Raw genomic sequence first — 72,089 nt, forward strand, 5'->3', positions numbered from 1 at the left:
TTTAGTGTATTTGGTGCATTATATTTTTTTAAAAAATTATTTTTAAATAAAAATTAATTTAAAAAATCGAATATGGGCAACCGAATTGGGCTCAAGTTTATCTTTCTTAAATTGAACTAGGCTTGGACAAAAGTAAAATCATTTTTTAGGCTAAACCAAACTTGAACTTAAAAAATTAATCTAAATACTTTGCATGAACTCGATTAAACCCATTCACTAATTACCATTGTAAGAGCCCAATTTTGTCCGGGCCCAATAATAAAACAATAGTAAAAATAACAATCCATTTACAAGGTCTGAGAGCCCAAAAAAATTATTACAAGCCCAAATACAAATAGAGGCCCAATGGCCCAAAATCCTAATCTTTCAGCAAAAACCCTAATTGCCCAAGCCCCCTGCCGCGTCGCTTCCTGGCATGTCAGTGGACGCAGCGCCCGAAACCTTCCCCCTTGCACCAAAACAGCAGCAGCAACCCCGTTGAATTTCACTGCCCCTGCAAGAAACACAAAAAAGGAAAAGAAGCAGAAACAAGCAATCGAAAAAAACATATATTGTAATATTATTTCGGTTATAAAAACCGATCTTTGTAACACACAAGAGATCAAATAAAAAAAAGAACAAAGTTTTAAAAAGGTAGTTTTTTTATTTTTTATTTTTTTCTATTTTTGAAGCAAATATATATATAAAAAGAAGGAAACACATTTTTTACATGTTTTGTCGCGCCTTCGTCATTAGGGTCCTCTTCACCGACTTAAGAGGGTCTGAATCCCTTGGGATTTGTCGAAGGCCCCGTAGAAAAAGGGAGAAACCGAAAGGTTTCTCTACTTTGGGTCAGATTTTGGCTGAGATTTTTCGGGTTTTAAACCCTATATTCGCATTTTACGCGTTTAAAGGATAAAAAAACCCTTTTTTTCCAACCATCGGAGGCGGCGGTCGCCGTCGCCGATGACCTGTGGCCATGGCAGAGCACCGACGGCCTTGTGGTCGGACTTACAGAGAGCCAAGAGAGAAAAAAAAAAGGGGGAAGAAGAGATTTTTTTTTTGAAAACAAGGCGAAATGATTTTTTTTTTTAATTTTGACTTGTATAAGCATATCAAAACGACGTCATTTTGGTCTGGCTTCAAAAACTCCAAAACGATATCGTTTTGGAACTCAACCTGAAAATCGACCCGTTTCCCCCAGGATTCGCGTGTTTTTTAGGGGAAGGGATATTTGTAGATTTGGTTGTTCCGCATTTTTTCATCTTTTTAATTTAGTCTTGTTCATTTTTATTTGTTTTAATTTTTGCCCCATAATTTAAATTCCTATGCAATTTAGTTCCCTAACCCACTGTGAACCTTTTGGGGAGTGACACGTGTCAATAAGATGGGGATAATTTCCATTTGACCCCCTGAAGTTTTCTATCTTATTTTAATTTAATCATTTATATTATGTTTCCTTGTAATTTAGGCGCTAAATTTTGTTATATTTTAAATTTAGTCATTTACTTCCCTTTTTCTTATTTATTTTGCAATTTATGCTTTAAGTTCTATTTAAATTTCAATTTAATCATTCATTTATTTAATTCTACCTTTTTATTTACTATTTTTTATTATTTTATCCCCTAAAATTTTATTATGGTTTCGATTTAATCTTTTCATTTAGTCTTTTTTTATTTAATTTTCAACATTTTTAAATCCTTATTTATATTTTATCCTTTAATTTACATAACTTGCATTTTTATCCTTAAGTTTCTTAATCATCTCATTTTAGTTATTTTTTGTGATTTTTTTTATGTTGATGTTATTATTAAATGATTATTTTTGCTAATTAATATTTTATTTTGTCATCATTAATACAACACAACCATGATCATAGCATTATCATACTTTTTTATTATTTCACCATTTTTTTGGTTATTACTAATGTTCCACTTATTATTTTACTATTGTTACCATTATTAAATAGTATTATTAATTGGCTAAAAATTATTTCGACTACCATATGTTATTATTTTGTTATCATTTTGTGACCACGTAAGTCATTCTATACTATTTTTGTCATTTCCATATTATGCAACATGTTTAAATATTTGTTTATTTTTATACCAACACTTGAATAAATCAATCGCATATTGCATTAAATGTCATATCCTTTTTTTTTTCTGATGCACAAAAAAGGAAAATTTTAAAACCAAGGCAACGTTCTTAATTTAGAGATTCGAGAAGTTGTGACATAACTTACAGGGTTTGATTTTCTCTTTGAACCTAAATAACCAAACATATTTTTTAAAACAAAAAACACATGAGATTTAAATAGTAATTAAATAATGAGCAATCTAATTTTCGAGGATTCAAGATGTCGTACCCTAACTTACGGGATATGACATTTTTGTTTTGGTTACCTTGAGATAAAAAGGCCTTTTACATAAGTTTTAATTTAGTTAAGTGATTTTAATTAAAAAAGAACATTAAGCAAAGAGGGACTGTGTTTTAATTTCTCTTCGAATTTTCAACTTTTGACACTAAAATATCAAGTAATCAATTTGGTACCAATTTTTTAGCGTTATGAGGGTGCTAATCTTTTCTTGTACAAAATCGATTCCTGAACCCATTTCCTAGATTTTTGTAGACAAAAATGATTTTAATAAATCTAATATTTTATTAAAATGACAAAGCCTTGAGGTGATCCGATCACACTTAATTAAAAAAAATTAGTGGTGACTTCATTTTCGTTTTTAAAATAAAAGTCAATTTAAAAAGTTTCAACAACCATTGTTGAAATATGTAAAATTCGCTCATAAATTGTAAAAGTTATAACATAATAATGATTAAATTTATATTGGAAAATAGATATAGGAGAGCCAAATCCATATATGTTGTTGCTAGGTGCTGCTTTAGTGGATGTTTGATTCCAACTGTACACTGAAATACTGGATTTAAATTTAATAAAATTTGATTTGATTTAGAAAAAAAGAATATATATATATGCTCAGTTATTCTATTTAAAAATCCTAAACCTATAAAATGAATGAATAAATTAAACGGAGTTCCTTACAGAATAAATTGAAATTTTGATTAAATCAACTTCATTGGTTTGGTTCAATTCAATTTCACAGATTAATTTATTGAATGGATATTTTATTTGTATGAATATGGTAATAATAGTAGATTTAAGTTTTTTTAATCTTTGAATTTAACATTTATTCTTACATTAAGGCTTAAAATAGGTAATAGTTTAAACCTTTTTCTTTTGTTTAAGTTAGTCCTTAAATTTGACAATTATTCCTATATTAGGGTTTAAACTTTAAAGTTTTCAAGGAAATATCAAAGATTAATTTGGATTTAAAAAAACCCAAACCCCAATGTGGAACAATGAAAAAAAATTTGAAGTCCCAATGTGAGAATAATTACTAAATTTATGGGCTAAATTAAAAAGAAAAAAAAGAAAAATTTCCAAATTGAACCCTTGAATTTTAATTTTGAAACAATGTTAACTAAAATCCTTTTGTTAAAAGAGAGAGAGAGAGAGAAATAACCAAGGAAACTAACATTCAGGTTTAATTTTCTTGAAAATGACCTAAATAACTTTAACCAAGTTCATAATGGGCTGTGGCCGAAAAATAATGATGGGCTTATAGTAACGGATAGGACTTGCATAGCAAATGGCATATAAGTCCATGATGTTTGACTCCACCAAAATCGAATCTTTCTTTTAAATTTATTCTTCAATTGAATTTATATTGTGGTAAAGGAATCTTGGAAACAAAACGAAGAAGAAGAAACAGAGCAAAAGAAAGAGACGATGGGAGTGACGAAGGAACAAGTTGAGTCTTCATTGACTTCAAAATTGAAGCCTTCTCATCTGGTAACCCTCCTTTCATTTCTTCCTTATATTTCATTCACCTTTATATCTATAATTTATTCCTATCTAAGTTGTAAATTTCTAGAAAAAAAATCTAAAGCTGGTTGTTGGTTTTAATTTTTTTATCCTCCCTAATCATGTTTCCACAAATAAGTAAATCCATGAATATGCTTTTTGCTTGTTGCTTTTCTGCTTTCAAAGGAGCAATTTTTATGAAAAATTAAAGATTAAAAATCTGTTTTTTTTTTGGGGGGGGGGATTTGCATGATGTTACTTAGAATGTAGAACAATTATATTTTAGTCAAATATCAATTTAAGTGAAAATAAGTTGTGCTACATTCACGGGGATATCGGGTACAACTTCAATTTTTGTGGAATCATTGTGGAAACTCTTATTATGAATTGATGATTAGTTCAGAGCCATGCTGTTTTTGATGAATTTTACTGAGATACTTTTTTCACTCTTTAAATGTTTTATTCGTTCACTTAAGAGTGAAGTTGGTTGAATGAGAAAGAAGTATGTATTTCAAGCTATTGAGGTGGAAAGATTTCTCAATTTCCATCCTTTTGGAATGATTGCGGCACATTTAAGTTTTTAACTTAGATGCTATGTGTAGTTTGAGCACAAGGGAACTCAAGCCATAATTTGCAGATTTTCCGGGTCACAAGCTCATTCTTCATATGCATCCATTGTTTTACCTTCCTATGTTTGTACAGAAAGATATTGTGTCGAAAATTGTTTCAGAATTATTCTTAATTTTACAGCTTGTTGGATCCAGGTTTTAAGTGATTTCGAGAAGAGTACCCTACCATATTGGCTTTGGTTCACTTGAGAAGAGAAAGTTAAATTAATTTTCCTTTTTGTTTGGAGAAAGCTTGACAGTGTCATTTTGTTAAACTGGGTCTCAATATTCAAGGTTCATGTTTACATATGCTGATAGACATTAGTGAGGAGTATGAATCCTTTCTAGTTTCTTGTCGATATATCTCTTAAGTACGATTGTCTGAGTTTTTTTGGGAAATAAACTTTTCTTGTTGCCTCGTATGACTAGGAAGGACTGTAAGATCACTAATTTGCAATTCTTTCATTGGCTGTGCTTGCATTGCTTGAATATGGTAGTGGTACTTCGTTTATTTGAAAGCATTCAATAAGAAGCAGAACTAAATGTGCTGCAAGCTTTTTGAAATTCTATATCCTTTTGGCTAGGTTCCAATTTCCAAATGATCATGATCAAGATCAACTTGAAGATGTTTATTGTTTATTTTCCAAATAGGTTTAAGCACCAATGGGCTTTTTTGCTGTAAAAAACGGTGCTTTCTAGTCATCACCCCATTTTTTGTTGTACAGTCCTCTTTGAAGTGTCATCATCATCTTCTTCTTTCGTGATTTATGAGGGATGTCTTCCATAAGCTCATATTTCCTTATTTCCGCTGGGGTAGAATGTAGTGGCATATACCCAAATGATTTTGAACCCATAACATAGTCCTTCATCCTATTCATATGGCTGAAATGAGGATGCGGCATGAAGGTTGTTGGTATCTAATGACAATAGTAGCCTTTTTACCTATTAATATAGGTGAAGTACAAGGTTACAAGTTCAAAACATGATTCTTTGTCTGGTGGGGTCCCTTTGGCTCTGTTGTTCGTAGTTCCTTGATAAATTTCATGATCAGCTTTGTGTATTGCTACAATAATTGGGAGCGAGTCCTGACTTTAATTTTTAGAAAATTTGCTTTCATATGCATTGTGTTTATTATTTGGACTCGCGAAACCCTTAAGATTTACTTCCCATTTTGATGTTTATCTAATACTATATTATCACAAAACTAATTTTTATATTTGTGTGTTTCAGGAAGTAATCGATACATCTGGAGGGTGAGATTTATTCTAAACATTTTTCTATTTAAATTACTATTACATCCTCATTTTTGGGGAAATTTACAAAGAGGTTTCAATGTATCAGGTGCGGTGCAAGTTTTGTTATTGAGATTGTATCGGAGCAATTTGAAGGGAAGAGACTCCTGGAAAGGCACCGAATTGTGAATGCTGCTCTCGAGGAGGAGATGAAGCAAATCCATGCCCTGTCTATAAAGAAAGCTCTGACCCCGGAGCAGTGGAAACAACAGCAAGAGGCTGAAAAATCTAAACCAGATGCTTAGAGAGACACTCAAAACTATAATTTAGACATTTGAATAAGAGTTCATGAGAACTCAGCTGGAATACTAAGCCATCATTTCACCTTTAGCATACATTTTAGAACCATACTTCGTAATTACTGATTACTTCCCCACGGGGGCGTTTGGGATGCATGCAAAACTACAGATTTTCACATGATAAAAAAAGATAGAAAACCAATGATCATATATTCAGTTCAATGATGAAGGCATATTGATGTTAATATATGTAGCAAAAAAAGAAAATGCATAACTCCGCATTTTGAAGTTAGGTTACTTCTGTAGTGCCATATTGACAGATATATCATTTTTGCTCTGTTACTGTTATATACCAATATATTATATGCTTATATGTAAATGTAGATTTAAGTTTTAATACTCAAATTTCTCAATCCCTAAATAAATGGCATAAATATGATAAAATATTTTAATCAGTCAAAGGTTACCAAGTGGGAATTGAAATCATGGTAAACCGATCTGAAGCATCCACTCGTTTTAATTTTTATCCATGACTTGTGGAGTATTCAACCTTCCATCCCCAAAGTAAAGAAAAAATTCTGCTCTCATAGTTGGCATTTATTTATTCATTGCATAACTTCATATCAACATGATTCAGGATAACTCTTAAAGTTTTCACTACATATTTTTTTTTAAATTTTAATCAATTACCTATAAAAAGTTGAAGAGTCTAGAAATTATTCAGTGATGTGTTTTGAAATTGAAAAAGAGAGCTATGAATCCGTTATGAATGCCTTAAAACGGATGCCATTCCCAAATAGAACGGCAGTTAAGGGCAGCTTCATTCTAACAAATCTACTTCATGATTGAGACGGGAAACCTGAGTCACAAATAAAGAGAGTAAATCCAAACTAGCAAACAAGGAATTCAATGGAAAGCAACTAGTTGCAAATAATGGTTTGTTTCTTGGTAATTCTTTTAAAAACTCTGGAAGTAGGTTTATCAGCATAAACAAGCATTTGCTGAAACTACAAGGTCATTTAGTGACTGAATGGACCAATCCATTGGCTTTGGACTATAACAAGTAAACAGGTCTCAATCAGGTTTTTTCTTATATTCCATTAGAATTTAAGAAACCCTGTTTCTGCCACTTTAACTACACCATCCATCACAAAAAACTTTGGCAAATTAGAAATGGGTAGCGCAAACGCAGGCCCTAACTGCCACAAATTATGACGTAGGCTCTCCCACTTGGGGAAACCTTATGCAGGTGCACCAGTGCAATGAAAGCCACCAACCTAGGCCTTGAAAGTTCTCCTAGGTAACTTTGACAGCATGTAAGTCAGCCTGCTCAACGTCCATATGTTTTACGGATCCTATCACAATTCTACAATATTAACCTCCATAACGCTTAAGGAGAAGAAATACAAGTAGAATATCACCTCTTGAATCTCGTAATACCCCACCATTCCCTGCATTTCCAAACATATCAACTAAAGGTACATTCACAATAAACTTAACAAATCAACATAGAGGATGCCACCTAGAAACTGAATCCCCTATCCTATGCATGAGACCTACCTTGCATGTTTTGGATTATGAACTAAAATTCAATCCATCCAAGCTAAACTTGAGCCGAAGAAAGTATGAAAACTTGCAGAGTGGTCTCAACCATATGATATACCCAATGACAGAAGATTTAGGATTACCAACCTCAAAAATCTAATATTGAAGCTATGTTGAAGATGCTAAAAATGTGTACCCTAAAAGGAACTAATATAAAGTGATTGTATTCCACAATTTGGTCATTACATCACTGATTGATTTTCATCACTGAATTGACGGACAAGTAGTACAAAACATTTGAAACTAGAATTTGCATGGGGGCATTCAACAAGAAATACCCTTCCAAAAATTGGCGTATGCCGCTTAAAGTGGCGAGCACACGGTATTCTTTAGTAAAAGGCGAAAGAATAGTTCGCTCTGTGCTCACCACACGGCTCCGTTAGTTTAATGCCCTGCTGCAAGTTGCTTTATAAGCATAAGGTGAAGCTGCTACCTGCTTTCCCAGAGCTATGTGGGACTTCACTTTATGGTAATTTAATTTGAAGTCTTCACTCTTTTTAAGTTTTATCCATTTGTATTGTAGATTTGCTATTAAACCAAGCTTTTAAGTTTATCATCCTCAAAGTAAGAATAAACTCTGCTCTCATACTTAGCACCACGTGATTCATGATGTTAGATATTGGAACTCTAAACAGAGTTGAGAATAGAGATTATTCAATGATTTCTTTTGAAACTGAATAATAGAGCTAAGAACCTGTAACTGAAACCATTTCTGCAAGCTAGAGGGAAATTTAGCAGTAACTATTTCTTTACTCTAAAACAGAAGGTGTCCCCAAATAGGATGACTAATGGGGATTAATTTCAAACTGTTTGGGACAAAATGGTGGAAAACTAGATTGGAAGCAATGTCTTGAGTAGCTTGATTGTAACAAAATAACTTCATAGGTTGAGGAAGTAGGTTTATCATAGATAACAACCATTGCTAAAACCACAAGGTCAGTGAGTGGAAGCACCAATCAATGGCCATTAGTTTTAGACTTCCTAGTTTTATATCAAGTAAACAGCCAGATTTCACTGTTCAGGCTTTATCTTACATTTCATTGAAGAGGGATCCATTGCTGCTATTTTGTCATGCCCATCTCATTGATGAGCACTCTCAGCCTCTTAAGCAAACTAGTCATACAGTGATATAAAAGCTCAAATCAGAATTTGAAAAGAATTCAGTGTCACTTAGAAAGGTCTGGCTGCCACCTCTCTTGATATTGAAGCACTGGTGAAATTTCAATCTTGGGCTCAAAGAGAACAAAGCTAGGATTGAGAGATTTCACCACTACGGTTTTTGGCTACATTTCTTCGCTAATTTGAAGAAGAAACTAGTAAGATATCCATAATCCATTCATATTACTGAACTAGAACACTGTTGTAATCGAAAGCAAAGCAGTCAACGTGATCAAGTTCAAGAGCAAAAGATTTAAACTGTTAATTGGAAGCTGATAGTTGAAGCTTTATTCCAAGAATCCATCCAAACAAGTTATCCAATCAATTTCCAGCACTTTCCTTTGACGTTGTTTTCGACAAAACTTACACAGAACTAAAGGTGAAAATGCTAAATCTTTAATACAAAGAATTCCCAACATAGGTTATTCCTGCAGAATAGGGAAGTGTAAAAAAGCTTAGAACTTGTATCGTAATGGGGCATCCAACAAGGAACGCCCTTCCAAAAATTGGCGTATACCGCTTAAAATGACGAGCACACGGTATTTTTTAGTAAAAGGCCAAAGAATAATTCGCTCTGTGGTCATCACACGGCTCCGTGGGTTGAAAACGTTGTTACAAGTTGCCTTATAAACATAAGGTGAAGCTGCTACTTGCTTTTCCATGCCAATGTGGGACTTGACTTTATGGTAGTTTGGTTTGAGTCGCGCTCCTTTTTTGTCCACTCAAATGTTGAATTACTGTTAACCCAAGCTTTTAATTTCTTGGAGGGTTAGAACTTATCATCCCAAAGTAATATGACTAAATGCTGCTCTCAGATTTAGCACGACGTGGTTCATGATATTAGATATTGGAAGTCTCAAATTTCTCTCTTCATTTTTATTTGTTTATGATTATTCAATGATTTCTTTTGACATTGAAGATAGATTAAGAATCTCGATCGAATGCTTTCAAGTAAAATTTTTTGTAGGCTAGAGGAATTAGCAGTAACCATCTGTTGAAAATAAGCCTACCATGCTGTTGTGATAATTTTTGTTGAAGAGCGTGCAGCTTGTAAACATGCTGCAGCTGGTATGCTTGTTGCAATAGCAAGTTTTTTATTTAGGTACATTGTAATTAAACTTAGTTGAAAATAAACAAGCTGATGACAATTTGATATGTTTAGATAGTGAATGATGTGTTTAGTTGGTTTGTTTAGTGTACGGGTAATGTTTCGAAGTTTACTATGCTGAGAAGTTGTGTTTGGTAGAGAAAATTGTCTATAAAAAGCATGTATTGTTTTATTTAGGGTAATGAAAAATCAATGAAAGTCAACTTTTCATTCATTGCTGCATGTTTGTGAGCAAGTAAAATATTTTTTGCATCTTGCTCCTTTGTTCTAAGTCCTGTTTTCTTCTTTCGTTGTTGTAAAACACCAAAACCATCTCTTTACTTTAAATCTGTTGTTGTCCCCAAATAAAATGACAAATGGCAATCAATACCAATCGGTTTGGGATAACAATACTGTCGAAACCTATTTTGAGAATCGACTTTTTATTTTTAAAAAACGAAAATAAGAGTCGCCAACAATCTTTTTTTTTATGAGATGTAATCAGATCACCTCGTAATTTGATCGTTCTAATAAAATGTTTGATTTACTAAAATAATGATTTTTGGTCTACAAAATTCAAAAAAAAAAAGGTTCGGGAGTCGGTTACGGATGAGGAATGATTAGTACCCTCGTAACGTCCAAAATTGGTACCTAGTTGATTACTTAGTGTCGAGAATTAAAAGTTGGAAGAGAATTTAAAAACATGATCCCACTTTGCAATAATGTTATTTTTAATTTAAATCACTTGAATAATTCAAAACGTGTGTAAAAAACCCTCTTATCTCAAAGTAACAGAAAGGCCATATCCCATAAGTTAGGATACGACATCTCAAATCCTTGAAAATAAGCTTACTCTTTATTTAATTGCTATTTAAATCTCATGTGTTTTAATTTTAAAAGGGATGTCTGGTTATCTAGGTTCAAGGAGAAAGTCGAACCCTTAAGTTAGGGCACGATTTCTTGAATCTCCAAATACGGGACATTGCCTTAATTTTAAATTTTCCTTCATTAAATAATAACGAACATAACATTTAAAATCATGTGTATTTATCTTATATGGGGTATAGTATAAAAATGACCAATTACATTTAAACATAATGCATGATGTAGTGATGATGAAATAATATAAAATGGCTACATGAGTAGAATATTTGAATGATATATAATAAATAAATAAGTGAATGCTATGATAATACTAATGTAATTGTAGTAATAATAATCGAATCATAATAATAAAAAACTAAATAAGGTAACATAAAATAAAAAGAAAAATGCAGATTAAAAAGATAAACAAATGTGACATGAAAATATAAAAAATAATAAAATAACAAGAAAGAAAACTAATGACAATAATTAAAAATGCAAAAATAAAAGAGTAATCAATCTAGTTTTTAAGGATAAAAAAGAAGTAATAAATAAATAAATAAATAAATAGCTTGTAAAGAAGGTGAAATTAAATAAACAGAGGATTTAATTGAAATCTAAATGAAATTAGGGGCATAAATTGTAAATAATAAAAAATAGACTAATAAGGATTAATGTGTAATGCGCTAAAAAGGACAGGGACCGAGTAGGAAAATATATCTTGTCCTTATGCTCATCATTCCTCAGAAGGACCAAAATAAAACAAAAATGAAATTATATGGTAAAATTTTTAAACATATAAAAATAGATAGGACTGGATTGAAAACTAAATAAAAGGTGGAAGAGTCGGGACTCAAATAACCCATTTGTCACAAAAACACGTGGATCCTATCCACTTTCGGGTCAGGTGATCAGGTTGAAGGCCAAAATGGCATCGTTTTAAGGTTATTGAAACTAGCCCTAAACGATGTCGTTTAACATCGCCTATAAGAGCAAATTTTAAAAAAAAAAACTTGAGAGCTCTGTTTTTTTCTCTCGGTGGTTTCTGAGTCCAGCCTTTGAGCCACCGTGGACCATCGTGGCCACCAGTCATCGACGACGGCGGTCGTCGCCACCGGTAGCCTCAAAAAACCCCTTTTAGCCCCTTTTTTTTCTTTTTTTCTTTTTTTAAAAAAATCTTGAGAACTTTATCTAAAGGCTAATGCCAAAAAAAAATAGAAGAAAGTTTCAACCTTGCGTGTTCGTCGAAACCTTGGTAGATCCCTAATGCATTCTGAGGTGTTCGAGACCAGAGGAGAAAGTCCCTGACGACAACAGAAGCCAGAACGGTAGGTAAGAAAACCTTTTTTTTTATATCCTTGTTATGTCTTTTTAAACGAAAAATAAAAAATATAAAGAACTACCTTTTTTTGAAATCTTGTTTTTTTTTTGTATTTGATTGCCTCTTCGTGTGTAAAAACAATAAATCTAGACTTAGGCTTTTATAGCCAATTTCATATTTTTCTTTTGCTTTTGTTTCTGCCATTTACTGTTTGCTACTGTTCTTTCTGTTATTTCTTGCTATGGTTCCTGTCCTTTTCCTTTCTTTTTTTTGCAGATGGCGTGGAGGTCAACGGTGACGGAGAGGTAGATCCCTTTGCTAATTTGGTGAAACGACAGCAGAAAGGGTGCGTCGGGCCTCGGAAGCGTGCATGCGAAAGGGGGGAGGTGCGGCGCAGAGATTTTAGGGTTTTTGATTTTATTGAAAAGAGGTTTAAGTTGTTGGGCTTTAGACTTTGGATTAGGTTTTTCTGTTTGGGTTGTTTGGGTAGTGTATTGGGCCTGGCATGTAATTGGACTTTAATTTTAATTTTTATTCTTGGTTTCTGTTTAGGGCTCGGACAAAATTAGGCCCTTACAGCTGCCCCTCTTTGCTCGTTGTCATGCAACGGGAATGGAGCAAAGACTTTAAGAAGGACCAATTTTGTCTGGTCTTGCCGAATCTCGACTTCTTTGGTGCTTCTTTTCTTTAAGTAACCTTGTTCTAATCCACTGCAACTTCAGGGAGATAAGACTTGTAACTTCGATCTGCTCCACTGAAAATTCAGGGAGATAAGACTTGTAACTTCGATCTGCTCCACTGAAACTTTAGGGAGATAAGATTTGTAACTTGTAGCTTTAATTTGTTCCACTGCAACTTCAGGGAAATAAGATTCGTAGTTTCAACCCGCTCCACTATAACTTCAGGGAAATAAGATTTGTAGCTTCAACCCAGTCCACTGTAACTTTAGGGAGATAAGGTTCACTTTAATCTACTCCACTGTAACTTCAGGGAGATAGGATTTATGTATTGTAGCTTTAATCTGTTCTATTGTAACTTCAGGGAAATAAGATTTGCTATCTTCAATCTGCTCCGCTGCAACTTTAGGGAGATAAGATTTGTTTTAATCTGCTCTACTGCAACTTCAAGGAGATAAGATTTACTACGGTGACTTCAATCCAGCCCACTACAACTTTAGGGGTATAGAATTTGTGGTTTCACTGATCTGTTACACCGTTCTTTGAGGAACGTGACCTGTAGAATCTATTTTATTGGCCTTTTTCTGCCAAGCGATTAGGATGTTATGATCAAAATGAATCAAATGCTCCTAACTAGATGTGTATGAATGTTATTTACATGAATACAGAATGTCATTTTTCGAGAATGATCCCTCTTTTAACGCTTAGGTTGACATTGCTCGTAGTTCATCAAGGTTCTATCACTGACATATTACCCTGCCTTCTTATTTAGCTGGTATCTTTAATAGAAAACCCGAAAAAAATAATCATAATTTAGACTATTCTTTCTCGAATATCCAACTCTTAAATTTGGTTAGTTCTGACTAGTGGTCCTATAACAGCCCATTTTCGGTGAGATCGGAACAGTAGTTTCGGGACCACAAATTCGAGCAAAAAATTTAAAATTTTATTTTATTTTATTTTATGGTTGGTATCAGGATAGAAAGGTCACATGAAAATTTCGATACGAAAATTTTATCGATTGTGTGGTTAATTAGGTAAATGACTAAATTGTATAAAATGCAAAAGTTTTGTTCTAGTAGCTATAGGTATCAAATAGCTATGGAATGCAAAACTTAAGGTCCTTAAATGGTAATTAGACCATTGAAGGATAGTTAGTAGATATTTTAATGACTCATCCATGGAAAAATTAGAAATAGCTAGGGACTAAATTAGGAATCACTAAAATTAAAAGATGACAAATAATAAAAAAGAATTATCATCTGTTCTATTCATCTTGATCCCAAAAATTACTATGGAAACCTTAGGAGAGAGGATGAAAACTTTTCAAGCTCAATAAGGTATGAAATCAAGTCCCCTTTTTAATGATTTTTATATTTTTAGAATCGGGATAACCTAATCTCTCTATTTAGGGGATTAATTTAGAAAGTTATCAAGGTATAAAATTTGGGTCATGGATGAATATGCTTAAAATTAGAAATTTATGGTAGAAAATGAAAGTTTGTTCATAGATAAACAACTTTTACAAAGCAATTTTTGATGAAAACTTGATTTAGGGACTAAAATGAAAAAATGGTAAAATTTATGGAAAATTCTGAAATTTGTGAAATGTATGTGCTGTAGATGTAATAGTGAATTTCGGTTAGGTTTGGAAAGAGGGTTAAATTTCATGAATTTCATTTTCTAAGCCTAGGGACAAAATTAAAATTTTTGAAAAGAATAGGGGCAAAATGGTAATTTTGCTTAGGAAATTATAGAACGCAAATGTGATTGAAATGTGATAGATTAATAGTTAAATTTATCTAATAGATCCGAAAAGACCAACCATAGAACTAGATCGAGGAAAGCAAAATGTTTCGGATTAGTAGAAACTAAAAAACGAACCATTTTCAAGGTAAGTTCGTGTAACTTAAAAAAATGTATATTAATATGTTTTAATTGAATTGTATGATTTTGCTGTTATGTATGAGATGATATACATACATATTGATATAGTTTTAAGTTGTGTAATATGGACAAATTATTGAGTCCCGATCAAATGTTGATTTTTGATGGGTTGAAAATAATAGTACATATGTTGCGAATAGAATTTAGCCCGGGCGGGTAATTCTAATGTAAGCCCTCTTGAGTTAGGTTATAAATTGGATTTAGCCTGGACGGGTAATCTATATTAAGCTCTTTAGAGCATATGCTATGGATAAGATTTAGCTTGGACTGGTAATCCTACGGTAAAATGTACGACTCAAGGGTGTGCCTTTTTATTATGTACCCGAATGGGTACTTTTGCATATGTGTATATTACCTGAACACCCGTCGAGATTGCAATAGTTTGACAGTAAAGACTCTTGAAGAAGTGGAAAGGTGAAATTAATGGAACCTTGTAAAGTGATGAGCTCATCAATGTTTATTTGATATTCATATGAAATTATGTGACTAACTTGTTTGAATAAGTGCATGTTGCTAGGTAACTTACCCAAAATTTGTGGAATATATATGTATGTGTGCTTGTGTTAATAAATAAGACCGGTAAGTTTATTTTCCGTTATACAACTTACTAAGCATAAAATGCTTACTCCATTTATTTTTCCCTATTTTATAGTGCTCAAAGCTCACAAAGGTTGGAAGTCGGTCGGAGCTGTCATCACACTATCCACTATCTCATTTTGGTATAACTAGAAATCTCTTTTTAGTATGATGGCATGTATAAGCTTAGTTGGTCAATGATGGCTTGTAATGGTTGTTTTGTAACCTAGCCATTGGAATGGTTAGAAATGTTCATTTTGATACACTTGTAATGTCATGCTATGCTATTTTCACATATATTAGGTAAATGTTTAAGTGTCTCCATCAAATGGATTAGTCCATGGTAAAATTATAAACATGTATGCATGTAGTGGTATGCCTTGTAAATGATGAAATTCACTTGAGATGGATGTTTGAAATGGTTGGATTGTATTTGGTGTGTTTTAGTGCAGGAACATGGTAAATTTAGATGACAAATGAGGCTAGGAAATGACTTAATTTTGTCCATACTGGCAGGCACACGAGCGTACGTCTAGGCCGTGTGTGACACACCGCTTGTCCCATGGGAATGTGGTCCAGCCGTGTGTCCCTTGCATCTTGAAAATGAGAAACAGAATGCTCAGAATTGGGCATACGGACGACACACGAGCATGTGTCTCAGCCGTGTGGTTGACACGGCCTTGGACATGGGTGTGTTACACGGTCGTGTGAAAACTGCACCTAATTTTGAAAATAAAAAATTGCCACACGGCCTAGTACACGGGCGTGTGACTTGGCCGTGTGACTCCAATTTGTTCATGACTTGTAATTCAGGGAGTTACAAGGCCTAAGGACACGGGCGTGTGTAGTACACGGCTGACCATATGGGCGTGTCCCCAGATCACACGGGTTTGTGAGCCCTGTACCTAGGAAAACTTTTGAAAAGTCACAAAAAATTCTTAAAGCTTCCGATTAAGTCCCACTTGATTCTAATGCTCGTATGGGGCCTCTAGGTCCCAATCAAGGGACGTTAGGAATGACCTCGGTAATTAAATAGGAATTTCTCTTAGATAATTGTAAATGTTTCTGAATGCTTTGGTAATGTCCCAAAACCCTGTTCCGGTGACGGATACGGGTTAGGGGTATTACAGGTCCTGTTTTAGGTCCTTGTGCTATTTAGAAAACCTTTCAGAGCAATATGCATAAAACCTTTTTCTTGAATATTATTAGTCCATTAATCGTTATTTCAATGTAAAAATGCTTGAAAAAAGATTGTAACAATGGAAAAGATCAAAATTTATTAGGAGCAAAGCTCGAAATGAATAGATTAATCAAAATAACAAACGTTGCTAAAATACAAAATGAGTAAGATGAAATTAGGTGCCTCAGGTATCGTAGCATGAGCTTCTCTGCATTAACTTTTTGAGGACCCTTTTGAGTTTGATATGTGTTTAGGAAATCCAGAGTACTTTGTTGATGCCCTAAGATGTAACGTTCTTCTTTTTGAGAAGACTCGACCATCACATGTTCAATGTTCAATCCAAATTTGAGTTGTCCTTTTTAGGGTTTTCAACTCAAAACCCTTTTTGGTCTCAAAACATCCTTTGCGAGTTTTTGCCTTGGCCTCTCCCTTTTTTTTTAAGTGAAGTATTTCTTGACTGAATTTGAATTTACAGGGTTAGACAGACTTTTGCCATCCATCTAGGTCAAAATCAGCGCTCATCCAGAAAGAGTTTTCTTGACCATATAAGGTCCTTCCCAGTTTGGCATTTATTTTTCTCTAAAGTTCTTTTGTATCAGAAGGATCTTTTTCAATACCAAGTCCACTTCATGGAATTCTTTGGGGCAAACCTTTTTGTTATAAGCTCGCATCATTCGTTTTTGGTACATCTGACCATGATGGATAGCTTTTAACCTTTTCTCTTCAATCAAGTTCAACTGATCATATCGAGATTGGATCCATTCTACTTCGTCCAACTTCAACTCTGACAAAACTCGGAGAGAAGGAATCTTAACTTCAATGGGCAAAACTGCCTCCATTTCATAAACTAAAGAGAATGACCTTGCCTCAATGGAGGTTCTTACAGACATTCGAAAAGCATAGAGGGCAAATGGTAACTTCTCATATCAGTCTTTATAAGTATATGTCATTTTCCCTACGTTCTTCTTAATGTTCTTATTGGTTGTCTCTACTACACCATTCATTTTTGGGCGATATGGTAACAAGTTGTGGTGTTTGATCTTGAACTGACTGTAGACTTCCACTATCATGCTGTTGTTCAAATTCAGTGCATTGTTAGATATAATCCTTTCTGGCATTCCAAACTGACATATGATCTCTTTCTTTAAGAATTTGCTGATTGCTGACTTTGTGACATTAGCGTAAGAAGTGGAATTTACCCACTTGGTGAAGTAATCAATGATTACGAAGATGAATCAATGCCCATTGGAACCTTTTGGCGAGATCGGCCCAATGACATCCATGCCTCACATAGAGAAAGGCCTTAGAGAAGTTATAACATTAAGAGGTAAAGAAGGCAAATGAATTTTGTATCCATAAATTTGGCACTTATGGCATCTCTTGGCATAACTAATACAATCCCCTTCCATAGTGGACCGATAATACCCGAATCTCATGATTTGCCTAGCCATTGTAAAACTATTGGCATGCATTTAACAAACGCTCTCACGAACTTCTTCCAAAATCTTCTTGGCTTCAACGATGTCCACATATCTTAGTAGCACCTGATTCTTTCTTCTTTTATATAGGATCTCCCTACCTAAGACATAATAATTGGCCAATCTCCTTAGCGTCCTTTTATCATTCTCGGTTGCTAGATCGGAATATTCACGGTTCTTCACATATCGCAGTGAATCATGGTACCAAAGGTGGTCATCATTTTCTTTTTCCTCGATATTGTAACAATGGGCCGAAGCCTCATAAATACTCATTTGGATAGATTTTATATCCTCTTGGTTGTTTATTTTGATCATGGAAGCTAAAGTAACCAGGGTATCAGCCATCTGATTTTCGTCTCATGGGAGGTAGTAGAAGGTAATGTCATCAAACTCATTAATTAACTCAAGAACCAACCTTCAATAATTGATCAATTTGGGGTCTCTCGTCTCCCATTCACCTTTGAGTTGTTAGATCACTAATGCAGAATCCTCATATACCTTCAGTACTTTGATCTTGCGTTCTATGGTTGCACGGATACCAACAATGTATGCTTCGTATTCTGCCATATTGTTCGTGCCATCAAAATCCAATTTACTAGTAAAGGAATAATGATCTCCGTTTGGAGATACTAAGACTGCCCCAATTCCGTTACCTATAGCATTGGAAGCCCCATCAAAGTTTAGTTTCCACGGTTATTCTTTTTAAACACCTTCTTAAGTAGTCGCAACATACATCAGATCTTCATTTGAGAAATCAAAATTCAAAGGCTCGTAATCTTCTAGAGCTTTACTGGCTATAAAATCTGCTATTGCACTTCATTTTACTGCTTTTTGGTTATAGTCAACCAATTTTGCTCGGGCCCTTTTAAAATATTAAAATAAGTCAAACAAATAAGTCCAGTGTCCAGTTACAAATATTTGGCCCAAAAATAACTTAAACCCAAAATCCCTTAATATAAACTTAACCCAGTTACATAAAGTCTGACCCAATTGAACAGATACTCAAATTCCCAAATCCCCAAACCCAATAAAAATTAGCCCAAATAACCCATTACCCTAGGACCAATATACCCAAAAATAATGTTAGCAGCTAGAGAATGCTAGAATATTCTGGAATAAACCACAGGGTCAGCTTCAAACGAGAGACCCTCGCGCTCGGCCTCCACGTCACCCGGGGTCATCTCCTCCGTATGGTCGTCCCTGGAAAAGAACACACGAGAAGAAATGCTAACAGAATACAATAGATGACAGCAAATAAAATGTATTTTATTTTTTTACTTTTACTCTATAAATTTGGCTATAAAAGCTGATGATTGTACCTGCAAAGGGATTACGTTTTTTTACGCACAAGCAAAAGTACGCACGCATATTAAATACCAAAAAGCAAGAAAAATTACCAAGAGGTGATTTCCCAAACATTTTCTTCTTTCGTTTTTTAATTAGCATATAATTTTGGTATAGAAATACAAAGAGAAAGTACCTGAATCGACACCAATGAAAGCCTACATCTCATATATGGATATGGGCGAGGGTCGAACATCGTTGAATTCGCGTTCATTTTTTAAATTTTATTCTATTTTTTTTAAAAAATAGTGGATTCAAACGTTTTGCGAAAGAAAAAGAAAAAGGGAAAGTATCTTACCACATTTTCATGGACGAGGCATGGATCTATTCATGGTGGTATACTATCGATTGCCAAACAAAATGGTGAATTTGGTAGATGTTAAGAACCCTAGCAGTTTTAATTTTGGGGCTGTGGTTCTTTGTTTGGAAGGTTGGCAGCCTTTGGGAAAAAAAGGGATGAAAAAAGGGGTTTTAAATTCTTTAAGGATCCGCGTGCCAACCTGTTGGAATACCCGGACCCGCGCCTTGCCCTTTTAAATGGTCAATTTGCGCGTTAGGTCCTTCCCTTCGCGCGGAGCCTTCAATCGCATCTTGTTTATTTATTTATTTTTTTAATTTGACCTTCTAATTTGTGCATTTTTTTACTTTGATCCGCGGTTCAGTGCAATATTATGGGTGCGGGATATTACCGATTTCGGTCCCTGCATGTTTGTGCGCATGGCACATTAATCCTTTTTTTCAATTATTTCATTTGTAAATTGTTTCTCTTGTTTCAATTTTGTTTCAATTAAGTCTTATTTTTTATTTTACTGCACATACATTTTTTACATGCTTAATCATTGGTTGTGATATTTTGTGTTGTTTTGATAGCCGAATTTTGTAATCTTTTCTGTTTTTATTCTATTATTTTAGTAATTGGTGTATTATTTGTAATATAATTCATTTTAGTTTGTATATGCTATTAGTTTCATGATATTTTGTAGTTTCTCTTGGATTCATCCATATATTTAAATGTTTATTAAGTATATTTAGTATTTATGTTTAATCTACATATGTTATTAAAGCGTTGTTGTTCTTATTATATATATAGCTTTCTCATAAATTTGTATTTAATTGTTTTTTAGTTTTAGTAAACGTATAATATATAATAAAATTAAGTTAATTTTAAATTCATATTTTTTATGTTATTTTAACATTCAACTATTTCTAAAATTTCTTCATATGTATATCTTATGGTAAAGTTAAGTTAATTTTAATTCATATTCTAACTCCAAGATTGTTTAAATATATAACTATTTCTAAAGGTGTCTTCACATGTGATAGCCCATATTAAATTATTATTACTATAGTACATGTTATTATGTTGATATAACTTTATGTAAATATTTTTTTATGTATATATTTTCTTTTCAAGTTATTTATGTGTATAATATATTTCTTTTTAAGGACTACATTTTAAATTGTACAATTTACTTATTGTATATATTTTCATATTTTATTATTCTCATGTATGTGTTATTTGTATGTACCATCAATCCAAATTAATTTGTTACATGTAAAATTATGTTATATATTATTTGCTTTAAATCTCCCTTTATAAATATAGTTTTAGGAATATACATCACCAAATTTATGTATTTTGTAAATATAGTTTTTTATTTTTTTTATGTGTATGATTAGATTTTTTTTTAAAAATTCGTTACATATATAATTTATATATTTACTTATTTTTTTTATACATTGTTAATTTCATGCTATCTTTTACAAATAATCAATTCCAAATGTATTTATATATACGTGTTTTATAAATTTGCTATGAACATTATATCTTATCATGTGTTTTATTTGTCTTTTATATTCTATATATTATTTAAGTTATCATGCACATTGTAAATCTCTAAATGAAATTGTGTTTAAAGTATTTTGCATATTATTCGATTCAAATGTTTTATTCTATGATATTATTTTAAATAAATCTCTAGTTTTTTTTTATATACAAGTTGGTCAACTTATAGTATATGTTAATTAATTCGTCAATTTAAAAAATGTCCTATAATATACTAAGTTCTAATTCCATTGCATTTTGTACATATTTTATGGATAGTTTTATATTATGTCATGTGAATTATTTTTGTATATCATTTTCATTGATTGTTCATCATCCATGATTAAGAATTTATCACCTTTTACTTAGAATAGCTATACATAATTGTGGATTTGTTAATTGTGACTCGTTGTGACTTATATTTCATGTTCATAAATTCTTCCCCATGCAAACGTTTTGATACAATTCATTAAGCATCACATTTTAAAATGGATAAACGCATTTTGAGCAAATTTCCAATTTTCTTTGTCATTCAAAAATTCTGAAATAAGGCAATATCCAATATTTGGGGAATTCGGAAAATTGTGCTCAATCGTGCTGGGTATAATTTTTCGGTGAACTAAATATTTGGATAACCTTTTTATAATTTTAGTGTACGAATTTTCAAAAGTCAAAAATCAATTGTATTTAAAGGTATAAATGATCGTATCCAATCGTACTGGGTATGATATTGCGTATCTTTGAAACGAGAGATTTTTGACCACTAATTTGAACTATCCACGCATTTTAAAAAGAATCATACTTTGAAAAATCTTTTCTTTAAAGAAAAACCTTTTAATATAAGGACAACATCAAATCAATTTGGTACCAATTTTTGGGCGTAATGAGGGTGCTAACTCTTCCTCATGCGTAACCGACTCCCGAACCCGTCGTTATTTTACATGAACCAAATTTATTTTTCATAGAATAAAATGTTTTAGTAGGTGACCCAATCACACCTAAATCAAGAGATTGGTGGCGACTCCACATTTTTGTTTTCAAAAGTCGATCCCCATTGTTTTTTAAAATAAAAAAGGGTTTCGACATTGGTCTACATAGACTATATCAAATTCAGAAAATAGAATTTTCCAAAGGGCCACCCTTCCATTCAGAGCAGTTGACTTTATCATGTACTTTAGAGGATCCATTTTTTAGATGAGCCAAGTTGTGTGGTACAACATGCACTGTCACAATCTTCGGGTTGTCCAAATTAAGGAGTAACACAACTTCTCAATTGGCGAGTATCTTGTCTCATATTCAATGAACTTCTTAGTAAGGTAGTATATCTTTCTTTCTTTCCTTCCTGACTCATCATGTTGGCCCAGCATGCATCCCATAGAATTCCCAAATACTGTCAAGTACAATATCAATGGCTTATCTAGACTAGGTGGCATCAGTACTGGAGCATTAGACAGGTAATGTTTGACTTGTCAAAAGTTTTCTGGCACTCCTCGTGCCATACACCTGGATTATTTTTCTTAAAGAGACGGAATATAGGGTCATATTTCTTAATTAGTTATGAAATGAACCGGGTGATGTAACTTAATCTCCCTAAGAAACCTCGAACATCTTTTTGAATGCACGACGGAGGCAACTCCTGTATAGCCTTGACTTTATCTGGGTCGATCTCTATTCCCTTTGTGTAGACAATGAAAACTAACAATTTTCCCGACCTAGAACCAAAGGTATATTTTGCTGGATTGAGCTTTAACTGGAATTTTCTCAACCTCAAAAATAATTTCTTCAGGACTTGTATATGCTCTTCTTCTGTTCAGGACTTTGCGATCATATCATCAACATAAATTTTGATTTCCTTATGCATCATATCATGAAACAGGGTTACCATGGCTCTTTGTTACGTCGCTCCCGAATTTTTCAGTTTGAATGGCATCGCTTTGTAGTAAAATGTTCCCCACATAGTTACAAATGTCATCTTTTCTGTATCTTCAAGATGCATCTTAATCTGGTTGTATCCAGAGAAACCATCCATGAAGAAGAATAGTGAGTAACCTGCTATATTGTCCACTAAGATGTCAGATTGAGGCAATGGGAAATTGTATTTTGGGCTGGCCTTGTTTAAATCCCTGTAGTCTACACAGATTCACACATTCCCATCTTTTTTAGGGATGGGGACAATATTGACTACCCATTCTGAGTATTTAACCACTTGTAGGAAACCAGCATCGAATTGCTTCTTGACATCTTTTTTAATTTTCAGCTAAATGTCGGGCCTCATCATTCGAAGTTTTTGTTAAGCTGGCTTGTATTCTTCCTTTATAGGAAACCGGTGTACTACTATTTCAGTACTTAAACCAGACATGTCTTAATACAATCATGTGAAGACATCTTTGAATTCTTGGAGTAACCCAATTGGGTCTCACCTTATCTCTGCAGTGATGCAAGCTCCGATATTTACCTCTTTCTTTTCTTGTTCGTCTCCTAAGCTCACAATTTCTACTGATTCTTTATGAGGTGAATCTATTTCTCTTTTTGTTCTACCATCCTTAACAAATCAGGAGATAAGTTACAATCTCGATCATTTTCAAAGTCCTGAGGTTCCTCTAGACACATATCTTACTCAAAAGGAGATTCTAAGCTAGTAGTAGTGTCGCTCATATCATTTATATCTAGAGACCTGTTATATGAACGAAGGAAGACCTAAAGAACAAATGAATCTAAGAATAATCATTTGTGTGATATGGGTATGAATTAAATAGAAAAAATAAAAGAATATTTGTCAAAATAAGACACAAAGATGCATTTTATTGAAATAAAAATAGCGAACTTATGCATTTTTCACAAAAGGATTCTTATTGCTCCCAGCCTTTGAGCAATAAGTGTGTTTTGAACATTAATATGAATTTGTTCTAAAAATTATAAAAATCTCTTTCGTAGTCCAATTGTTTAGAACACTTCCCGGTATGTTAGGGCAAATCTCTTCCCCAATTCCCTTATTCGGATATGACGTTGATGCTCAAATTTCCCAATATTTCTTCTGCAGTTTATTTTTTCAACATCTTTTATTCAGGGTAAATGGTTCCTCCTAACACGAATTTTTTGGATATATGGGGAAAGGTAATTGGTTTCCACTTGACCTCTCCACCATTCAGTCGCGCTCTTCTTCTTTCTTCTTTCTTCTCCAACTCCCTCTTCTTTTGTCTCGTATCTAGCTTGTATCTTAAGCTAAAACAGTCTCGTTTGTCCATCAGCATTGGTGCCTCGACTTTTCCTTGGAGGTACTTCCTGAGTCCTCTTCCAGTTAAGGCTCCTTTTCTGACCGTCAACTGTAGGCCCATCTTCGTGGTTTTGGATATTCTTGGTATTGGGATCTTGTTTCCTTCGACAATGAAAGTTGCATTAACAAATTTTAGTGATCGAAAGGAACATTCTATTGCCTCATCTTCCGCTCTATGTATGGTGCATCACTGGTTACGGATGTAATGATATCTTCTTCAGCGTTTATCATCACCAGTCGACCCTCTGTTACCAACTTCAGCTTTTGGTGTAGTGATGACGGTACTGCCCTAACTAAGTGAATCCAAGGCTTCCCCAAAAAGTAATTATAAGAGGGCTTGATATCTATCACCAATAAGTTTACCTCATATGTGTTTGAACCAATTAAAAGAGGTATCTCAATCCTTCCCATATATCTCAATCCTTCCCATCACCCTTCTTTCTATACCATCGAATGCTCTCATTATGTTTTGGCACGTCTTCATATGAGAGCTATCCACTAGCAATCTAGTCAGTGTGGATATAGGCAAGACTTTCACTGCAAATCCATTGCGATTAACACCTTAGCAATGTATATCATTTGCAACGGGTGATGACATGTAGAGCCTTCGTGGATCCCATGCCCCCTAGCAGTATTTCATCATCATTGAAAAAGATGAAATTGTCGGCACTTATATTATTAACCAGACGGTCTAACTTGTACACAGAGATATCATCACTGACATAAGTTTTATTCAACACATTCATCAACGCGCTACGATGTGTCTTTGAGCTCAAGAGTAAGGCTAATACTGATATGCAAGCTGGTTGTTTGTGTAGCTATTCTACAATACTATAATCGCTATACTTTAAGAATTTCAGGAATTTCATTTTCAGTTACTGGCTCGTTAACTGGTGATTCAAATCTAGCCGTTTTTTCTTTCTTATGTTCAAAAGCCAGGGTTTTTCCTTGAACGGGCTCCGTTCTTGCATTTTCAGGGTCATAGCGCCCCCACTACACGTGTAGAAACCCATATCCTAGCCCTCTTCTAATGTGCTAACCGAGTTTTTCTCTCCCAAGATCATTATGTTGCAGTCATAATTCTATGGAACCATGTTGCTGTCATTGTAGAAAAAAGCCATGAGTTTTTGAATTATGACCCTCGGCGCAACTTGTGCTCCCACTTTATTGCATTTGGTCGTGAAATAATTACTATTGGGTGGTTGACCTTGTAGACTTTCTCCGTCAATCCTTCCTCTGAGGCACAGATGTCTCTTCCTTCTGAGCTTTTGACATCTTTAAAGAATTCCAACTCATTGTTATCCATCAAGCTTTGCATCAAAGTTTTGAATTCAGTGTACTCTTGGATCTCATGACCTTCTTCAGCGTAGAACACACAGTAGCTCCCCACCCCTTTAGGTACCTCATCCAAATTTTAAACAATTAATCCTATGTTTATCATATTTTGCCAAACCCATTTTAGTGGGGTTTTTACTTCTGTCACATCGGTTTTAGTTATCTTTCCTCCACTCTCAAGTATCACATTTACTCCTTGATCTGAATGACTGGGTAATAGATTTCCTGCCACATTAGGTCTTGACGGATCATCGAACCTTACGATCCTTATCTTAATGAACCTTTCAATCATGGCACTCGTATTGAGCATTCACATCATACCATTTTAGGAATAGAGGTTGCATGGGTTTCAAGTAAAATGGGGAAACCACATGTGCATTAAACAAATTCTAATATAACTCCCTATATATCATCGGAATATGTGTGAATTGGAATTTTTTCTATGTTTGGCCTTGCGTTAGATTCTTGCCTCGAAGGGCTTTGATGGCTAGTTGTTACTGTTCTTGGTTGGCCTATAGTAATCAATTTTGAATAACCTTTATTATACACATTCGAGTTATTCACTTCATTTTCTTTCTTTCCAGATGCTGATCTTTTGGCGTTTTCCCCCGTGTCGATTTTCCCACTCCTTACTACATTTTCAATCATCTCATCAGACATTACTATATCTGAAAAGCTATTGGTAGCGCTTCCCAACATATGGTTAATGAACGAGACTTTTAGAGTATTTATGAGAAGTATTGTCGTTGTTTTCTCTAGAAAAGGTGGTTGGACTTGCGTTGCCACCTTCCTCTATTTCCGAGCATACTGTCTGAAACTTTCATTTGGCTTCTTTTCCATGTTTTGCAGCGTAATACTGTCAGGTGTCATGTCAGTCACATGGCTATATTGTTTCATGAAAGCCTGTGCCAAGTCTTTCCATGAACTGATTTTAGCACGGCTTAGCTGGTTGTACCACTTTGCAGTTGACCCGATTAGACTTCTTGGAAGCAGTAGATTAATAATTGGTCTTTATTGACATACATCCTTCGATAGAACATTGTGATATGGGTTTCATGACAACTAGTCCCATTATATTTTTCGAATTCTAGAGTTTTGAATTTTGGTGGGAGTACTAGATCTGGGACTAACCTCAAATCTTTAACATCAACCCCGCAAAGATAGTCAACATTCTCTATAGCTCTGAATTTCTCCTCCAACCACTTACACCATTCTTCTAGTTGTTTCAGCAATTCAACTCTTGCTCATCCATTTTAGCCATGTTGTCCAAACCTTGAATGACGGGGTTGGTCGGATTATCCCCGGGATTAGAACCTGAATGTGTTAGGTAATTCACCAGTGCTGAAGTGCCGACTTGGTATTGTTGAGGTCTTATAGTAACGGGCACCTTTCGTGAATATGTATCAGGTTAGGCTTGGACGTTTACTGGCATAAAGCTTGGGGGTATGTAGGGTTATCATTATCATCCCCGAGTTAACCACTGTACTTTTCCCTTTTTCAATTCCCCTAGCCAACAATTGGGTTAACTGGCTTATCATGCTTCGTTGGGACTCTTGTATTTGATCCCTCATGTCTTGTTGTACTTTAGTTAATTATTTTTGTAGCTGCGCTTGCAATTAATCTTGTATGTCCTTGTGGATTTATTCTAATCTCTCTAATCTTTGATCCATTGCTTTGGTTTTACCGTAGGTACCATAACGATATTCAGTTGGCAGATTTTTGCTGGTTTCAAGGAAACTGTCATAATTTTGATTAATTAGGGTTTTTTATGAAATTTAATGCGTATGATGAAATGTAATGCCGATATATGAAATGAATACAAAAAAGGCATTGATTCTAATTCAATTTTATTAAAACAACTTTACTAGAAAACAAATCTCTTTACATAAAACATATATTTTACATATACGACCTTGCCCTAATACTCAAAGCCTTGACTTTCCTAATAAGCCAAGCTAGTTCTCGGCCTCGATCTGATTTTGACTCATATCTCATGCTTAACATGTCGGCTTGAACCGCTAGGGTTTGAAAATGCTCGGCTACTTCCTGTACTTGAGTCACAACTTCACCCATGATGTGATCTTTATCCCTAATATGACCTTGAGAGCGTTGGAATTGCTCTTTCCAGTGGTCATTGTCTGTTTCAAGAAGCTTGACTCAAAGTTCACAATTTTACAGTACGGTCTCGAGCTTTTCTATATTTCCCTTCAACTCTTCAATCTTATTTAGGCTTCTTTTCAAACTCGATTGCAGAGTTGCGACTACAATATTGATAGAGTGACCTTTTAATGTTACTACCCGAGCTCTTATCCCAACCTTTTCATTCTGCCTTTCTATCAAATTTCTTTTTAAAACATCTTCTCAAACCCGAGCATCTTGGAATTTCTTTTCCCACTAATCAGCTATAATCTTTTCTTCTTTGATCTTTTGTCACAATTGTTTCGATGTTTTACCCAACCTGGCAGTCCTTATTGACAACGCAACTTCTTATAATCTGTTTTTAGACTGGCCAAGTCTTTCTCAGCCTTGTTCTTTCATTTTTTCATTTTCTCGGCTTCTATCTTATAGACTTCGACGTCTAATCCTAGTTGCACCTACTCTTCTAGCTGTTCCATCTTTTTCCCCAACTCCGAACTCCTCCTTTCAAAGTCTTGCTTTATGATTTCCAACTCAGATGGGATTACTTGTAAGTGCTTTTCTATTGGCTGAGTTTTTTCTTGACTTAACACAGGGACATTGTCATTGACTCTTTTACTCCACCACCAATCATATTTGGGGGTCGTCATGGGATTTGCGGAAAATCTTTTTATTCTGTAGGTTTGGTTCCAAGTGTTTGATATTTCACAAACTTTCTTCTTGTAATTATCACCCTTGTACGCAAACTCATACTGAGCCAACCTTTGCGTTGCTGGTATAAACTGCCTCGACCTATACTACCTCAATACAAGTAAAGAGGCATATCCAATAGCTCCCCATATCCCGAGTAGATGAACCCAGTCAAAATCTCATCAGAAATCATCCAAGAGGCTCTCTATTCGACATCTTCGCCTTGGAGCCTCTAGAGAATTGTCATCCACTTTTCCTCCGAAATGTTGTCTCGTCTTGGGTAGCCACTAATTCTTTCAACAGAGAGTAGTTCTCAGAGAATACTCGATATGAAACATTTTCTACCTTCTAAAAGTGGCTATGAAACCATGCTAAGAAGAGTTGCGTACATCCGATAAACCTTCTTTCACCGGCCTTTGGTATGCACTTAAAGATCTAAAAGTTTCAGCCAAAATTATCGGGACGGGTGTGACCCTTTTGTCAAGTAGATCAAATAAATCTGAAATTGCCTCATCTATATGCCCTAGTACTTTGGGAAAGATGACCAACTTGTAAATACTTAAGGCGAAGATGTCGACTCTATTCTTCGTATCTGAATGTGCCAAGATCAAATCCCGTACACTTTTCCTAAGGATGCATTTACTATATCCTTTTTGTTTAATCCCGGCTGCGACCTATTGCTCACTCATCCCCATAATACTTATTAGCTTCTTTAAGAAAGTCGAAACGTTGGCGGCTTTAGAATAAGCTTTGTCGGTTTGGATTCTCAGGCAACGGAGCAGAGTTGTGTACTCTTCTACGGTGGGCACAAAATCTATCTTCCCAAAAATAAAATAGCTATAGGCAGGATTCCAATACTGGGCAAGAGCTCGGAATAAGTGATTATCCACTTTGACATCGAGTAAATAAGGCAAATCATCATAGTCTTGGTAAAATAACTATTTGGTTTCATCATCCTATTGGTCCCATATTTCTTCCAACTCTTGAAGGTTATTTTGAGTCACACTGATGCAAGTGAAATCCCATAATTCTAATGCATACCCCTTGATCAGGCTGTCACTCCTATCTTGTTGTGTCTTCTCAGAACATATCTAAATGGCCACATTGTCTTCAACTTTATCAAGAAATCCTTTTTCCATGACAAGCTCTCTATTTAGCAACTGAACGTAAATCAACACCCTTTTTCTATGATAAAAATGCAATGCAATCACAACCAAAACAAAACAAAACAAGTTAGTACATTTTATACAAATCTAGAATTCAAAGCAAGAAATAATAAATAGAACACCTAATCGGGTGACCACCAGAGGTTCGATATGGTCCTGCCTAGGGTAGGCTCTTAAGGCTCATTATATGTGGTTCGGTTCTAAAGTAAGGGTACCTGGACCAACAGATTCCTCAATTCTCACCCATTATAGGTTTATACGGACTGAGTTCGGTTCAGGGGAATGCATTTCTCTATGGCTATACGAAGATTTTCATAAGTATAAATGTATCCCGAAAGTGATCCATTATCCTATATGGAGGTGAAAAGCTTACGAAGGAATAGCTTCTCACTCCCACTTAAGAATGGCAAAATTGAACGATTATGCAATGCAATATGCGGAAACATACCAAGAGACTTCCAAACCAATAAAACAGATATATTAGATCGCTATATAACCCGAGAGATCAAAGACAAAACATGAAGGATGAAATGCAATAAAGGGATCGTAAATTTATCAATTTTCGATAAAATGACCAAAAGTAATAAACTGGTGGCTTGACTCTCTTATTTTATCCTTAGCGGAGTCACCAAGCTGTTGAAACCTATTTTGAGAATCGACTTTTTATTTAAAAAAGAAAAAGAAAATGGGAGTCGCCAACAATCCTTTTTTTATGAGATGTGATCGGATCACCTCGTAATTTAATTGTTCTAATAAAAGGTTTGATTACTAAAACAATAATTTTTGGTCTACAAACCTAAAAAAAAGGGTTTGGGAGTCAGTTACGCACGAGGAAGGATTAGCACCCTCGTGACGCTCAAAACTGGTACCTAGTTGATTACTTAGTGCCAAGAATTGAAAGTTGGAAGAGAATTTAAAAACATGATCCCACTTTGGAATAATGTTATTTTTAATTAAAATCACTTGAATAATTCAAAAAGTGTGTAAAAGGCCCTTTTATCTCGAAGTAACCGAAATGGCATATCCCGTAAGTTAGGATACGACATCTCAAATCCTCCAAAATAAGATTGTTATTTATTTAATTACTATTTAAATCTCATGTGTTTTAATTTTAAAAGAGATGTCCAGTTACTTAGGTTCAAGGAAAAAGTCAAACCCCGTAAGTTAGGACACGATTTCTCAAAGCTCCAAATACGGGATATTGCCTTAATTTTAAATTTTCCTTCATTAAATAATAATGACTGTAACATTTAAAATAATGTATATTTATCTTATTTGGGGTATAGTATAAAAACGACCAATTACATTTAAACATAATGCATGATGTAGTGATAATGAAATAATATAAAATGGCTACATAGTTGAATATTTGAATGATATATAATAAATAAATAAGGGAATGCTATGATAATACTAATGTAATTATAGTAATAACAATATTAATAATCAAATCATAATAATAAAAAAATAAATAAGGTAACTTAAAGTAAAAATAAAAATGGAAAATGCATGATTAAAAAGATAAACAAATGTGACATGAAAATATCAAAAATAATAAAAGAAATAATAAAATAACAAGAATAAAAAAAAATGACAATGATAAAAAATGCGCAAATAAAAGAGTAATCAATCTAGTTTTTAAGGGTAAAAAAAAGAAGTAGTAAATAAATAAATGAATAAATAAATAAACAGCTTGTAAAGAAGTTGAAATTAAATAAACAGAGGATTTAATTGAAATCTAAATGAAATTAGGGGCATAAATTGTAAATAATAGAAAATAGACTAATAAGGATTAATGTGTAATGCACTAAAAAGGACAGGGACCGAATAGGAAAATATCCCTTGTCCTTATGTGCACCGTTTCTCAAAAAGACCAAAATAAAACAAAAATGAAATTATATGGTAAAATTTTTAAATATATAAAAATAGATAGGACTGGATTGAAAACTAAATAAAAGGCAGAAGGGTTGGGACCACAAATAACCTATTTGTCGTGAAAACACGCGGATCCTAGCCATTTTCGGTTGGACGATTGGGTTGAAGGCCAAAACTGCGCTGTTTTGGGGTTATTGAAGCCAGCCCTAAATGACGTTGTTTAACATCGCCTATAAGAGCCAAATTTTTTTTTTATAAAAAATCATTTTGTTCTGTTTTTAAAAAAAAACTTGAGAGCTCTCTTTTTTTCTCTCAGTGGTTCCTGAGTTTGGCCTTTGAGCCGCCGTAGTCCACCGTGGCCATCGGTCATTGACAACGACGGTCGTCTCCTTCGATGGCCGAAAAAACCCCTTTTAGTCATTTTTTTTCCTCTTTTTTAAAAACAAAATCTTGGGAACCTTATCTAAAGGCTAGTGCCAAAAATAAAAAAAATAAAAGAAATTCTCAACCTTGCGTGTTCGTCGAACCCTCGGTAGATCCCTAATGTGTTTTCAGGTGTTCGAGACCAGAGGAGAAAGTCCCTGACGGTGACAGAAGGCAGAACGGTAGGTAAGAAAACCTTTTCCTTTGTATCATTATTATGTCTTTTTAAACGAAAAATAAAAAATATAAAGAACTACCTTTTTTCGAAATCTTTTTTTTTTATTTCTTTTCTTTGTTTTTTGCATTTGATTGCCTCTTCGTGTGTAAAAACAATACATCTAGACTTCGGCTTTTATAGCTAATTACATATTTTTCTTTTACTTTTGTTTCTGCCATCTACTGTTTGCTACTGTTCTTTCTGCTGTTTCTCCTTTTCCTTTCTTTTTTTTTGCAGATGGCGTGGAGGTCAACGGCGACGGAGAGGCAAATCCCTTTGCTATTTTGGTGAAGCGGTGGCATAAAGGGTGCATTAGGCCTCGGGACAAGGTGCCTCGGGCGGCGTGCGTGTGAAAGGGGAGAGGTGCGGCACAAGGATTTTAGGGTTTTTTATTTTACTGAAAAGAGGTTTAGGTTGTTGGGTTTTTTGGGTTAGGGTTTTCTGCTTTAGACTGTTTGGGTAGCGTATTGGGCCTGGCATGTAATTGGACTTTAATTTTTATTTTTATTCTTGGTTTCTGTTTAGGGTGTTGACAAAATTGGGCCTTTACAAATACATCATGGAAAACAAGATTGATGCAATGTTTAGGGTAACTTGATTGTAACAAAACAACATAGTGAATGCAAACTTGAACATTTACAAATAAATAGAGCAAACCCAATCTAGACCACTAATAGATAGTAGCAAAAATGGAAGTTAATCGACTGCCACTATAGCAAAATAGGTTTTCAGCGACGCTTTTTTGGCCCTATAGCGGCGCTTATAAGGGCCACTAAAACATTTGTGACGTTTTTATAAGCGCCGCAAAAAAAGCCGCTAAATTTTGTGGCGTTTATGTGAAAAATGCCGTTATAAAAAATGATCTTTAGCGACGCTTTTCCCACTAACGCTTTTCTCACTAACGTTGCTAAAGAACATGGCTTTTGGCGGCGCTTTTCCCACAACATCGCTAAAGAACATGGCCTTTAGCAACATTTTTCCCACAAACGTCTCTATAGAACATGACCTTTAGCGGCACTTTTCCCACAAATGCCATTAAAAGACATGACCTTTAAAAATTTTATTTTAATTCAATAATATTTATTTTTATGATAAATATTACATTATGTTTTATTTTTAAAAATTGAACTTTAAACTATATACTTTTAAGGATAAATAAAAAATATTATTTATTTTTATGAAAATTTTAACTTTAAAACTAAAATTAAAAATTAATGAATTTAAATTTAAAATTTAAAATAAGAAATTAATAACACAATTAAAATCTAAAACTAGTATCCAAGTTATCTTAAATATTAAAATAAAAGTAAAACTGAGCCGAGCGGGGAGCAGTAGCAATATATACACATATTCAATGATTGAAACACGCCCAAAAGAATTTAATCTAAATCTTTTCCTTTGAGCTTCCCTTTCAATCATTCTTTTTAAGTGGCGGTATTCTTGTCGGTTGCAGTAGTTCTCGATGCATATCCATGTCTGCAACTCCAGCATCACTTTGTGCTTAGCGTAATGGATCTCTGAGCGACTGACTTGAAACTCGTGTTTGCTTTTCCAGTCACTTCGATAACAATTTTGCTTAGAGTTGTCGGGTGTGGCAAACCGGAAAGTCTCGAACGTTCATATCCATCTTATCGAAGGTGAGGTTCGCGATAGCTCCATCGATGGTGTTGGTCTCTGATTCAGTTGTTTCCTTTTTCCCAGACCTGAAAAAATATATCAAAATTATCTTCCGACCAAGAACATGCTTAAAATGTCTAAACAAGGACATAGCAGGTTGGAAAAAAAAATGGCTAAGAGTACCATGTTCATTAAACTCCAAAACTACATTAAATTTCATAATATATATTTGGTTATCATACTTGTATTAAAAGAAAACTACATTATTGAAAATGGAATACTGTATTAAATGGTTATCATACTCGTTTATTATTGTAGCAAAAAGTGATAAAACTTCAGACTCTCTGGCATCTGGCAAATTCCTAGCATAATCACCAAGAATTGGATCCATCATTGGGGGCACAAATTTTTCCCCAATTTTCGGTTGATCTTCTGCCTTGTCTAAAAATGTCTTAATGAGCTTAAGAGTCTCCCTCTTAACAGATCTGCCTCATAAAGCATAATAAATAAATGAGAGACTATGGGATGAAACAAACAAAGAAAAGGATGCCTGTAAAAATTGATCTCACCATAGAAGTTTCACATAGGATGTTTTTGAAGCAAAGGGTACACCTTCTGCAATACTACTTGATATAAGCTCACTGTACATTCTGTCAAATTTATTGCAGAACCATAAACTACTCATGTTAGCAAAAAGACAGTTTACAGAATTTCCATGCTCAATTTTGCAATTTGAACAAATGAAATTTACCTGTACACATTGAGCATGTCCAGGAATATTAAAGAAATCTGAGATAATAAATATGTTCCAAGAGAATTGGCCACACTAGTATTTGTCTGCAAGGTGAAGACTCATTCTAAGCCTCACAAAATCCCAATAAGCACTGAATTATAACCACAGGATGCATACATCACAGATATCAAGTCTGCAAGGAAAGAATAGCTCGAATCCACCACCTAAGAATCCAGATGCATGGGCATAAATAATTAATTTATCATAGCAATTGAGAATCCTTCGATCCCCGCCACATAAATGACAAGCTTTTGAGCGAACTACCTTTTTAATTTCTAGATCAGCAAATGTTTGTTGCAAGAGTAGATACAAGTTCAGAAATAAATGGTTCATTTTCGCCAACCTGAATTAATAAGATATAGTTCATCAATATAACAGGTTCCGACATGCGCTTAGAACTTGCACAGTACGAAACGTATGATTAAATATAAGACACTTTCGTACTTTTTTCCACATAAAATATCTGAAATTCACACCTGAATCCGGTTAACATAAGAGATAAGCAACAGTGAAGTATGATATGGTCTGATTCAGGCATTTCTTTTGAAAAAGCAAAGTACAGTGATAAAACAGTTGTAACCAATATCAAGTGTTGGTATAACGACCAATATCAGGATTGCACTGCTATGCTCATGAAAGTATTTGTGATGATCGGTCCCCATAATTAGATCATTGGAGATCAACTATGTCCCATTGAGAAATAGGCACATTGAATGAATCAACATAGTTGTGAAAATCCTAACACGACATGCAATATTAAAATTTGCTTATTGTCCCACATGCTACATATGATAAAGAGGAAATTCCAAGAAAGAAAAAGTACTAAAACTTTATAATCCACAGCCACAAAGATGATAACCTAAGAATTTGCAATATTAAAATTTAGATAGCCATATAAATCTCTACCTGATATTGCCGGAGTGAGCACACCATCACCCATGACCATAGAAGCACCAAAGAGTACCACAAAAAGAAGGGCTGTCCTTAACGTTTTATGCTTCTCCAAAAATTGCTTCAATGGAGAACCAGTGGCCACCTGCATTGAGGGCCGATATTTGTGTTCTAGACATAATTTAGTAGCAAAATCTAAACTCATAAAATATAAAACAATTTAAACCAAAGAGAAAAAGGGGGGGAAAACACCGATCTAAAAGATAAGCATCCAAAATCCACAAAGACCTAGAAATTAATTACATACATAGATCATCCAAAACTGAACAACTCATGTATCAGAAGAAAAATGCCAGAGCACAAGCTCAAATCCATCTTAAAAAAAGGGAAAAGAAAAAGACAGTTAAATAATCTTTAATATAACTGAAAGAGCATCCAGCCATTAGTTAGAGTTGATTACAAGTGTGATCATTATTAAACGTTCATGAAGAATGCATGAAGATCAATTAACAATAATAATGATAATAAGATGATAAACAACAATGAATAAGAAAAACAAAGAGAATAAAATGTTAAGAACTCAAAAATTCCACAGAAATAGAATGTAGAAAGGAAAGAAGAATAGAAGAGAGAACAGAGGAAGAGAAAAGTTCAAAATAATTTTCTTAGTGTTTTTCCGTAACCGTATTCCCTCATACAACCGATGATTAAAAGAGAAAATAACAGCAAAGAAAGAACGTGGCACGTGGCACTTAATGTTGTGTAGAATGCGCCGGATCACTAACTATGTGCATGTTTTTTACTGATTCAATTTAAAGATTGGAACTCACCATTTTCCTTAATGACTAACCGTTGCAATTAACCTTTATTTAACAGAATTTTAACTCTTCTCATTTAACTAATATTTTAACCCATAACAAATACCGCCTCCCAGAAGAAAATCCTTGTCCTCAAGGATGGAAATGAGGAAATTTTGTCTGAAGCATGGTCAGAGACTCCCACGTAGCATTTTCCGGAAAAGAGTCGATCCACTCCACTAAAACCTCTGTAACAGCTTGATTTCCCCGTGACTATTCTTCTGTCCACAATCCTTACAGGTTCTTTCTGCATGCACCATGATCATCATGCAAAGAGAGATGAACTTGAGCTGGACTGGAGCCAACGTGTTTCTTCAGTTGCTACATGTGAAAAGTAGGGTGAATACGAGAGCCCGTAGGTAACTGTAAGGTGTAAGCCACCTCTTCAACTTTCTTGAGCACCGAAAAGGCCCATAATACTTGGGAGATAACTTCTGATTAAACACCCTGCGCACTATCTGTTGTCGATAGGGCTGCAGTCATAAATACACTAGATGTCCAATGTTAAAACTCCTTTCTGAGCGATGTCTGTCAGCAAATTGTTTCATGCGAGATCTAGCCTTTTTTTTAAGTGGAAATGCAATAGCTTCCTAGCGCTCTCTCTAGCCTACAAACTCTTGTGTACCACTACCACCGATGAGGCACCTGCTAAGTAAGGCATATGTGTGGGTGGTGGTTGCCTATGCAATGCTTCATATGGAGTAAGCTGGATAGAGGAGTGAAAGGAGGAATTGTACCACCATTCAGCAAGGGGGAGCCACTGGAACCATTATGAAGGTGTTTCACCTGTCATACACCGCAGGTAATTCTTAAGACATCTATTTAAAACCTCCGTTTAACCATCCGTTTGAGGGTGGTATGCCGTGGAAAACAAAAGTTTGATCACTGCTTGTCGAAACGACTTTTGCCAGAAATTGCTAACAAAAATTCTATCCCTGTCGGATATGATTGAATTAGGCATACCATGAAGCTTATTGTTTAAATATTCATAGGTCACTTCTTTAGTTGTATATGGGTGAGATTGAGCCAAAAAATGTCCATACTTAGTCAAATGATCAACCACTACTAAAATGGAGTTTTTCCTGTTCGAATTTGGTAGGCCCTCAATAAAGTCTAAACTGATGATGGACCAGGCTCGGTTGGGAACAGGTAACGGATGTAAAAGTCTTGGAGAAGCCACTGTTTCACTTTTGCACCGTTGACAGACCAAGCATTCTCGAATACACTTTTTAACATCAGTAGTGAGACCTTTCCAGTATACTAGGCTAGCTATACGCTTCTTAGTGGCATGCATTCCCGAGTGTCCCCTCATCGCACTAGCATGAAAGTGTTGAAACAATCATTGTCGTAGCTGCAAGTCTTTTCCAATAATAATTTTCCCTATCTTAAGCAAGAAACGACCATCCCACGAATATTTATGGTTCTGAGTTCCAGGCTGCTGAACATCTTGTACGATTTTCTTGATATTAGCATCAGACTCATATGAATGTTGCACCTGAGCTAGTAGACTCGAGATGACAGAACTTGTAGACAAATGAAAAAGTTGACCTTAGTCCAACTAAGGTTGTCGAGACAATGCATCAGCTGCTCTGTTGTTGATCTCCTTCCTGTAGGAAACCTCAAAGGCGTAACCCAACATCTTAACCATACAACGCTGCTGAAATAGAGTTACTGCCACTTGATCAGACAAAAAATGTAGACTCTAATGGTCCGTACATATCTTGAAGTGTCTTCCCACCAGGTAAGCATGCCATTTCCGCACAGCTAACAGAACATGCAACATTTCTTTTTCATATATTGATAGGGCCTGGTGTCGAATCCCTAAAGCTTTGCTGAAGTATCCCACTGGTCTCCCTTGTTACTGCAACACGGCTCCAATTCCAATCGCACAAGCATCAATATCCACTGTGAATTCGAGCTGAAAATTTGGTAGCACCAAGACAGGTGCTGTGCAAAGGGCATCTTTAAGTGATTGGAACGCAACAGTAGCCTGGTTAGACTATTGCCAACTATTCTGCTTCAACAAATCTGTAAGAGGTTTTGCTAGCACTTCATAATGTCTAATAAACCTCCTATAATACCCGAAGAGGCCAAGGAAGCTTCTCAATTCTTTGACTGATTGAGGAATTGGCCATGATGAAACACATTCAACCTTCGATTGGTCATAGAGACTGTTCCAACACATAAAACATGGCCTAAGTACTCGATTTGAGTAGTGCCAAAACAACATTTAGTCTTCTTGGCAAACAATTGCTGGTCCTTCAAAAGAAACAGAACCTTTCTCAAATGCTACAGATGTTCGGTCCAAGAGCTCGAGTACACCAATATATCATCAAAAAATACAAGCACGCACTTCCTTAATAATGGCTTGAAGGTCAAGTTCATAAGGGCTTGAAAACTAGAAGGGGCATTAGTGAGGCCAAAAGGCATTACGAGGAATTCATAGTGCCCTTCATGTGTTCTGAAGGCTGTTTTATGTATGTCGAATTCCCTCATTCGAATTTGATAGTACCCTGTGTAACAACCCGTTTTTAGAGTTAATCAGAACAGTGGTTTCGGTGCCACCAAATCCGACGAGTAGGTTTGTAAATATTATATTTAATATTTACAAGTTAATTGTGATTTTAAAAATGTTTTTGATATTGTGATTTTTGTTTTATAAGCGATTTATTAAGTTCAAGTGGTATGACCCTAAGGTCAAGTGCGTTTAGAAAATGAGATATCGGGACATCGTTTCTATAAACCGAGTCATAAATATTTTTATAAATATTTATGGAGTGGTAATAGGATGGTGTTAAAGTTTCATTGAAAAATTTTATCGTTTCGATAGTTAATTAAGCAAAAAGGACTAAATCGCGTAAAACGCAAAAGTTGCATGCTATTAGAAAAAGGTGTTATTTGGTTTTGGATTTTGAAGTGAAGGTCCTAAAATGGTAATTAAACCATTTGAATTGTGAGAGGACATATTTGGTCATGCATGAAATATTTTAGTGGTTTTACATTAAGGGTAAAATTATAAATAGGTTATTAAAGGTTAATTAAATAAATAAAACATGAAAATGCATGAAAAGTTCATCTCTTTTAGCCGAATATTAAAGAAAAGAAAGCTATGGTTGTTCTTTTAAGGTTCGGCCATTGATCTTCATGCATGTAAGTCTGTTTCGTCCTGATTTTTAATAATTTTTACGTTTTTGATATCGTTGCTTCGTAATCTAGCTTACCCGTACCTCCAATTTCAAAATTGTTAAAGTATTTGGATGATGCCATTATTGAATGTTTTAGTATCTTGATGTTTAATGATAGAAAATAAATCTTTGATGCTAGATTAATGAGTTTTGTTAAGTAAATTTTAGTAAAAATGTCAATTTTGGACTAAATTGTGAAATATGATAAATTGTGTGGTAAAAGTGTGAATAAATAAAATGTGTGGGCTGCTAGGGACATTGGTGATATTCGTCTATAGTAGGATTGTACTCAATTTCATGAATTTGCATTTTTATGATATAGGGACTAAATTGTAAAGAAGTTGAAATATCAGGGGCAAAAATGTAATTTTTCCATAAAGTGATTTATGGGCTTTTTTTATATGATGAACATTTGGCTAAGCTTAATTATGGTTAAAAATGGTAAATTTGCATGTTTTGAGCTCAGGGACTATATTGAATAAAAGTAAAACTTTAGAGGCAATTTTGTAAAAATGTCAAAAATGACCAAATTGCATGAAATGAAGTGTTTTACTGTCTAAATTAATGCATTGAATAAAATTATTAATTTAGATCAAGATTGGATGGAAAATCAAGGAAAATGGGAAAATTACCAAAATACCCCTGAACTTTGGTATCTCTAGAACTTAGCCAAGTAAGTTCGTATGCTAATAAACATACTTTAATTGTGTTATAAATGCTTATTTATTATTGAATTGAATTGAATGCTGGATGGTCATGATTACGAGCCGAAATCGATAGAGTAACGACGTTCGAAAGCCCCGTACGAACCTTAGGAATAATATAGGATACAAATGTCATGACATTAGGTTATTGAGATGTGATTACATGTAAGACCCTGTGTGGGACAGTGGCATTGTATTGCGATTACGTTTAAGACCATGTGTGGGACATCGACATTGTTAATCGACTTCATGTAAGACCTTATGTGGGATAGTGGCATCGATATATGATAACATGTAAGACCATATCTAGGATATGGCATTGTATGAGCTATATGTAATTACCGTGTATCCTTAATGATTCCGAAAGGTTCAACGGGCAAAGTCAAGTCGAGAAAGAAAGTGTAAGTCTTTAAGCAATTAAATATCATTTATATTGAATGTAACTTGGTTTAATATGCTGTTTTGGAATCTGTAGATCCATAAAAGAGCTAGTCGAATGTGTTTAAAAATAGAAATACTGTATTTGAGTTTAATTTGACTAAGTTATATCATTGAAAGTTCGAATGGTCGATATGGAATATCTGAAGTTTTTGCTATATGAATTGTGTACGAAACAGATTTATATTTTGATATTCGGGCTTTAAGCCTAGCAAGCATTGTGCTCGTGAATGTAATCGGGCTTTATGCCTAGCAGGCTTATTGCCGGTGAATATAAAATCATACTTTAAGTCTAGCAGGCCTTGAGCCTGTACATAATTCAGGCTTATGCCAAGTAGGCTTTATGCTGGTGAAGTATTAAAAGTTTATGCTTAGAAGAATTCATGCTGATGTGGTATTTGAATTCATTAAACTAGCTAAATGGCCAGGTATGAATAAACTTATTATCTATTTAATATAACGTAAGTAAGTAACATGACGATTTATTACAAACAATATGTGATGCAAATGAAGTATCTATATGTGATTATGGAATATGTATTCGGTTTTATGATCAAATGATATGAATATTTTAGAATTTGGTTTGTGAATATGTGTATACAAGACCAAGCCATATGGATATTTCGTGTACGTGATGTTATAATAAGATTTTTGAACTTGTGTATATGATTGTCGAGTTATATGAAGTTGAAAACTTATGAATGAGGACATCAATAATTTGAAATTAGTTCATGAATTGATGCATTAATTGTTAAAGATTTATCTAATTCGAAACTGTTATATGAATGTTATGATCATTTTAGACTCATATACGAACTTACTAAGCTGTGAAGCTTACTTTGTGTTATTTTCTATGTTTTGTAGTGTTTCGGATGTTTGCTCGGGTTGGAAGTCAACGGAGATCGTATCACACTATCCGATTATTGAATTACGGTATTTTTACACTTTGAGGCTTGGTTTATGGCATGTATAGGCTAGTGTTAAGATGGTATATTTAGTTGTGATTTTAGCCATGTGATTTGGCTTATAAAGGTTGGTGTGTATTGGCCATTTAAGTTGGCCTAAAGTATGTGTTTGATAAATGACATATGTGATGTTTATAATGCTTTTGTGTTAGCATATTTTAATATGAAGTATAGATAATGAATTGATATGTTTGAGAAGCATGATTTAGGTGATGAAAGATTGAGAATAATACATAAGGAAGATATATAAAATTTTTGATAATGATATGTTGCTTTGGATATGTTTAAGATTGAGTTTTGAGTAGTGATTTAGTTTGTGATATAATGTTTTGATTTGTATATGAATTTTCCATGTTGTAATTGCCTATGTATGTATTGAAATGGCATGAAGTGTGGTATTTAGGTATGCTTGTGGAGGGTGAGTAATGTGGCTTTAACCAAGCCTATTTTCATTCAACACAGCTGAGCACAAGGGCGTGTGATTTTACCTTGTGTGTCATATAGCCTTGGTACACGGCCGTGTGTCCCCTAGGTAACTTCTCGTATTAAGTCAGTATACCCTACAGACTTGACACGGCCTAGACACACGAGTGTGTCTTGTGGCTGTGTAAGGCACACGAATTGGCACATAGGTGTGTGGCCGGTCGTGTGACCCAAGTTAGTATGTATGCCCTGTTTCCACACAGCCTGGGATACGGGCATGTCAGTTGGCCGTGTGAGTGACATGGCCAGGGTACATGGGCGTGTGACCCCTGCAGAGGTGAAAATTTTCTAAGTTTCCAAAAGGTTTCAAATGTTATTGGTTTAGTCCCGAACCTCTTTCAAGTATGTTTTAAGGCTATGATGAGCCTAGTAAGGGAAAATATGATTGTGAATGATAAAGGTTTTAAATTGTATGCAAAATGTATGTTTCGAATGTGTTTAAATGTTATGACGTAAGTTCGGTAATGCCTCAAACTCTGTTCCGATTTCGGATACGGGTAAGGGGTGTTACATTTAGCGGTATCAGAGCTACGATTTAGTCTATTCTAAAACTAACGTAGCATATGTGAGTCTAGCTATAAATGCCATATAGAACCTGAGATAGTGTGATATCTCTCGACTCTGATGAAAAATTATTTTGACTAGACAGATGTGCTTTCCAACCGAGCTAATTTCGATAGTGCAGAAAGTGGTACTCAAGTTTTTGAGTGAAAATGTGTTGGTGATGAGTTGAAACTTATAAAGGTATGAATCAGAATGCATGATGTTCTACTATTGATAAATGTTGTAATTATATGAGTATATGAGTTGTGATGTTGGATATATGATTGTCTGGTGAATATTTTGATTTGGAATTAATGATTTGATTTATCGTATGAGCTATGTGTTAATTATGAAAGTGATCATAAGTAAATGATTGCTAGATGTTTTGAGAATGTGGAATTAGTAATGAACTGGTCATTCAAAATAGTATGTGTGATATGCATGTTTACGTGAGAGTTAAATTTTTTTTTTGGCTTTACAACCCTCACCCCTCATCGGTAAAGTATTGTAATGAAATCCGTATTATATGGATTAAATAAGCTTACAAGTGTGGAATTACAAAGTTTCGTGATTGAAGGATTAGTACTGTGATCAGATAAGAGAATGAGCCCACAAGTGAAGGTAGTAACAGAAAAGATATTGAATTGTGTTTAAGGCCATTCGTAATATACCAATTCACTATTAAAGAAGAAGTTGAATTTGAAGAGATGAAAGTATTTAGGTATGATGTCTAAAGAACGTATTAACTGGAAGTTCTTCTGAATTGATTTCTGTTAGTAATGGGATAATGTGAAATCAGTGATGATAGAACTAGACAGTGGAATAATGTTTAAATTGAAATGATAGTTGAGTGCAGTGGTTATAGTCGGGCAGTTACTATGGTTTCTTCTGGGCATTCTATGTGTACATTTATGCTCAGAGGTATGTGTAATTGTATATTTTGAGATGAAATTTTTTTTATCGTATGAGAACGTTATTTAAATACTGGTATACTAAAGCATTGCTGGGTTGTGTGGGTTATGATCAGCATTATTCTATTTTTCTCCGGTATTTTATTACATTATGTCGATAGAAGGTCGACGGTAAAATTTGTATGATGTTGGTATTCTGTTTCTATTGGTTATTATTCTGTTGAATGTACATGAAGATTATATTGCTTCTGTTATCGTGGATTCTAGTGCATACAAGTAATGCTTTATTTTAGATTTCCTCTGAGACATTATCGAGATATTTACCATCTGATATGGGTGCTTTCTTAAAAAGCTCAGTATAGTATTATTATATTTGGGATTACACTATCTCAATTTTCTTATGATTCTATGTGATTGTCTGCAAGGGATATTCTTTTAACAGAGATGACCATTGTAATGACCAATTTTGGCCCTGCCCATGCAAACACAAAACAAAACAAAAAATAAACCAAAAAACAATAAGTATAAAACCCAAATAAAAATTTAATGTCCTATTACAGTCCAAATCATTACAATATTCCAAAGCCCAATACCCAATCCTAATTACATAATCTGACTCAATGCCCCATAGCCCAAATACAAGGGCCCAATAACTGGAACAGGCCCAAATGGCCCAAAAATTGAGCCAAATTTCACCAAACCCTAGCCCTAGCAGTAGATGCGCCGCAACCATTCAGCCTCCACCGCCCCAGTACGTTCCAGCATTCCGGCAACCATGCCAAGTCTCCGTACGCCAGCTCGGCCCTCGTACACACGCCACGCACCTGTACCTGTGAAAAGAAACAAAAAAAACAGCAGCGAGAATGACAGCCAATAGGAAATTGATTGTATTTTTTTTTCTTTTCTTTTGATTACTTTTCGGCTATAAAAGCCAAGCTTTTAGTCTTTGTAAAGGTTACGAACGCATATTTCACGAATACACAATAGGCAATACAAAAAAGCAACCAATTTCGGAAGGTGCTTTTTCCGATCTAAATCTCTGGGCTTTCTTTTTGTGGTTATTCTCTTGCTTTATATTTTTTTTATTTTTTTTATTTTATTTCGAAAGCAATAAAAGAAAAAGGGAAGACGAAGCCTTACTATGCGAAAGTGCCAGGGGTTCCATCGACTTTGTTGAAATCGGAGTTTAGAAGGGATCCCACAGCCGAAATAGTCGTTTGTTGAAGCCCGAGGCTGTTCGTCTCTGCTGATAGACGCCGATCGGTACTTAAGGGGGAGTGCTAGGGTCAGGCAAAAGGGAAGTAAAATGGGGGCTAAGGTTCGGCTAACTGATTCAGTTTCAGCCCTTTTAAAGGACCAAATACGACGCCGTTTCGAACCTGTTCCAGTGGCTCAAAAACGACGTCGTTTGGTAAGAGACCCGACCCGATCTGGTTTGCTGCCTCGATGACCCGCGTGTTTTTGCGGTGAGGGTTTATTTTCAATATCAGTCCTCTCCGTTTTGCCCCGTTTTCAAATTAGTTAATATTCACATTTTTTCTTTTTAAATTTTACCCATAATTTGCGGGCGTTTGTATTTCAGTCCGCGCTTGTGCGCAGCGTTTTAGGGCCTGGATTAATTCCAGTTTGAGTCCCTAGGCATTTGTGTGCTTCGCACTTTGGTCCCCTTTTTGATTACTTTATTTATAAATTAGTCCTTTCATCTTAATTGTATTTTAATTAGATCCCTTTTTTATTTTAATAGTTCATTCCTTTTATAATTTGTCCTTTTTTTATTTTATAAAATATTTTAATAATTTTATTTCATTTTAAAACCACTATTGTAATGTTTTTTTTTATTTTTTTATATACGCTATTATACATATTTATATACATACTTTATAGTAAAATTATTTTATTCTATGTATATTATTAATTCTATATTATTTTACGCATATAGTTTCTTTTAAATTTATTCTCGTCTTTTATTATATAATCTTACATAACATATCTTTTAATTTATTATTATATATTTTTATCGTTATCTATATTTGATCTATATATTATTAGACCCATGTATTTTAATGTATATTTTTGCTATGATAATGTGTTTTGTATATACGTTCCATATAAATTATTTTTATACTTACCTATAATAATATATATATTTGATTTACATACATTATTAAACCTATACATATTATCATTTTTTATATGAATTTACATGTACTCACTTTTAAATTTATATATATATTAATACACTTATTACTTTAATAATTTTTTTATTTTAAAACACCTTTTACTTTGTGATTTATCAAGTATTTTCTTTATGTATATATGAAATAATTTTGGAAACTTCATTTTTTTAATTATAAAATTATTATTTTTTTAGTATATCTTTACATTTTATGGTTTTGGTGTTTGTATAGTCTGTTATTCTAAATGTTTTTGATATAAGGACATGTATAATTTTTAGACTAACTCAAATTTTGTATATATCTTATTATTAATCTCATTTTTTTCTCAATAGATTTACATGTGCATACGTTTTATAAATCCATTTTTGTATTATGTCTTGTCATAAATCCTTGTTATTCTTTCGTACCATATATATGTTATTTGAATTATCATAAACTTTGTCAACTTTTAAAGGAATTTGTGTTTAAAGTATTTTATATGTGATTTGATTTAAACTTTCACTTTATGATGTCTATTTCAAGAAAAATTATATATCTATCCTTAGTCTTTTATATGCAAATTTGTCAACCAACATTTTATGTGTCCATTTATTTGTCATTACTTTAAAATAGTTTTATACCATATTATTTCTTCGATTTGCATTTTGTTTTGTGTATTTAGTAGTAGTCATATTACATTATGTCATGCATGTTATCGTTGCATTATTTATCTGTTCATTGTTTTATATTGCCATGCTAATTATTCTCCATGCATGATTGAGATTGAGCTATATTTCCAAGCTAGTTGTACTTAGTTGTAAAGGTTTGTTAGTTGGTTAAATAAATTGTTACCTCCACTCTTCCATTGTCGTAGTTTATGCGTACACATATTATCCCGTATCATCGTTTTCCACTTGATTTTTGAAATGTGATTTTATAAAATCAAAATTTTATGATTAAATTCGGCTCATTTCAAAATGCATTAATACGTTTTAAGCTAGTTTTATAATTATTTATTTAAAAATTCTTTAAAACGAAAGCGAGATTTGATATTTGGCAATTCGTGGAATCGTGCCCTAACGTGCTAGGTTGCAATTTCGCGTTTGCTTAAAATAATCAAATATCCCTTCAAAATTTCACTCAGGTCTTCTAAAAATCCTTTAAAAATACTCGGTGTTTGACAATTCAGGAATCATGCCCTATCGTGCTGGGTTGTGATTTCTCGTTTGTTCAAAACAATCGAATATTCCTTTAGGTTTTCACTCATGTTTTTAAGAAAACCGTCTAAAACAATGGCGATGTTCGGTGTTTGGCAATTCGGGGAATAGTGCCCTATCGTGCTGGGTTGCAATCTCCCGTTTGTTCAAAATAATTGAATATCTCTTCAGAATTTCAATCGTATTTTCTAAGGTGAGGCAATGGTCAACGTTTGAAAATTTGAGAAATCGTACCCTACTGTGCTGGGTTTCGGTTTTCTGTCGAACTAAATAGTTGAGCATCTTTTTGTGATTTTCGAATTATAAATTTTCGGACGTCGAAACAAGAAGATTTTTGGCAACCAACTTGGGTTATTCAAATGTTATTAAAAAAGAACCACATTTCAAAAACATTTTTAATTTTAGACATGAGGACAGTATTTAATCGATTTGGTACCAATTTTGGGCGTAGTGAGGGTGCTAATCCTTCCTTATACGTAACCGACTCCCGAGCCCGTTTTCTTGAAAGTTCGTAGACCAAAATCGTTGTTTTAGTAAACCAAAATGTTTTATTAAAATAATCGAATTCTTAGGTGACCCGATCACACCAAAACAAAAGATCGGTGGCGACTCCATATTTCTGTTTTTCAAAATTCGATTCCCCCGTTTTCATTAAATTTAAAATTTTCAAAAAGGGATGGTTTCGATAGCTTGGCGACTCCATATTTTCGTTTTTCAAAAAGTTGATTCCCTGTTTTTCTTTAAATTTAAAAGATGGTTTCGACAACTTGGCGACTCCACTGGGGATCAAATCGAGAGAGTCAAACCATAAAAAATTGATTGTTTGTTGTCCTTTTGTCAAAACCAAAAATTTGTTTTAAAAATCATGTGTCTTCCCAATGCATTTGTTTGTATGGTTGTTATGGTTCGGGCTTCTAGAATAATGCTGCATTTCATTGTATGACCACTGTGGTCACACCTTCTAAGTGAGAGTAAGAAACTACGCTTTCGTGAGGTTTTCACCTCCGCATGGGCTAGTGGATTGCTTCCGGGGTACATCCGTACCTATGATTTCGTGAGATTTTCATCTCCACATGGTCATAAGGAAATGTATCCCCCTGAACCGAACTCGATCTATATGAGCCTATAATGGGTGAGGATTAAGGAATCTGCTGGTTTAGGTACCTTATCTCTAGAACCGAACCACATATAGTGAACCGTAGGAGCTATCCTTGGGTGGAGTTGCGTCAAGCCTTAGTATTTACCCATATATGCATTGTAATTATTGTTTATGTGCTTGCATTTTATCACTATTATTTGATACTAACCTGCGTTTTGTTTTGATTGTGTTTTGCATGACATTGCATACTAAAGGAGGTGTTGATTCGTATTCAATTACTAAGTTAGAAAGTTTGACATGGAGAATGAATATCTTAGTAAAGTTTAGGATAATGCCGCCATTTGTGCATGGTCAGAAAGGTTACAATCGGAGAAAGGAGATAGCTTGTCAGAAGGGTATATATCAGAGTTGCAGGATTTCACTCACGTCAATGTAGCACAGAATGAGCTGCAAGAGTTGAGAGACATTTGGGCTAGTTGGGATGAAGCGATCAAGCAGTTGTTTTATCAAAGCTACGGTGATATATCCTACTTGTTAGACATTAGAGTGGATAAACATCTGTTCTGAGGTATAGTGCAGTTTTGGAATTCTGCTTATAAGTGTTTCAGTTTTGGAGAAGTAGATTTGGTACCTACCATGGAGAAATACACTATTCTGCTCAGATGTCCAAAAATTCAGGTCCGAAAGACTTATTCCCGGGTTTTTAGTGGTGAGACTTTCATGAAGAAATTGATGAGTATTTTTGGGATGAGCGAGCCTTGGGTCACTGCTCGGATTCAAAAAAAAGGAGATAGTAAATGTATCCCTTGGGAGAATTTGCGAGATTTGATCTTGACGCATCCAGATGAAAGAAAGAGGGTCGACATCTTCGCCTTAAGCATCTACGGGTTGGTAATTTTTTCTAAGGCTTTGAGGCACGTGGACGAGGCAGTCATTGACTTATTTGATCGCCTTGAGAAGGGAATTACACCGGTATCAGCGATAGTGGTTGAGACGTTCAGGTCTTTGAGCTCATGTCGGAAGACAGGCGAGGGACGGTTTATTGGATGTGCTCAATTATTGATGGTATGGTTTCATGGACACTTTTAGAAGGTAGACAAGGTTTCTTATTGGGTCTTTTTCGAAGGTTATTCCCCGCTAAGAGAGGAGGCAGCTATACAAAGGAGAGAGGATATCTCGGAGGAGAAGTGGATGGAAATCCTCCAAAACCTCAAGGAGTTGAGACCTTCAGGTCTTTGAGCTCATGTCGGAAGACAGGCGAGGGACGGTTTATTGGATGTGCTCAATTATTGATGGTATGGTTTCATGGACACTTTTGGAAGGTAGACAAGGTTTCTTATTGGGTCTTTTTCGAAGGTTATTCCCCACTAAGAGAGGAGGCAGCTATACAAAGGAGAAAGGATATCTCGGAGGAGAAGTGGATGGAAATCCTCCAAAACCTCAAGGAGGGGGATATAGAGTGGAGAGCTTATTGGATGGTACCTGATGAGATCATGTATCGATGCGGTAACTTTGATTGGGTGCCATTGTTAGGAATTTGGGGAGCCACCGGGTATACTCTATTGCTAGCCTTGAGACAATCTAAATCGAGGCAGTTTGTACCCACGACCTATGGACTTGCTCAGAGAGAATTCTCTTTTAAAGGTGCTCACTATAACAAGAAAGTTCGGGAGCTATCGGATGCTTGGAAGCAAACTTGTTGGATGAAGAGGTTGGCCGTCGGTTCTATGGTAACGCTCGAGTATGACGGATGGTTTAAAAAGAGGGTTAATGATAACATTCCTAGGCCAAGCTTGGAGAATGCTCGACCTATGGGGGAACAATTACAAGTTGCCCCGTCAGAATTGGAAATTATAAGGCAAGATTTCAAGAAGAAGAGTTCGGAGCTTGGGAAGAAGATCGGTCAGAGGCTGAAAAGTGGAGAAAGGGGAAAACCAAGGCCAAAGAAGATCTAGACAGCTTGAAGACTGACTATAAGAAACTGCGCCTATCTATGAGGACTGCGGGGTTAGGTAAGACTTCCAAACAATGGAGCCATGAAATTCGAGAAGAAAAGACCAATGCCAACCGATGGGAAAGAAAATTCCGAGAAGCTTAGACACGAAATGAAGATCTAGAGAAGAGTCTGTTGGAAAGCAGAAATGAGCGAGGTGAATTAAGGGCTAGAGTGGCAGAACTTGAGAAGTCTCTGCATCAGTACCGAAACCGCAACACCGTAATGGAATTGAGGGCAAGCTTGAGCAAGATAGAAGAAATGAAAGGAAAAATAGAAGAGTTAGAGGCGTCGCTGCAAAACTGTGAGATGTAGATTCAGTTTATCGAAGCAAACGAGGATCGTTGGAAAGAGCAGCTTCACCATGCGCAAGACCAAGTCAGAAACAGAGATTACCTTATGGGGGAAGCCATAACCTATATTCGGGAGGTAGCTGACTACTTGCAAGCTTTAGCGGTAAAGGCAGACACACTGAGCGTGAAATATGAGTTGGAGTCGGATCGCAGACAGGAGCTGGCCTCGTTGCTTAGAAAAATTAAGATTTTGAGAGTTAGAGCGAAATTTTATTTGTAACTTAACTTTATGTAAAATAATTTATTTTCTAGTGAAGTTTTCTAAAGGCAATTGAATCAAAATTGATGCCTCCTTTGCGTTCATGCATTTACATTACATCATATCATTATGCATTAAAGGCCATAAGAGGTTTTTAATTAATTAATTAAAAATTATTTCAGTAACCTAGAAACCAACGAAAACCAACCAACCAAGCACCCCTACGGTACAAGAAAAAAGTCAAGGATAAAAGACTCGAGAAATTAGAGCAAATGCAAAAGGACATGCAGGAAAAAATGCAGTCTCAGATGCAAGAGCAGCTAGCCAAGATTCAGCGAGAGATGAAGGAACAAATGATGGAATCCCAGAGAGAAATGATGAGTCAGTTATCCCAATCGCTGTTGGGAGGAACGGATAAAGGAAAGGGCCCCATGGAAAATGTTGAGGAAACTAATGAAGATCCTCAATACCCCCTGGCTTCACTCCGACACATGTACCGATGAAGCCCGAGATTAACGTACAAAAACCATCTGTCACCATCATGGCCCATCAAGTTCAGGCCGGAGCTTCAATACCGATGAACTTCTAAACCAGCTCAGGCTCTAACTTTGTCAACAACCCAAACTATCCTCCCATTCACGATTTGGATGAAGTTGCTGAAGAAGAAAACACGAGGATAGATTCGCAAAAACAATTGGAAGAACGGTGTAGATGGCTCGAGGAGAAATTTAGAGCCATGGAAAGCGCGGATCATCATCAAGGGATTGATGCCAAGGACCTGAGTTTGGTCCCAGATTTGGTCTTTCCCCCTAAATTCAAAATGCCCGAATTTGAGAAATACAATGGGACGAGCTACCCTGAAGCCCACATCACTATTTTTTGCAGGTGAATGACAGGATACGTTAACAATGACTAGCTATTAATCCACTATTTTCAAGATAGTCTGGTCGGGGTGGCATCTAAGTGGTGTAACCAATTAAGCCGCTCTAAAATTAACTTGTGGAAGGACCTGGCTCAGGCCTTTATGAAGCAATATAATCATGTGACAGACATGACCCCCGACAGAATCACTCTCCAGAACATGGAGAAGAAGTCGAATAAAAGTTTCAGATAGTATGCACAAAGGTGGAGAGAAGTGGCCATACAAGTTTAGCCGTAGCTTCTAGAAAAAGAAACAATGATGCTCTTTATCAATACCTTGAAGGCCCTTTTTATCACTCACATGTTGGGAAGCGCCACAAAGAGCTTCTCTGACATAGTTATGACGGGGGAAATGATCGAAAATGCTGTGAGGAGCGGTAAGATAGAATCAGGAGAGAGTGCCAGGAAGTCGGCCCCGAGGAAAAGAGATAATGAAGTGAACAATACGAGTACATTCAACAAGGGTCAATCCAAGTCATTCACCGTAAATCAACCCAAGACGGTGACCACCAATCAATAAAATTCTGTAAGACAAGAATCCAACGCAAGGTAGAACACAGAAAGGCCACAATTCACCCCTATACCTATGACGTATAGGGAGCTCTATCAGAACCTGTTCAACGCTCATGTAGTGTCTCCTTTTTACCTGAAGTCATTGCAGCCCCCGTATGCCAAATGGTATGACACATTTCAAAAACATTTTTAATTTTAGACATGAGGACAATATTTAATCGATTTGGTACCAATTTTGGGCGTAGTGAGGGTGCTAATCCTTCCTCATATGTAATCGACTCCCGAGCCCGTTTTCTCGAAAGTTTGTAGACCAAAATCGTTGTTTTAGTAAACCAAAATGTTTTATTAAAATAACCGAATTCTTAAGTGACCCGATCACACCAAAACAAAAGATCGGTGGCGACTCCATATTTCTATTTTTCAAAAGTCGATTCCCCCGTTTTCATTAAATTTAAAATTTTCAAAAAGGGATGGTTTCGACAGCTTGGCGACTCCATCTTTTCATTTTTCAAAAAGTCGATTCCCTGTTTTTCTTTAAATTTGAAAGATGGTTTTGACAACCATAACTAATATGATTTAAAATTTCTGGTTTGATCTTGGGAGTACAGTGGTATATTTATTAGATTTATAGAGGTTGTGTTTCTGCATTGTTTGTTGAGGGAACCATTTTCTATTTTCTTTTGGGTTCCAAATGCAGTATTAACAGTTGGGGATTTTATCTATTTTTATGGTTCAGACATTGGTCTTATTATGGCATTATGATTTCTATATGATAGAAATGGCTTCAGTATGGTTCAACGCTTAGATGATTAATGGATGTGATAGCTTTATTATATAATCCTTTCTAGTTTCTTTAAAGAGGGTTGACATTGACAAAAGTGTAAACGGTGAAAGATCAAGTCAAATTTGTATATCGGTTATTATTCCCAGGTAATCTTGATAAATGTCCATGGGTTGAAATTGAAATGTTATGTCACATTTGAATTATGGTGTTTTTAAAGATCTTTGATTAGTATCTTGAAGAAATTGTAATAAAATGTATATTTGAGTTTCCTGACAACAAGAAGAAAGGTTTTCTTTGAAAAGTTATTGATTAACAGCCAAAATCGATTCAGTTGTTTAGCCTGATGGGATTATTTGCTTGAAGGGTTAATTGAGAATATGTGTTTAATTTATCCCTGAGTCTGGAAAATAAGTTTTGTAAGTTCACGGGTAAATAGATGGATAGTCTAAATGAAGAATTCATATTCTAGAAGATGTGATACAATATTATATCTATTAGAACAATTCAAATTGAGAAAGTTATCGCGATTGGGAAGTCTGAATGATATAATATTTATTAATAAAGTGGTAAACAATTGAAGACATTGTTAACTGAAGCGTCAATTCTGGTTTAGCCTGCATCGGGCAAAAAGTTATTCGACACAAGAATTAAACATGGTTTGAATTGTTGAAAGATTATGAGTTAGTGATTGATTATCACTCTGGGCAAACAATTATAGTCTTGGATGTTCTGATCTAGAAATCTTTGTGTGTTTTACGATCGATCGTCATGCGATTAATCTTATTAGATGATGAGTAGTTATTGGCTGACCTAGAAACTAAATTGATATTTAAGCGGCAAATTTGTGAGGCTAAGAGGTGTATCAGTGAATTACAAGTTAAAAAGGGGTACAAAGTAAATTGATTTTCGATTCAGAATTTCAGATTAGAACCGACAATCATTCGTTGTGTCGAGATAGAGTTTGTGTATCGAGGAATCTAGAAATTTTACAACAATTGTGAGCCTTGGGTATGGAATTGCTTTGTAAGACTGTTTACTATCCTTAATGTGATAGTTAATACGAGAAGTGATTCAAATTTCTAAAAATATATATTGCTATTGTGTTCTAGAACTTGAAAGCAATTGAGAAAGACATTTATTGTTGGTTAGGTTGTTTATACTAATAGTTATGAGATAAATATTAAAATAGCATTGTATGAGTATGGTATGGTTGCAATTACTAAACTTCATTGTATTGAATTGAATTTTGATAAAAAGAATTCCAGGGTAGATGTGATTAGAAAGAATGAAGGGAAATGGAAGTAATTCATGACAATCTAAAAGCAGTTTTAGATTGGCAGAAAACATATGTGGGCTTGATACGTAAAAGCAATGAATTTCAGTTAGAAAGCTGAGTATTTGTGAAAGTATTATAACGGGAATAAAATTTTGTGATTTAGCTATAAAGAAAAGTTGAGTTCATGATTCATCTAACGGATGAGATTATTTTCAGAATTGGAGAAGACCCGTATATGTGTTTCTTAATTATATGATGTGATGATACAGATAAGATCCTTTTATTTATAGTATCTCTTACAAAAGTAGAAACTCAGCTTGTTAGGATGTATAACAAAGAACAGATCAGAATCTTAGCTCGTGAGATTGAAAAGTCAAGAAATCTGAGGCTATGTGAGAAATTGATGAGGCTAGTGAAAGCAAATCATTAATCTATTCACTGATAAGATTTTCGGGGACGAAAATCCCTAAGAGGAGAAGAGTTGTACTAGCTCGTTTTTAGGGTTAATCAGAATAGTGGTTTCTGTGCCACCAAATCTGACGAGTAGGTTTGTAAATATTATATTTAATATTTACGAGTTAATTGTGATTTTAAAAATGTTTTTGATATTGTGATTTTTGTTTTATAAGCGATTTATTAAGTTCAAGTGGTATGACCCTAAGGTCAAGTGCGTTTAAAAAATGAGGTATCGGGACCTCATTTCTATAAACTGAGTTGTAAATATTTTTATAAATATTTACAGAGTGGCAATAAGATGGTATTAAAGTTTCGTTGAAAAATTTTATCGTTTCAATAGTTAATTAAACAAAAAGGACTAAATCGCATAAAACACAAAAGTTGCATGCTATTAGAAAAAGGTGTTATTTTGCTTTGCCTTTTAAAGTGAAGGTCCTCAAATGGTAATTAAACCATTTGAATTGTGAGTGGACATGTTTGGTCATGCATGAAATATTTTAGTGGTTTTACATTAAGGGTAAAATTTTAAATAGGTTATTAAAGGTTAATTAAATAAATAAAACATGAAAATGCATGAAAAGTTCATCTCTTTCAGCCGAATATGAAAGAAAAGAAAGCCATGGTTGTTCTTTTACGGTTCGGCCATTCATCTTCATGTACGTAAGTCTGTTTCGTCCCGGTTTTTAATAATTTTACGTTTTTGAGATTGTTACTTCATAATCTAGCTAGCCCGTACCTCCGATTTCAAAATTGTTAAAGTATTTGAATGATGCCATTATTGAATGTTTTAGTATCTTGATGTTTAATGGTAGAAAATAAATATTTGATGTTAGATTAATGAGTTTTGTTAAGTAAATTTTAGTAAAAATGTCAATTTTGGACTAAATTATGAAAAATGATAAATTGTTCGGTAAAAGTGTGAATAAATAAAATGTGTGGACTGCTAGGGGCATTGGTGATATTCGGCTATAGTAGGATTGTACTCAATTTCATGAATTTGCATTTTTATGATATATGGACTAAATTGTAAAGAAGTCGAAATATCAGGGGCAAAAATATAATTTTGCCATAAAGTGATTTATGGGCTGTTTTGATATCATGAACATTCGGCTAAGCTTAATTATGGTTAAAAATGGTAAATTTGCATGTTTTGAGCTCAAGGACTAAATTGAATACAAGTAAAACTTTAGGGGCAATTTTGTAAGAATGTCAAAAATGACCAAATTGCATGAAATGAAGTGTTTTACTGTCTAAATTAATGTATTGAATGAAATTATTAATTTAGGTCAAGATCGGGTGGAAAATGGGAAAATTACCAAAATGCCCCTAAACTTTGGTATCTCTATAGCTTAGCCAAGTAAGTTCGTATGCTAATAAACGTACTTTAATTGTGTTATAAATGGTTATTTGTTATTGAATTGAATTGAATGCTGAATGGTCATGATTACGAGCTGAAATTGACAGAGTTACGATGTTCGGAAGCCCCGTATGAACCTTAGGAATAATATAGGATACAAATGTCATGACATTAGGTTATCGACATGTGATTACATGTAAGACCCTGTGTAGTATAGTGGCATTGTATTGCGATTACATGTAAGACCATGTGTGGGACATCGACATCGTTAATCGACTTCGTGTAAGACCCTGTGTGGGACAGTGGCATCGATATATGATAACATGTAAGACCATATCTAGGATATGACATTGTACGAGCTATATGTGATTATCGTGTATCCTTAACGATTCCGAATGGTTCAACGGGCAAATTCAAGTCGAGAAAGCAAGTGTAAGTCTTTAAGCAATTAAACATCATTTATATTGAATGTAACTTGGTTTAATATGTTGTTTTGGAATCCATAGATTCATAAAAGAGCAAGTTGAATGTGTTTAAAAATAGAAATACTGTATTTGAGTTTAATTTGACTAAGCTATATCATTGAATGTTCGAATGGTCGATATGGAATATCTGAAGTTTTTGTTATATGAATTGTGTACGAAACAGTTTTATAATAGTGATTTCGGGCTTTAAGCCTAGCAAGCATTGTGCTAGTGAATGTAATCGGGCTTTATGCCTAGCAGGCTTATTGCCGGTGAATATAAAATCAGACTTTAAGTCTAGCAGGCCTTGAGCTTGTATGTAATTCAGGCTTATGCCTAGCAGGCTTTATGCTGGTGAATTATTAAAAGTTTATGCTTAGAAGAATTCATGCTAATGTGGTATTTGAATTCATTAAACTAGCTAAATGGCTAGGTATGAATAAACTTATTATCTATTTAATATAAGGTAAGTACGTAACATGATGATTTATTACAAATAATGTGTGATGCAAATGAAGTATATATATGTGATTATGGAATGTGTATTCGGTTTTATGATAAACTGATATGAATATTTTAGAATTTGGTTTGTGAATATGTGTATACAAGACCAAGCCATATGGATATTTCGTGTACGTGATGTTATAATACGATTTTTGAACTTGCGTATATGATTGTCGAGTTATATGAAGTTGAAAACTTATGAATGAGGACATGAATAATTTGAAATTAGTTCATGAATTGATGCATTAATTGTTAAAGATTTATCTAATTCGAAACTGTTATACAAATGTTATGATCATTTTAGACTCATATACGAACTTACTAAGCTGTGAAGCTTACTTTGTGTTATTTTCTATGTTTTATAGTGTTTCGGATGTTTGCTCGGGTTGGAAGTCAATGGAGATCGTATCAAACTATCCGATTATTGAATTACGGTATTTTTACACTTTGAGGCTTGGTTTATGACATGTATAGGCTAGTGTTAAGATGGTATATTTTGTTGTGATTTGGCTTATAAAGGTTGGTGTGTATTGGCCATTTAAGTTGGCCTAAAGTATGTGTTTGATAAATGACATATGTGATGTTTATAATGCTTTTGTGTTAGCATATTTTAATATGAAGTATAGATAATGAATTGATATGTTTGAGAAGCATGATTTAGGTGATGAAAGATTGAGAATAATACATAAGGAAGATATGTAAAATTTTTGATAATGATATGTTGCTTTGGATATGTTTAAGGTTGAGTTTTGAGTAGTGATTTGGTTTGTGATATAATGTTTTGATTTGTATATGAATTTGCTATGTTGTAATTGCCTATGTATGTATTGAAATGGCATGAAGTGTGGTATTTAGGTATGCTTGTGGAGGGTGAGTAATATGGCTTTAACCAAGCCTATTTTCATTCAACACAGCTGAGCACACGGGCATGTGGTTTGACCGTGTGTGTCACATAGCCTTGGTACACGGCCGTGTGTCCCCTAGGTAATTTCTTGAATTAAGTTAGGATACCCTACAGACTTGACACGACCTAGACACACGGGTATGTCTTGTGGCTGTGTAAGGCACACGAACTGGCACATGGGCTTGTGGTCGGTCGTGTGACCCAAGTCAGTATGCATGCCCTGTTTCCACACGGCCAGGGTACATGGGCGTGTGACCCCTGTAGAGATGAAAATTTTCTAAGTTTCCAAAAGGTTTCAAATGTCATCGGTTTAGTCCCGAACCTCTTTCAAGTATGTTTTAAGGCTGTGGTGAGCCTAGTAAGGGACAATATGATTGTGAATGATAAAGGTTTTAAATTATATGAAAAATGTATGTTTCGAATATGTTTAAATATTATGACGTAAGTCCGGTAATGCCTCAAATTCTGTTTCAGTTTTGGATACGGGTAAGGGTTGTTACACCCTGACCTCAGGTCTAGCTTGGAAAACACTCGAGCTTCGCCTAGCTCATCTAATAACTCCTCAGTTATAGGGATAGGAAATTTTTCCTTGATTGCATGATGATTAAGTTGTCTATAATCCACACACAACCACCAACTACCATCCTTCTTCTTAACCATCACTATCGGAGAAGCAAATGAGCTATTGTTGTCTCTAATTATCCTAGCTTGAAGCATCTTGTGAATTAATTTCTCTATCTCAGTATTTTGGATGGCCAGATATCAATAGGGTTAAATCTTTATCACAACACTCTCATCTTTTAAAGGGATTCTGTGGTCATGCAATCGAGGAGGTGGTAACCCCTTAGGCATCTGAAAGACATCGCGAATTTGTCCAATAGGGCCTGAAGATGTTCTTCAGATTCCTTTACTGTGATGGCCGATAGTGCTGCTTGCCTGGGCGTGCTCATTATCACTGTATAAGGTCCCATTGTCTGTCCCATAGCCACAAAGCATTTTGTATTCGAACCATGCTCCTTCGCTGCCAAATAACCAGGAACAATACCTTGAATCATACAAGTCTGTCCTTAACCATAAATTGCATGGTTAATGAGCTAAAATTTCAAACAATGTCCCCTAACACCAATAGCTATTGCACTTCCAAAACCATGTCACATCCTTTCAAGGGTAAAACCATAAAGTCTGTTTCGAAATGATGGTTTTGGACATCCCATGACACTCCTTTACACATTCCTTTAGTAAAGAGACAACTCCTATTTGCTATGGTCACCTTCAACTTTTCTTGAGGTATTACTGGCAAAGACAATTTACTAACCAATTTTGCATCCATAAAATTATGGGTACTACCAGAATCAACCAAAATAATGACTATAATCGATCCTACCCAAGCAGCTACTCTCATAGTGTTGTAGCCTTGTAACCCATTGAAAGCATGTAGTGAAATCGCAAGGGATTTCGACGATTCTTCTTCAAAATTTCCCTCCTCTAGTTTTTTTGAACACTCCTAAAACTCTTCTGCTTCGTTGTCTGATAGAGGCTCCCACAAAAACTAGTATAGTTGTGATTTAATACATTTGTGCCTCGTATGGTATTTGGCTCCATACCAGAAGCATAACCTTTTCTGTTTACGTTTGACCATAACAGTTGGTGGAATAGGCCGAGTACCTGACTTGTTGACTGAAGCATTGCTCACCGATTGTGAAGCAGCAACCGATCTTGTAGGTGATGAAGAGTAACCCATATGGTGGAAGGATTTAGCATCGATTTAGGTGAGTGACTCGAAGGTGTTGGAATTTTTTTGGTTGGACAGGCTAGGAGCACCTCGTTTTTCCTGGCTAACTGAAAAGCTTCCATCAGTGTAGCAGGTTCAAACAGATCCAAGTAGTGACCAATCTCAGCTTTAAGATTGCTAAGAAAAATGCTAAGGGCATAAAGTTCAGGTAAATGCAATTAATTCAACAGTCCCACAAACATATCTTGATATTGTTCCACCGTACCTTGTTGTTTCAAGTTAACCAGCTCCTTCATAGGGTTGCCAAATTGACCAAAACCAAAACGGTCCTGCAAACTCTTCATGTAGGCTGGCCACGGCAGCATGTGGAGACCCCCATTTCGCTGGGAGTAAAAATGATGCCATTCCAACGCTCTCCTCTCTAGATTCAACATCACCAAATGGACCTTGCTAGACTCCGGTATTCCTTTAGCCTCGAAATACTGCTCAAGCTTGGTCTACCAACCTCGGAAATCATTGCCATCAAATTTGGGACATTCAAGCCTACTGACCTTCTCATGCACCCCAACCACAGGCGATGAAGTTCGCAAATGCACACTCCCCATATTTGCCAAGTTCGGTCCAACAAGAACATTAGCTGTTTCGACCTCTTGAGGAAAGCCAGGCGGTGCGCCTAAAACTCCCTTCTTTTTGTCAAAATACTTGGCCAAGAATGCTTGCAAATCCTTCTGGAACTCCTATCTAAATGCTTGAAACTTGGAGTCCATCATTGCTTCTAAACGAGCCATCTCCTCTTAGATCTTGAAGATTTCTTGCTGCATACTGCCCATCTCTTTCTGCGACCGTGTCGACACTCCATCATCGGTCATTGTAGGGAACGTAGAAGCTCTGATACCTTTGTTAAGAACTCAAAAATTCCACAGAAATAGAATGTAGAAAGGAAAGAAGAATAGAAGAAAGAACAGAGGAAGAGAAAAGTTCAGAATAATTTTCTTAGTGTTTTTCCATAACCGTATTCCCTCATACAACCCATGATTAAAAGAGAAAATAACAGCAAAGAAAGAACGTGGCACGTGGCACTTACAGTTGTGCAAAATGCACCGGATCACTAACTATGTGCACCGTTTTTTACTGATTCAATTTAAAGATTGGAACTCACCATTTTCCTTAATGACTAACTGTTGCAACTAACCTTTATTTAATAGAATTTTAACTCTTCTTCTTAACTAATATTTTAACCCATAACATAAAACGCACCATAAAGAAAAGTAGTAATGAGAGTGAAACCTTAAAAAAGATCTGAGGAATGTAAAAGAGGAAAAAGTTGGATATTGTCGTCGTTTTTATAGAGTATGTATGACCGGCCTTTGAGTTGAATTTTCTTGCAGCCCAAAATTTTCTTCTCTTCTAGATTCTTCAATACATTTGGGGCAAGTCAATGTAAAAAAAAAAGCCAGAGGTTACCATAGATGTAAAAATAAAAATAAAAAACAGAGGTTACCATTGCTGAACCAATGGGATTTGGGGGAGGGGGAGGGGGAGGGGGGAACTGATTTGGGGAAAAACGATTTGGGGAAGGGGGAACTGATTTGGGAAAAAATGATTTGGGGAGGGAACTGATTTGGGTAAAAAAGAAAGGGTTGGGAATAAAACGGCACCGTTTACAAAATTTTAATACATATTAGCAGCGTTTTTGGTCCAAACACCGCTATAGCAGCCTTGACTTTTTGTGGCGTTTATGAAAAAGCGCGGCTGTAGCCCTATTCTTTGAAATGTCGCTATAGCCCTAATTTTTTATGGCATTTTCTAGTTAGCGCCAGTAATGTATAACTTTTGCGGCGTTTTTGGTTCAATTGCTGCTAAAAACGCCACTAAAAGCTTAAATTCCTGTAGTACGCAACTAGTTGCAAATAGTGGTTGGTTTCTTTGGAAATTCATTTAAAACTGGTGGATGCAGTTCATCAAAATTAAAAAAAAATTGCTAAAACTACAAGGTCAGTGTACTGCTGGAAGGACCAATCAACGGTTTTTTTTTATCTAGTTTTTTCTATAGGAGGCAATGCTTCCCTGAGTATTCAAGTTTTAAGCATCTTTCTAAACCATGAAGTAAAAAAAGACTATGAGAATGTTTATGTAGGATGCAGAACTTTTGCACACAAACACTTTTATCGCTTGGCTTTGCTGTACCTGATAGACTTCCAACTAGAAGCAAACTTCATGCATGGCACTGTCAAGACCACTGAATGAATGTCCACCATGCAGCACTGGAGGAAACTACAGATCCATTTATTATATTTTAAATGTCAATTCTCGAAACAGGTTTAGGATATGGTTCTTCAAGTATGTGAAGCTTGTCCTCAAGCTATGTGCTTTATCTGTGGGATTTGGAAGGAGAGGGATGGAAGATTGGGTGGAAGTATGGAGCATTTCAGGGTGATCACTGCTGCTGGCAGGGCGTAGACAGGGATGATATATAACATTTTTCTTTTTATGTTTTTTTCCTCTTTACAATAACAAAAACTAATAAATAACATGAAGATTTTGGAGATAAAGATTTGAAGTTTATTGCATCTATGTAAGAATTAATAGCTGGATTTTCGAGACTCCCAGCAAGACATTCGGTTGTTCCTTCAAAATTGAAACCCGGACAGGAAACCTTAGATTGTATTGGGGGCACTCAACAAAGAATGCCTTTACAAAAATTGGCGTATGCCGCTTAAAGTGGCGAGCACACGGTATTCTTTAGTAAAAGGCGAAAGAATAGTTCGCTCTGTGCTCACCACACGGCTCCGTGAGTTGGATGCAAAGCTACGAGTTGCTCTATAAACATTAGGAGAAGCTGCTACTTGCTTTTCAGCTGCGATGTGGGAATTGATCACTAAGCAATTTCCAACAAAAAAGTTGTGACTTGGGAGTTTATAGATTATCGAGTCTTTTCTTTTTTGAAACTGAAGAAGAAAGCTAAGAACCTCTAACGACTGCTTTAAAAGTGACATTCTAAAGGGAAAATTAGCAGTAACCATCTCTTTAATTATTATATTTACTTTCAATCTTCTCTAAAGGTTCCCTAAAAGTACAGTGAATTTTAAGGATTGAAACATATGAAGAAAGGAAAACTGTGGTAAGTTAGTAACTGCATATCCAGAAATTAGTAATCTGTCGAGTGGTGGGAAGAAATGACATGGTTCGTCTTATTAATGAATTGTACCTATATGTATAGACCCGTACTAAATGATAGAAAATTTTGATATTTTAAATTAATTTTTATTTTTTTATTTTAACTATTTTAATTTTTTCATAATCAAATTTAAACTTAAAATAAAATTATTAAATTAAATTATTGAACTTAATTAATAATTTTAAAATTTATATGAATGATATTTATATATAATATATAAAAATATAATATATCGATAACAATACATCACATGATATATACTTAAGAATAAAGCTACTCGACAAATAATAACAAAAAAAAAAAACTGGGAAAATATGCAAAATCAGTGCTTAGAATGACCACATGTTGGATACCTGGATTTAACCAAACTAATGCATGTAAGTCTAAAACCGGTGAGTTGACAGCAAAAACTATTAAAGTCCAATTTAGAATATAATTTCCAGTGTAAGAAGATCTGATTGATCGGATACTGTTTCAGGTAAATTCATTAGAAACAGTGTAAACCAATAGACAAACTGCTATTAATATATAAAAGAAAAAAATTGTAACCCCTCCACACGCAGTGTACAAAATAAATATTGTAGCAATGCCCCCAACATGGATACGAACAAGTTGATACACTGGAACTAAAACGAAGTCCTATATGATGAAAACAGCATAAATGGTTACGTTACTCTACGGATTCTTTTCATTTTAATGAAAAAGTACTAGTGAATGACAGAATGGAGCTAGCCACTGTTGGGTTTTTAGCGAAGGAAGAGGGCTTTGACTTGGTATTTTTTATCACGTTTTTTTCAATTTATACTATACAATATATATTAGTTGATTCATGATGTATGTTAAACTATAGCATAGAAGAGCTAAAGAAAACAACGATGAGCAAAAGTATACATCATTTTCTATACCTGACTTCTAAATACAACAGCTATTTAATAGAGAATAGTAGCCAACTGCAGCAATAGTTAACTGCTAACAGACTTAACAGACTAAAACAATCTAACTAACTTAGTAGTTATACTAACATTCCCCTGGTCTCTTTAAACAATCTTTTGCTTGGAAGACACAATCATCACTGGTTAAAACTCGGAGAGCATGTCGAAAGGTTGCAAATTGTTTGGGCCTGATTGGTTTGGTGAGTACAATTGCAATTTGCTTGTCAGATGGAATAAAGTTGACCTGCAGTTGTCCATCAAGGACTTTCTCCCGAACAAAATGATGATCAATCTCCACGTGCTTAACTTTGGCATGATGTGTGGGATTTGTAGCCATTGAAACAGCAGAGGTGTTATCGCACTAGACCATAGGAGGCTGAGAGAGTGACAGGCCAAGTTCATCTAACAGCTGCTTGACCCATAGGAGCTCAGACACACAATTTGCCAAGCTTCTATATTCAGCTTCTGACGAAGATCTGGATACAACTGGTTGCTTCTTAGAGCACCAAGCAACAGGATTAGCCCCTAAGAAAACAACATAGCCAGTGGTGGAACGTCAATCTTCGACTGAGGACGCCCAGTCAGCATCAGAGTAGCAAACTAAGGCAAACTGACCCTTGGAGAGATATAGGCCATAATGTAACGCCCCCATGCCCAAAACCGTCACCGGAGTCAAGGTTGAGGTGTTACTAAACTTATCTTACCTTTTAAACAACTCTAAACCACTTATTTTAATTTTCGGAATAAACTATTTTTCTACGTCATGGTTACTTAAAAATTCATTTCTCGAGTTTCAAAACTCAAAATTAAGATCCGTAAATTTTTCATGAAACTAGACTCATATATATATCTACTAATTTTTTTCTAGAATTTTTGAATTAGCCAATTAGTACAGTTTATTATTTAAAGTTACCCCTATTTCAGAATTTGACTGCACTGACCTCTACTTACTACGAACCACTTTTCTCCCTGTAAAAAATTCATATGACTATACCGTTTGTTTCTATTAAAACTAGATTCAATAAGGATTCTAAACATATAAAGTACACCACCTAATTATTTTTGTAAAATTTATGGTGAATTTCCAAATTTGGAACAGGGGATCCAAAAATCGCTCTGCCCTATTTCACTAAAACTCAGATATCTTATAAAATACAAAACCTTTACCTGTTTTGCTTATTCCATATGAAAATAGACACAATGAGCTTTAATTTCATATATTATTCACCATTAAACAATGTCTCTACAATTTTTTTTTTGTGATTTTTCAAAGTCACGTTATTTTCTGATACTTGAATCCGTTTTTAAGTTACTTTCACATTTTTCATAGTTTTCATGTGATAGTTACTACCTAATCATACATACTATTAAACATGTATATCATCAGCCATTCTATTAGCTAATCACTAGCAAGTATTTACACATCATTCATTGATCATATCATATCAAAAGAAACCAAGTTCCTATACATGCCATACACAAAACGAAACGTCTAACTATACCAATGTGATTTCTTCGATAGTGTGATCGGGTCTCCGACGTTTCCTTCGATCCCCGAGTGGCTTGATAAAAACTATAAAAAAAAAAAGAAAATAAAGAGAGTAAGCACTAGGCTTAGTAAGCTTACAAGCAAATAAATTACAACATTCAACATAATGAATAATTATACATAATGTCACCTAGCCTCATAAACTTTCTTTACTTCTCATTTTCTACCTTCTTCTTTACTCACTTACCTTCTTTCTTACCTGACCTTTCACTATTCATAAATATAATCTACCTTCCCTTTTGCTGATAATTCACTGTAATTTAACGTGTACAATGACCTGTTGAACCACTCGGAATACTAAGGATACTAGGGTCGTTCCTGTCTATCAATATCCTGCCAATGCCATGTCTTTGACATGGGCTAACATGAATTATTCCTGTCTCCAAAGCCATATATCTGATATGGACTTACATGGCTCATTTCTGTCCTGTCCTGTCCTGTCCTGTCAACCCCAATATCCTAACATTCCTAAGGTTCAAACGGGGCTTCCTAATGCTTTTTCTCTGTCACTTCGCCTTTAATTCGACCTTAAATATTCCCAAAAAAATAAGTATATAAATGCTGGAAATTGACAATAATAATGTAAAATAAAAGAATATTGCATTTATTTACTGTAAACTTACCTCGATACAAAATGTGACTAAACTTTACAATTTAGTCCTTTACTTTTTCTTTTCCTCGATCTACTCCCGAATTTCACTCTTCTTGATCTATAATAGCAAATTTAACTTATTTAATATTCACATTTATCAAAACAGTCCTTGACCCAAACTTTGGAAAAATTACATTTTTGCCCCTAAACTTTCACATATTTGCACTTTTTCCCCAAGGCTCGTAATTTAAACTTCATCCTATTCTCTTATGTTTTATGACATGCTGATCATTTTTCCCTTCTATGACAACATCAAATTCACACTCTAACATGTACTTATGACTATAAGGTATTTTTATCGATTAAGTCATTTTACTCGTTTTCACTTAAAACCGAGTAGCACAAGTTGTCTAACATAATTTAAAACCTCATATTCTATTATAAAACATCAAAATAAACACTTTTCACCTATGGGTATTTTTCCAAATATGAACCCTAACTTAAATTATTGCTAGCATAAGCTTTATCGAGCTACCGGGACTCTGAAAACGTAAAGAACATTAAAAACGGGGCTCGGAATCACTTACTATGGAGCTTGAAAGCTTGAAACAAACCCTAGCTATGGAGAACCCTTGAAATTTCGTGCTAATGAAGAAGATGATGAATTTTGTGTTATTTTTCCCTTTTTATTTCATTTAATATCCAAATGACCAAAATGCCCTTCCTTATTAAACTTTCAAAAATTCCATCCATGTCCTATTTTGTCCTTGAACTTAGAAATTGGTAAAATTTTATTTAAACCCTCCTAATTAATATTCCAAAGCAATTTCATACTAAAAACTTCTAGAATGCAAGTTTTGCAAATTATTCGATTTAGTCCCTAATCTCAACTTAAGCACTTTATGCATAGAATTTCATCACGAAATTTTCACACAATCATGCAATCATATCATGAACCTCAAAATAATAATAAAATAAATTTTTCTACCTCGAATTTGTGGTTTCGTAACCACTGTTCCGTTTAGGCCCTATTTCGGGATGTTATACATGATCTATTGTTCAAAGAAGATACCTCAACATACGTTTGACAACCTTCCAGTGTAACTCACTTGGAGAATTCATATACTAGCTAAGTTTATTAACAAAAAAAGACAAGTCAGGGCGTGTGATGCAAACATATTGAAGCATACCAACGACACTGCGATAAAGATGCCCATCAGCAAATGAGAGACTGTCGCCAACAGCAACTAACTTGGGAAAGCTCACCATGGGAGTTGGTGTAGCGGACGCACCTGACATCCCAGTCTTATTTAGTATCTCAATGATGTACTTTTTTTGATTCAAGAACAACCCCTAAGAGGTATGGTGAACAGTGATGCCTAGGAAAAAATTGAGCTGGCCCATGTCCTTAAGGGCAAACCTGTGATGAAGTTGCTGGACAACGCTATCAATCTCCTCATCAGAACTACCTGTAAGAACAATGTCATCTACATAGGACATAAGCAACAAGTAATGCCCTGAAGTGATTCGAATGAAAAGGGATGAATCAGCCTTTAACGCTTGAAAGCCAAGTGGACCAACCAAATACTGTTTGAGCGTTTGAAACCATACCCGAGGAGCTTGTCTTAAGCCATAGAGAGCCTTGTTGAGTTTACAAACGAACTATTGACCATTCGGGCCGGACGCTTCAAACCCATGTGGTTGAGTCATGTAAATCTCCTCAGTCAACTCCCCATTGAGGAAAGCATTGTTGACATCGACTTGCCTCAATGACCACCCTTTCATGACTGCAACAGCAAGAATAGTTCGAATGGTGGTGGCCCGAACAACAGGGCTGAAGGTATCTTGAAAATCGATACCAGCATGCTGAGAGAAACCTTTGGCAACCAGGCAAGCTTTGTAGCGATCTACGGAACCATTAGCCTTCTTCTTGATTTTAAATAACCACTTACAGCCAATTGCTCTTCTGTTGTCAGGTAATGAACAGAGACTCCATGTGTGATTTTGAAGAAGCGCATGTAACTCATTAAAAACTGCAGCTTTCCAAGACTCATTGGTCATTGCTTCATGAATGTCAGCAGGTATGTGGTTAGACACTTTAGGTGTTGTACTCAGATATACTTTGGGTTTAAATATCCCTACCTTGCTACGAGTAACCATAGGATGAAAATTAAGAGAGGCACGTGCTGATGAATTGGGTTGTGTGAGTTGAGCACTGCAGGATGTGTTTTGGATAGAAGTAGGTGATAAAGAGCAATCGGGACTAGATGACTGAGAGTGAGACGCAATTGAAAAAGAGTGGATATGTGTTGTATGGTTCTGGACAGGTGGGGAACGAGTAGTGGACGATGAAGGTGAAGCTAAGACAAGCAAGCGAGAGCTAGTTTAAGACGTGTGTGGTTGAGGGTCCAGCTTGGAAGAGTTGGTTTTAAAAGGAAAGACAGATTCATTAAAGGTGACATGACGTGAAACATAGATCCGTCCATTATCATCTCGACACCGATAGCCTTTATGCAATGGTGAGTACCCTAAAAATGTGCAGGGTGTTGATCTAAATTGAAGCTTATGAGTATTATAGGTATTACAGGAAAATAGGGCTTTAGCGGCGTTTATAGCGGCGTTTTATCAAAAAACGCCGTAAAAATTGTAAAACACAGAGCAATAGCGGCATTTTTTGTTAAAACGTCGCTAAAAACAAAGCAATAGCGGCGCTTTTGGTAAAACGCCGCTAAAAGTCAGAGCATTAGCTGTGCTTTTGGTAAAACGCCGCTAAAAGTCGGAGCATTAGCGGTGCTTTTGATAAAACGCTGCTAAAAGTCATATAACCCCTTAAACCCCCAAAAAATCATGAACACTAATCTATAACCCCTAAAACACTAAACCTCTAAACCTTAAAAACACTAAATCCTAAATTATAACTTTTAAAACCCTAAACCCTTAAAAACATCACATGGATGTTGATGTGTATATACATATATATTAATGTAAAAGCTTATGTTCATAATAAATAATGGAAGCAATACTTAATATTGATTAAATTTATTTTTTGGTTTACGGTTTAATATTTAATATTTAAGGTTTAAGGTATATGATTTAGGGTTTTATGGTTTAAGGTTTAATGGCCATGGGTATATATATAGTATGTTAATCTCAAGTGAATCATATTCAATAATTAAATCCTAAACCCTATAATTAATTATTATTATCGATAATAGATATCTTGATTTTGATAAAAAAATATTCTTTATATATTAATAAGGTGTTATATTGTTTAACGGATTGAAGGGATTTGTGAAAAACATTTTAAATGATAAGTTTACCTTTAAATTTTATTAATAGTTTTTTGTTTATACTATTTTAATATTTATCTATATTGATTAATTAAAAATATATTTATTTATACGAACGAAAATTCTCTACACTCATTTGTGTCTCCACGTTTTTTAATTGTAACTCATTTTCTTTTTAAAATATATATTTGTGTCTTCACGTTTTTTCATTTTTTTTACACAATTATTGATATAACATCATTTTATATTTATATATTGCATGGATACATAAATATTGATATTTATTCAATATAAAAATATATTGATGTATTTATTTTTTTAAATGTGTATGATTAAATCAAAATTAAAGTTTTAACTATACATTTAAACCACAATTAGAATTTCACGTCTACAATTACACATTAAACCACTACAGCAAAACATGGAAAATCAAAATCCCTAATTTTTTGTTAAAAATAAAAAAATTAAAATTAAGCAATAGTGGCGTTTTTAGACAAAACGCCACAAAAATAAAAATAAAAGTTAAGCAATAGTGGCATTTTTAGACAAAACGCCACAAAAATATGTTAAAAATTTTGAAAGAAAAAGAATAGAAAAAAATATGTTAAAAATAAAAAAAAAATTAAAATTAAGCAATAGTGACGTTTTTAGACAAAACGCCACAAAAATTTGAACTATACCGTGAAAAGTTAAGCTATACTGGCGTTTTTAATGGAAACGCCGCAAACAGGGAAAATCAAAATCCCCAATTTTTTGTTACCCGCTCGTTACTTCCTCTTTTTCTGCGTTTTCGCTTATTATTTAACAGGACTCTCATTCTCTCCTCAACCTTTTATCAAAGGACAGTCATCTAAATGGAAATTGAAGCCGAAAGCTCGTTGAAATCCCTTACCAACTACCAAGGTTATTTTCTTAAGATTCAGCGATTTGAAGTGTTTTAACTCGAAATTAAAGTTTGATAGAAAACCTCAAAAGCTAGGAAACATAAAGAAATATTCTTAAGATTCAGCAATTTTGGGTAGTTCTATTGACAAGCTTTTCTGATTTTCAGCTTTGATTTTTCTTTCTTTTTTGTCTCTGGGATTTGAGAGTTGTGAAGGTTGAGGTCTTGAGTGATGGCATTACAAGAGAAGTTAGATAGATTTAAACAGCAGCAGGAGAAGTGTCAGTCGATGCTCTCCAACATTTCAGCAAAATCAGCATTTTCTAGGTCCACTCCAAAACCTGCACTTGCAGCCGCCGCTCCCTTTCCCAGTGCAAGACCTTTGAAGTAGAACAATTAGTCTTCAACAACGGTATATATGTGTCTGTTCTCTTGCTTATTTGTTCCCCCCAAGGTTCTACTGTATGTTTTCTTTGAATTTCATGCGATTCTATTTGTATTCAATTATGGGTCCTTTTAAGTAATGTAGTCTACGTGATAAATTGAGTACTTTCTATTTGTCCTTTGAAGCAGAACAATTAGTCTCCATAAAACCTGTCAATAAAGATGTCAGTAAAGACATCTGAACCAATGCAAATTTGAGGTTAAACTGTTTGGTATGTTCTTTTAATAAAGATGTTGAGTTTGAATAAGTGTGATGATAAATAGTTGAAATGGTATTGTCCCAGAGTTAAACTATAAAAGTTTAAATGTTATAGTTAAAATAGATAAATGTGAAGACTCTTGAACCCTAGCCTAATCAAAACTTGCTCTCATGAGTTCATATCAATAGTTCTTTCTAGATTGTCATGCTTGGTAGGAATTTTATAGGCACTTGAAAAAGAGGCTTGCTACTGTATTTGAGCAACAGCGAGCTGAAAGAATCTGTAAGGAAATAGAGGAGCAGGAGTTTGAAGAAGCACAGACGTTTCTACAGGAAACTGAAAAGCATTTGAAAAGAGGGAAAAGGAAGCCAATTTTAGATAGGGTGAACACCCATTTATTTTCATTAAGTTTTCGACTCCTATAAGCTGTTCTTTATTTTTATTTTTTATTTGAGTTCTGACTATGCATGTGTCCAGGAGAAATTAACAAAGCAAACCTTGCTTGAGCAAACGATGAGTGAGCAGCTAAAGGAGAGGCAGGAACAGGAGAAGAGACTACAAAAGGTTGCGAAAACAATGAACCATATGGAAAGAGCTAAGAGAGAGGAAGCAGCACCTTTGATTGAAGCAGCTTTTCAACGACGACTGCTAGAAGAGAAGGTGCTTCATGAACGTGAACAACAGGTAAAATTTTAATTCCTTGTTTTGCAGTTGAAAGAAGTACTTTGTTTTTAGTGCTTCTCTTTCCAGGTCTTGTAACATATGACCTTTCATGTTTTATAAACATATCAAAGACTTTGATTTGTTATCTTAAGTCTGCCTCAACAGATGTTCTATCTTCATCTGCATTTCCATATCTTGAAGGGAAGAGCAGCGTTTATATGTCGCAGTCTTTCTTCATGAGAGGTTCTGTTTTGTTTTGTATTTTTGCCATTGTCTACCTTTTTGATATAATCATTCGTAATTCTGTTTTTCTATGTTGTAGCTGGAAGTTGAGTTGAGTAGGCAGCATCATGATGGGGACTTGAAAGAGAAGAATAGGTTGGCACGCATGTTAGAAAATTATTCAGGCCTGGAAGCAGGAAAGGGATATCAAGAGGAAGAAAATATTCTATGTGAGGTCTGAAGAGGAGAGAATAAGAAGAAGCACGCAAACGTGAAGGTATGTAATTTTATATACTCATTTGATTATTTTTTTAATAATTACTTGACCTGAAATTATACTCTGATTTTGAACTACCTCAGGATTATAATTATTAAATAATATTGAAAATTAAAATATAATTTTATTAATATTTCAAAATATAAGCATCTAAAAGTCGTCACTAAGAAATATCTATTTTTTTTGAAAAATGTATTAACAACAATATCCTCAGGTGTTTTCCAAACTACATGTTAATGTTATCAAGAGTATCCAATATTTATTTGTCACAAAATCTCCATATAAATTTGGTATAATATAATCATAAATTTTTTGCTATAAATACAACACTGAGTTTTATTTTAACCACTAAATTAAAAACATATATA

General features: G+C 34.7%; 2 protein-coding genes, 2 long non-coding RNA genes, 3 other non-coding genes and 1 pseudogene across 28 annotated transcripts in view; 2 read left to right on the top strand and 6 right to left on the bottom strand.

Annotated features, from left to right (window-relative positions):
- Window positions 1-3,677: 3,677 nt before the first annotated feature.
- LOC107924962 (protein BOLA2) lies at window positions 3,678-6,220 on the top strand. The gene is made up of 3 exons (XM_016855544.2): window positions 3,678-3,847; window positions 5,698-5,720; window positions 5,809-6,220. The coding sequence occupies exons 1-3, from the start codon at window positions 3,785-3,787 to the stop codon at window positions 6,002-6,004; spliced, it is 282 nt and encodes a 93-aa protein (XP_016711033.1). The 5' UTR covers window positions 3,678-3,784; the 3' UTR covers window positions 6,005-6,220.
- Window positions 6,221-7,170: 950 nt separating this feature from the next.
- LOC121217549 (uncharacterized) lies at window positions 7,171-7,306 on the bottom strand (annotated as a pseudogene).
- A 556-nt stretch (window positions 7,307-7,862) lies between these two features.
- Window positions 7,863-7,979, bottom strand: LOC121217030 (U5 spliceosomal RNA). The gene has a single exon (XR_005913239.1). It is a non-coding gene; the product is annotated as a U5 spliceosomal RNA (small nuclear RNA).
- Window positions 7,980-9,237: 1,258 nt separating this feature from the next.
- On the bottom strand, window positions 9,238-9,354 carry LOC121217077 (U5 spliceosomal RNA). The gene has a single exon (XR_005913302.1). It is a non-coding gene; the product is annotated as a U5 spliceosomal RNA (small nuclear RNA).
- A 9,356-nt stretch (window positions 9,355-18,710) lies between these two features.
- Window positions 18,711-20,144, bottom strand: LOC107924956 (uncharacterized). The gene is made up of 2 exons (XR_001691890.2): window positions 19,534-20,144; window positions 18,711-19,091 (listed from the first exon to the last, which is right to left on the bottom strand). It is a non-coding gene; the product is annotated as an uncharacterized lncRNA (long non-coding RNA).
- A 13,290-nt stretch (window positions 20,145-33,434) lies between these two features.
- LOC107938789 (uncharacterized) lies at window positions 33,435-36,153 on the bottom strand. Of its 3 annotated transcripts, none has more exons than XR_005905853.1 (7): window positions 35,785-36,153; window positions 35,493-35,622; window positions 34,851-34,929; window positions 34,545-34,750; window positions 34,363-34,443; window positions 34,096-34,278; window positions 33,435-33,879 (listed from the first exon to the last, which is right to left on the bottom strand). It is a non-coding gene; the product is annotated as an uncharacterized lncRNA (long non-coding RNA). The 3 variants fall into 3 exon arrangements; XR_005905859.1 differs by having other exon boundaries at window positions 34,545-34,630; window positions 34,704-34,750; window positions 35,493-36,152; XR_001694974.2 differs by having other exon boundaries at window positions 35,493-36,152.
- Window positions 36,154-62,163: 26,010 nt separating this feature from the next.
- LOC121217014 (U5 spliceosomal RNA) lies at window positions 62,164-62,280 on the bottom strand. Its single transcript, XR_005913212.1, has one exon. It is a non-coding gene; the product is annotated as a U5 spliceosomal RNA (small nuclear RNA).
- Window positions 62,281-69,743: 7,463 nt separating this feature from the next.
- LOC107924932 (uncharacterized) overlaps window positions 69,744-72,089 on the top strand; it is a 5,186-nt gene continuing 2,840 nt past the window's right edge. For 4 of the 20 annotated variants that reach the window (XR_005905903.1, XR_001691882.2, XR_005905899.1 and 1 more), the window contains exons 1-6: window positions 69,744-69,935; window positions 70,084-70,327; window positions 70,786-70,942; window positions 71,037-71,243; window positions 71,388-71,465; window positions 71,545-71,721. The gene's annotated coding sequence lies outside the window, so the exon portion shown is untranslated. The other 16 variants (XR_001691880.2, XR_001691888.2, XR_005905908.1 and 13 more) reach the window with 14 other exon arrangements.

This window comes from Gossypium hirsutum, chromosome A02 (assembly GCF_007990345.1).
Source record: "Gossypium hirsutum isolate 1008001.06 chromosome A02, Gossypium_hirsutum_v2.1, whole genome shotgun sequence".
Taxonomy (NCBI): domain Eukaryota; kingdom Viridiplantae; phylum Streptophyta; class Magnoliopsida; order Malvales; family Malvaceae; genus Gossypium; species Gossypium hirsutum.

Excerpts from the sequence above, each read along its gene's own strand:
- LOC107924962 (XM_016855544.2), top strand. The coding sequence starts at position 3,785 with ATGGGAGTGACGAAGGAACAAGTTGAGTCTTCATTGACTTCAAAATTG. Across the intron at positions 3,848-5,697 it reads AATTGAAGCCTTCTCATCTG|GAAGTAATCGATACATCTGG; the intron begins GTAACCCTCCTT and ends TGTGTGTTTCAG. Across the intron at positions 5,721-5,808 it reads GTAATCGATACATCTGGAGG|GTGCGGTGCAAGTTTTGTTA; the intron begins GTGAGATTTATT and ends TCAATGTATCAG.